The 70716-nt window shown below is 39.4% G+C and overlaps 6 protein-coding genes and 1 pseudogene across 8 annotated transcripts in view; 4 read left to right on the top strand and 3 right to left on the bottom strand.

Annotated features, from left to right (window-relative positions):
• Positions 1-6425, top strand: part of mepcea (methylphosphate capping enzyme a) — a 9710-nt gene extending 3285 nt beyond the window's left edge. For both annotated transcript variants that reach the window (XM_071511978.1, XM_071540414.1), the window contains exons 3-5: positions 2773-2991; positions 3109-3232; positions 3321-6425. In XM_071511978.1, the coding sequence (XP_071368079.1) occupies positions 2773-2991; positions 3109-3232; positions 3321-3355 (378 nt within the window). In that variant the 3' untranslated portion in view covers positions 3356-6425. The remainder of the gene's footprint in view (positions 1-2772; positions 2992-3108; positions 3233-3320) is intronic.
• A 3738-nt stretch (positions 6426-10163) lies between these two features.
• defbl2 (defensin, beta-like 2) lies at positions 10164-10934 on the bottom strand. Its single transcript, XM_071522342.1, has 3 exons — positions 10856-10934; positions 10387-10498; positions 10164-10185 (listed from the first exon to the last, which is right to left on the bottom strand). The coding sequence occupies exons 1-3, from the start codon at positions 10911-10913 to the stop codon at positions 10164-10166; spliced, it is 192 nt and encodes a 63-aa protein (XP_071378443.1). The 5' UTR covers positions 10914-10934.
• Positions 10935-15231: 4297 nt separating this feature from the next.
• On the top strand, positions 15232-20691 carry spag7 (sperm associated antigen 7). Its single transcript, XM_071519299.1, has 7 exons — positions 15232-15316; positions 16545-16612; positions 16946-17034; positions 17274-17358; positions 17500-17589; positions 18291-18447; positions 18973-20691. The coding sequence occupies exons 1-7, from the start codon at positions 15232-15234 to the stop codon at positions 19086-19088; spliced, it is 690 nt and encodes a 229-aa protein (XP_071375400.1). The 3' UTR covers positions 19089-20691.
• A 1280-nt stretch (positions 20692-21971) lies between these two features.
• Positions 21972-29107, top strand: chrdl2 (chordin-like 2). 2 transcript variants are annotated; one of them, XM_071521170.1, is made up of 11 exons: positions 21972-22061; positions 22516-22628; positions 22832-22925; positions 23043-23188; positions 24872-24965; positions 25752-25813; positions 26924-27092; positions 27262-27450; positions 27538-27711; positions 27815-27907; positions 28130-29107. In XM_071521170.1, exons 1-11 carry the CDS (start codon positions 21995-21997, stop codon positions 28249-28251), a joined length of 1323 nt encoding a protein of 440 aa, XP_071377271.1. In that variant the 5' UTR covers positions 21972-21994; the 3' UTR covers positions 28252-29107. The 2 variants fall into 2 exon arrangements, with proteins under 2 accessions (XP_071377271.1, XP_071376486.1); XM_071520385.1 differs by having other exon boundaries at positions 25734-25813.
• A 16709-nt stretch (positions 29108-45816) lies between these two features.
• On the bottom strand, positions 45817-53986 carry xrra1 (X-ray radiation resistance associated 1). The gene is made up of 17 exons (XM_071516993.1): positions 53896-53986; positions 53161-53342; positions 52999-53070; positions 52768-52840; positions 52555-52652; positions 51133-51281; positions 49659-49763; positions 48390-48508; positions 48146-48186; positions 47938-48054; positions 47758-47851; positions 47539-47657; positions 47002-47226; positions 46536-46695; positions 46309-46424; positions 46059-46164; positions 45817-45971 (listed from the first exon to the last, which is right to left on the bottom strand). Exons 1-17 carry the CDS (start codon positions 53984-53986, stop codon positions 45817-45819), a joined length of 2022 nt encoding a protein of 673 aa, XP_071373094.1.
• Positions 53987-54807: 821 nt separating this feature from the next.
• On the top strand, positions 54808-58625 carry neu3.1 (sialidase 3 (membrane sialidase), tandem duplicate 1). The gene is made up of 3 exons (XM_071515805.1): positions 54808-54901; positions 55087-55326; positions 55436-58625. The coding sequence occupies exons 2-3, from the start codon at positions 55102-55104 to the stop codon at positions 56450-56452; spliced, it is 1242 nt and encodes a 413-aa protein (XP_071371906.1). The 5' UTR covers positions 54808-54901; positions 55087-55101; the 3' UTR covers positions 56453-58625.
• A 6756-nt stretch (positions 58626-65381) lies between these two features.
• Positions 65382-70638, bottom strand: LOC139637972 (voltage-gated potassium channel subunit beta-3-like; annotated as a pseudogene).
• Between the last annotated feature and the right edge of the window lie 78 nt (positions 70639-70716).

The following is a 70716-nucleotide window of genomic DNA, read 5'->3' as shown; positions in this document are numbered from 1 at the left end:
AATTTGCATGGCTATTTCCTCTGTCTGGAACCTCCACACTCATAATCTTTTTGCCTCTAAAGTAGGGAAGGGCAGTGTAACATAAATTTCACAGCACAGTCGGTGCTCCTGGGTTATCCAGTGCAGCGTGCACCATGCAGCTTATCTGGACGATAGTGATATGATATTACAATATACCAAAACAGTGAATTACAGCAATGAATCCCATGCAACATTGAGATTACAACTGAGTGTAGATTGATTTATCAGTGTCATACAGATTTAGCTTTGAAATTAATATGTCATAGTCTGGGTATAAGTTAAAATTCTTATCGGTCAACAAAATTGGATGGACTGAACAAACAAATCTTTCATGTCCTCTGGTCAAAGATTGAATGATTTCATGCAGTCACATTTTAAGTGAGAATTATTTCTCAACAGGCCCTGGCAGCTCTCTCCCCTCCCACAGGTTGATAAAATAAATAACATGTTGGCCAGCATTCTTTCTAGTTACCATCCTCTGATGAGGAAACATCCTGGTGATTTACATCGTCTGAGTCACTTCATTGTGCTGAATTTATTTTCACTGGCTCAAACAGTTAAAGGTTGGAGCGAACTGCCACTAATTGCCCCACCATTGCATTCCTGAGTCTGACGTACCTTGGTGTGGGTGTTCCCAAAGAGAGACCAGTTGCACTCAGATGCTGCCAATGATGGTGGGATCTGAAGCATAGCAGCAGTAATGGGGAACAAGGCTTCAGAGCCACATCGTTCCTTCCATCAGGTTGATATGATGCGGTTGGAAGCGTCCCATGTGGCATCGGCCTTCCACATGCCATCCTTGGTTGTGAATTTGGCAAATATTCCTACAACCTTCCCCTCATTAATGTGAAGGTGGCATGTCATGGCTGTTATTATGCTGTAGGCTGATGTTCTCTCTTCACTAGACAGGCGATGTGCCTTCCAGGCTTTGTGTAGGCAGCAGCATGAATTGCTTGGATGTAAATGTCATGCTGTTTGTGAATGAAATCGATAACTGCTTTCTCTGCTTTGAGCATTAGAGATGATGGCAGTGCAGCACTGAGCTTATCCTGTACATCAGTGAAAAGACTCAAGAACTCGGACAAGAGGGCCTCGTCCTCCTCAACCTGTTCAGTACAAGATGCAATTGGAGAGATAAATGTCAGGCTGCCTAGTATTTATTTGATACACCTACTCTGGTATTAAGTGAGAGTTTGGACAGTTGTAGAGAAGCACATTTGATGTAATGTACAGGGTGTCACAGTCAGGGTGAAAAATCCCTTAAATTCCCAAAATAGAAATTTACCAAGAGACGTTTCTGAGAAATAACAGGAATATTACCTCCCTTTACAACCCTAATTTGAAGTGAGGTTAACCAATAACCAAGCTAGCGTTCTCCCTCAGGCACTCCCTTCTTGCAGCTATTCTGATTACTAAGTTCACCAAACCTTCACTTGCTGGAGCACAAGTCATTCTCATCTCTACTTTGTTTGCCATCATGATTTGGGCTGATCAGGATCAATAAGACTCTCCTTCCCTTTCCTCTGTCTTCTACACAACTCTTCTCTTCTGACATTAAGTTCTCATCCATCATTTCTCCTGTGGTGTGTCAGTCTCTGCTCTAATGCTTCTTTATCTAAAACATCTATCTGTCCAATTTTCAATATAAGTAAACTAGAAACATAGGCTAAACAACTTTTCTGCTTGGTCATTACTGCTTTACCATGCAGTTTTATATCATACATGATCAGGATTATGTTATTTCTGTGTATTGTCTGTGAACTGTAACCCTGGTCCTTGCTTTCAATGTTGGTGATGTAGGAATTTAAGATTACTCTGCTGTTGCATTCACACTTATTTTACCATTCATAACAAGTCAAATGATTTCACAGAGCACTGCACCCATAATCGCAATTTTCTGGGTACCTGAATAGCTCCTGTCTTTTCGTTGTTGCATGGCCTTGCCTTTCTCTTCTTGGAAAAATGGTTTGTCAAACTGCAGTTTAATCAAGTGGTTTTTTTAAATTTGGTAGTAATGGTTCAAGAAACCATCCTGTAAGTAGAAGGTCACTTGTTCGATCCTCATAACAACCAGTGTGTTCATCCCTGTCAAAGGGTTGTTGAGCAAGACACCTGATTCAGGAGCAACATGGTCTGACGCTTCTGGTGAAATGTGTAATATGACATGAAGAAACAAATTTACACAACTCCGCAGTCTGATGTGATGAACCCTTAAAAAGTGCATCGAAATTCTTGAGAAAATACATTTCTGTATGGGTCAAGGAAGGTAATGCTGCTGTGTGAATAATCTCTTGAGATGCTTTTTTCACTCAGAACAGTCAATTAATTAAAAATCTGATATGCTTGATATAATAAAATTTGATTAATAATGATGCAAGCACGATAGCTTTACGAGGCTATCCGTATTCTTCAGTTTTTTTAGCTTAACCCTCCTGCCACACACCCACAGTTAATCAAAAGTATGGTTTCTGAATATGACCCTAAATTTGCCTTATCTGCAAGTGATGGATTTGTGGATCTGGAGTCCCAGAAGTTGCAAAGCCAAATTTAAGACATTTTCATGAACGCCATTTAAATGCTCAATCCTGAGTGAGTCAATCCTGAGTGAGTCAATCCTGAATAAGGCCGACCTTGGTTAATCTCAGCTGTGGCCACGCCCCTAAGTCTCTATACTGTTACAGCTAGAGCACTGAGGTGCACAATTGTTTGCCCTGTGGTAGCCATGCCACTCACTGCTCCTCTCTTCTTTAGGCCAATTATGTCCTGGAGAGCGATAGTCTGCTATTGACTCAGCGGCCAGAGTACGACGTCATCCTGTGCCTGAGCGTCACCAAATGGGTTCACCTGAACTGGGGGGATAATGGCCTCAAGCGGCTCTTCCAGAGAGTCTACAGACATCTCCGTCCGGGAGGCCTGTTCATCCTCGAGCCGCAGCCATGGGAGTCCTACGCCAGGAGGAAGAAACTGACTGTAAGAGACTGGGATGGCACGGCTGTTGGGATACCTGGGATAATAAGTGTATAGTGTTTAGCTGTTCAGAGCCTGAGATAAAATAAATGTCTGTTTTCTCTCTCTCTCTCGTCACAGGACAATATTTGCAGGAATTATAACAGCATCCGCCTCAGACCTGACCACTTTTCAACATACCTTACAAGTGAAGTGGGCTTCTCGAGTTATGAGTTCATTGGGACCCCCAACTGTTCATTACGAGGTACTTGACTGTTTGATCAGGGAAAAAAATGTTTTACACGTTCTTCACCATTACAGCTTTCATTCATCTTCTTGTTCTATCTTGACAGGTTTTCAGAGGCCAATCTACTTATTTCACAAATGACCACTCCTGCCTTGAAGATCGTTGAATGTGAGTAGCCTCAACCACGACCACACACAGAAGCAAGCCAGCTGCCCCGGACTGCAAGGAATCATCTGAAGCCTAAACACTTACTCAAGCTTTTCAGATGCTGAAGATGAAATTTTTAAAGGAGAATGGGACCAAAAACGGGATTAATTTCATAAAGATGAGAAGAGGCACCTGTCAAAATCCACTGCAACTAATTAAAAAAAAAACAGAGGATGGAATGAACTCGGTTATAACTCCACAATGTACCACCCAGAGTCAAATATAGGAAGAGTTTGGCCAAACTGCAGTAGAGGTGCTGAACCAGTCATTTCCCTGGACTATCCTAGTGCTAATGACCCACCAATTTGATGCACGGCCATAATGTGTTTGAATATCATTGGCCATATATCTTTACTTTTATAACTATATTACGTGCCACCACATCATCATACATTATATTTTTTTATTTTGTCATTATTTTGCAAAATAGGCCTAATAGCTGAATCTAGAATTACTTAGAGATGACAAAATTTAGAAATCCACTTTTTCATGAGGGCAGTATGAAATGCTCCGAAATTGCACAAACTTAAAGACCCTATGAAGAGAAAAAAATGAGAGAAAAAAGATGATGAGAAATGTGCGCTCCAAACAGCCCATTCTTATTTTAAACACACTGTGAAATGCTGACTGCTCGCCCAGCATCTGCTGAGGTGCTGGGGGCATGTTTCCAAGGTAATGTCTATTTTTTCTTTATCAGAGTCACATTACTCACAACGTGGAAATTATAATGCAGTTTAAGACAAGCGGCCCTGATAAATAGGCAGCAGTTATATAAGGATAGTGGCCAATAGTCGTAACTGATTGTCAGCTCCTCAAACACTAATGATAATTGAAGAAGCAGTGATGAAATATTATAGTCAATCAGTCAACTGCCAGAGCTTTTTTTTTTTAAATAGGCCTACCACCTTGGGGAAAAATACCTAGTGTAGCACCTCAAACTTAATGTCGATCGAAATGTTACACCCCCAAGTCCCGGTTGAAATTTTTTGTTTTTTTGTTTTTCAAGAAAAAAGCATTTAGAAGAATGATTGTGGAGAAAAAATACTTTGGGCTGTTTTGAGCGCAAACTTTCTACTAAATTTCTGGACAGTTTAATTTGTGTATTATTTTAGAGTTTGAAATTAATTCAAAAAGTAGCGAATCACTTCATGGGTGATTCGCTCAACTTAAGAAAATTCAGCACAGTGTGACCAAGAGGACTATTTTGCAACGTACATCTGTAGCGTACAGTAAACTCTTTTTTATGACAGTGAAGCCATAGCTCTACCTTATATGTTGTTTATAATTGCCTCCCAGAGGTGCTGATTGAGGAAATAATTATTGTGTAAAATTAAAGTAGCGAATGCCTATTATTAGCAAGTTGGTACAGCACCTTCTGTGCTGTATAAATCTGACAGGTTCATTGTTTCATGTGGTCTGAAATTGCATCGATTTAGCTTTTCATATCATCAGTACTGGGCACAAACTCTAACTGCATCAGACTCACTTCAAGTGCTCCAGTGCTTTTCTATCTGCTGAATTGGAATAAACTTCTTTACGGCTGAAGAAAAGAACAAGTTTATGGAAATGGGTTATTCCTAAAACAATTGAAATATACCTGTTGTACTTTTTACCAAATTTGAATATTGATATGCCCTTTGTAATGCCAAAAGATTTAATAATCTTTCACACTTGTATTTGAAAACATGCCAACATCAAGTTTGTCTGTGACCCAACAAGGAAAACGGTTACAGTTACAGGTAGTGAGTTTTTGTGATTGTATCCTCGCATTCACCACACATTTCCTTCTGAGTTTGGACAGAAAAACTTCAAAACCTTTTTTGGTGACCGGTTCAACTGCGTTTGTCATACTTGGGTGGGAGAGGGTTTAAGAGATGAGGGGGTGGCGTGTTTCTATTTCAGTAAGTGATTGATGTAAGAAAGTTTTCAAGTTTTGTTTTACTATTGTCAATATTAAGTTCATAACTGCTTTTTGGATTCTTGTCTTGTTTTCAGACATGTTTGCTGCCAATTTGTGAGAGGCAAAGTCACAGGTCAGACTTTTTGTCCTAAAATGGATTGCCAATCCAGCTCTCTGTAACAACAAATCAATATATACATTGCAAATTTCTGATGTGTTTGCTTTGTTTTCTCCTGGCAGGCAGATAGATGTTAGGTTAGCTCTTTTCTTCTCTTTTTTTTTTTTTTTACAAACAGTTTGCCAGGAGGATTGGTGTCAGTGTACTCTCAATTCACTTCATCTGACATGGAACAGACAGTTTAAAATTTGCAATTTTCTTCAAAATAGAAACATCTGAATTTGAATCTCATTTTCCACTAAACTATATATAATGAACCAGGAACACTCATTAACCAGTAAAATCCAGTTTCAGGTTACATTTTGAATTGAAAGTGAATTGGCTCCAGCCTCGTTTGGTTCATTAGGCAGAAAGAACCAAATCATTCTCCTAAGCTAAGACAATCTGATTCTCAGGCTCAGATCAACCCACTGCTGTAATTTCAAGGGCATTTTTCTTTTTGCATTATCAAGTCAACGTTTTGTTCTTCTTGCAGGTCACATAATAAGCATTTTATTTGGGGAAACAAATTTGTTTGAAGCTATTGTGTGCTGTAGTGCTTTGCCACCTCCGTTTAAGATTGCAGCTTACTGTCCCAGCAGTGGTATCGCACAGATTTGAACCCAATGGGCCTGACTCGTGTGTTCAGGCAGGCTGTGTCCAAGATAAAGCAGGTCTTCGCTGGAGATGTGATATTACATGTTGTCATATAATTCACCTCTTCATGTTGAATTTGCACTGATATGACTTGAGGGAATTAATAGTTTAGTAATTTTTTGCAGTTAAAGTCAATGTTTTACATGTACCTTAACCTGCTAGAACCAGTTTTCTGGAAAAACTGTTGGAATAAAATACCCTTTCTGTCAGGGAAGCTTTTAATTTTCATGCCTCTGAACAACAAGATATATCTGAATGTTTCTCCGTGTTTAACATTTTAATTGATTAAAAGTGGTTCCTGTTTCAGTGGTTCATTATTTGCATATATATACTCAGGTTAATTGAACCAAATTGTAAATGCTCAATGGAAATTGGGCTCAAAATAATGGTGTTTTGTGTCTCCATAGATACACACATAGAGGCAGGGATAGGACACACTTGTCCTCAGCTCATAGATTCCCATGCAAATCATTTATTTTTGTATTGATAGTGAAGCAGTTATAAGGTTCTATGTTGTATTAATGTGAGGCTGTCATCATATTAGTCCTGCCAGCTCTTACAGATTTTTCTGCTCCATGTTTCTCATAAAATTTTAAAATACATTTTCTGAAAGGCCTAAAGAGAGGCTGGTAGCATTGCTGCCAAGTTCAGTGCATCTACCACTGTGTATGAAAGCTCTTCTGATAGGTAACGACTAGCAAGCAAAGGTCAAACACCCATAACAGTGTTTTTATTGAGCTGTTCATCACAGAGTTGGTGAGGAGGTTGGTAACCTACTTTCACTCTACATGAAGCGGTGAGTCAAGGCTGAATCCCGTACCTTCAGCTAGAAGCAGTAGGTCAAGGCTGATCGGTGCCACCAGGAGCATGAAGCTGCTGTATACAGACTTTCACTGCAGTTGAGACAGGGAAAAGAAAAAATAGGCACATTTCATGTAGCCTATTTCTCCTAATAAAAGTACAGACCTACTGTCCAATGGTTGGTTGGTTGGTAAATAGAGAGATACATAGATAAGACAAATAAGAAACAAGACAAATTATAATACAGAATGTCCTACCAATATGTAATGTCAATCAAAATAGTGGCATGAATTTCTGTACAAATCCAGGCACACACACACAGTGGAGGGGGTGAGAAGTTATGCAAAGATGGTTAGACACAATTTGACTGGTCACTCAAGTTTCAAGTTGAAACCATCAACTTTCATTTTATCCTTTACCATTAGGCTAAGAGAGATGCAGTGAGCTCCATGCATATCTGATCAATAACACATAGTTAATGTTTTGGCTCTATATTCTTATTGTCTAGGAGTGAAATGGCAGTGACTGTGAGGTTAAAGTACTGATGGTCAGCTTCGATGTAAAACCCTTGTTCATGCTCCTGACCAGAAAGTCCTTAGAAAAGGACAGGGTCTATCTGAAACTTCTGGCATCCAGCTTTATATCTCATTTTGACTATGGTGGAATTTATTGCTTTGGAAACTTTTTTTCATGATGAGGAAGTGGAAGCTGCAGACGTTCATACTGGATCAGATTTAGTCATGTGGGTGTCTTCAATCACGTCAGCAGCAGTGAGACAATTGTTCTTCTGTTGGCTTTTTTGGCCAGGTTGTAAGGTTTAAAGGTGCACACTGCCATCTAGTGAGGGAGGGAGAGAGCATTTTATTTTATTCAGGTGCCTGGATACATGCAGTGTTAAAAATGATACTGTATAGGCTTAGCACTGCTTCTCAACAGCTTTTTCTGTGAAATGGCTGCTTTTAGGCAGACTCATCTCGCTGCCTGTGCAATCAGCGGATAAATGGGAAGTATTTTAGTTACCCTGGCTTCCTTTGGCAGTGTAGGTGTCCCAAACTAGTCTGAGAAATGTTTGGTCTCTGATCTTGGTGTAATAGGGTCGAAGTCAGTTAAAATCAGATGACCAGTTTCAGTAAATGTCAGTCAATGGCTACTTGAAAGTTTTCCTTTGTGATAGGTTTATATGGGTAGCTTTATTGATATGATGTCAGTTATTGATACTTGTGATTTCAGTGTCTTTTGTAGGTAAACTCTGTAGGCAAACCATAATTGGGACCATAATGGAGACAAGTCAGTGACCGTCTTCTGCCATCTTTGATGTTTTTCTACTTATATGTATTTTTCAGTGATCTGTTTTAAGGGTTATTGACATAAACAAATTAACTTTGTGTCTAGAATTCATGAGATTAACAACAACTTTGCTAAAACCGTATTCACGTTCATCTTTTTTTAATTTCAAGGTGACCCTGTGAGGGATTTTCAATACATCATTATTTTAAATGATGATCATGATGATTATTTTAAATTGTTAAAATGAAGTGTCGGCTGTACAGTCTAAAGCAGCTGTGAGGCGCTTTTTATCCGTATCATTCATTCATTATTTAACTCGCCGTTTCTTTTGATCAGTCACACACCAGTCAGCTTTAATTGAGGAACCAGAGGAATCCTAAACAGGCTAAAAAGCATATTATTACTACTGCAATGCTGAAAGTCACAGTATTTTTGCTAGCATTAGAATATGTGATCACAACTCATTTATCTTCAGCTTAAAAAGTGAGAGCATCTTTAAATCATGATTTTTGTACAGTGGCCTGAGTGTTTCCTGTGTTAAAGTTCAGAAATGTACCCCCTGCTATTTTCCTTTCTGTTTTAAGCTGCTGCTATGAGCTCTGTCTGCTTTGCTGTGATATAACTGCGAAGATAGAAAGCCTCATGTAAACAGATTTGTGGGGGTTTACTCCATTGTGGGTCTGTCACGCTGCGCTGTCTGAATAGTACAAAGATTCAACCCAGACGACAATGCAGCACACAATGCAGTGGCCCGTGTTTACAGACAGCATCCATGCCTCTAACACCTACTGCCCCGGGCCAGTCATCAGCCATCTTCAGATCCTGGCTGGCTGCCATTTCATGACAAGCTAACATTACTGCATCATTAAGTAACCAACTGAACGAGAAAAGGTTTGCATGATGTAGTTGGTTAGCAGAATATGGCATTTTACATCTATTTGTGTGGATGTTTTATAATTTATTCTGACTCGTTAAATATTTCTGTTGTTATTGCACTAAACTGGGGTGTATAATTATGTTTCTGACAGCCTACAGTTATAAAGCATAGTGAAAAAGAGCAACCATAAAGCCAAAGTTCACAGATAAAGACGTTTGATCTTTGATAGCAAAACCATCAAAGACTATCAGCAATAAGCCGACGAAGTGACAACAGATTTGCTTTGTAATCGTGATTATGACGCGGTTTGACTGTGCCAAACAGTGTTGTCCAGATATAGAACGAACGGTGAGATAACATAAACACAAACAAGAGACATAACACTTCATTCACAAAAGCTCCATTCCATCACAGCTATTTGGGTCAGTCACTTGACCATCATTGTCTCCTATCAGCGCAGTGCTGAGCAAAAGCATGCCGCACTAAACTCAGACTGCTTTGCATGCTATTATTTCCAGAAGGTCAACCCAAGTGGGTAACAGGCTACAAGCTGAAGTGCCAACAATAGATGTTTTTCAGAAGTAGAACAGAATAGCTACAAACCAAACATCAGTGAATGAACAGACTTATTTTCATGCATTTATTGGCAGCAATTTATTTCAGAGAGCAGAACTAACACCTTGAAAAAGGCTCAATTATGAAAAGTTATTAAATGTGCGCTACAGGATCAGTCACACAGTGTTTTAAGCAACATTAATGGATCTATGAACAACAGTGGCAAATCCATCTAATATTTAATATCTGTAAATGAGCTAGGTCTAACTGCAGAAAGTCACTCATTTTCTGATTCCACAGCAGGTCAGAAATCCAAAAGGCTGTGTAAGTGTTGATTCAGCATACGATTGTCCATATGGTTTATCCAGAAGAATACTCAGTTCGCAAGTCCAAGGGTCCCAGCTTATTATAGTCAAGCAATATCTCATCCATTCAGTTCCAGCACAGAGAGGCATATCAGCCCTCATGCTGTGACATCTTGCAGGCATCATTAGATGATTGGTAATTGCTAAAACCGCACAGCACAGCACCTGAAAATGAGCACAATGCAAATTAGGTTGGTAAGAATATTCTTTACCATAGTTAGAATGTTTATCACTTGAAGAGAACTCATATACTGTTGGCTTACGTCACTGGCTGTATCTTTTCCACTCTCATGCCCTCCTAGCAACACGAGTGCAAATATCACCAGTGTTATAAACAGTTCTAATTTATTATCTTAATAGGCCTACCTGTATCTTCGTGGGCAACCATGGTGACCGACAATATACTCCTGAGCATAGCAGAACCGTCTGCAGAGTCCTCTATACCCACAGGTCCAGTATTGCATCTCTGGATCATTGCCTGTATAGATAATAATACAAGAATTATATTCATATGCAGGATTGTTTACATTGTTACCTACATGTGTTGATCACCTTTCCATTGAGTGTTTTAATGTGTAATCGATAGATTGACTTGAATCTAAAGGCTACTATGCAATCAATCTTGAATATGCCTTTCCCACTTTGTTGCAACAACTTTTGAAGAAGTTAAAATTAAAATTACTTGAGGCATGAGAAACCTGTCAACTGATGATTTTAATAATTTGGTTTTATGCCTCAAAGCCACACAAACAGGCCCATTAGTATAGTGAAGTTCAATCACACGCCATACCATGATACCACACACAGTAAGAAAATGGGTGTATCCATTGCTTACCCTCCCCAACTGAGAGCATCAGGAGAAGCACAAGGACAACCAAGCTCAATCCCTTCATGTTTTGGTACCAATAAGTTCTCAGACAGTGCTGTTGCCAGGGCTGATGCTGCATTTATACAGCATTTCATCCACGGGGGAGGAGTCCGACGTGCTCTGTCCAAATCACAATAACAAAGTGTCTCTGAACGATGGGAGTCTGAAAGTCAGTACCATCAGCTCGCTCTGTTTCGCACAACAGCCGCAGCTTCTTGGGAACCTGAGATTACTTTTTAGACTCTTTAGAAGGAACGATGCTGTAGCTGATTGTGCTGTATGGGCACAACAAGACTTTATTGTTTAACATGTCCTGTGATTTTACTGCAACTAGGATTAGAGCTACCGTAAAGCCACTGTTATAATAACACAGAAATCCAAATATGAAAGGGAGGCTCTTTCAGTGCCTTACAAAAGTCACATGTATTGTACTTACATAACCCCCTATCGCTGGGCAGTGGCAAAGTGAGTCAAAAGAAGAGTAATGTTTGACCATAAAAGGACTGAATGAGTCCCCCAAGTTGACCTTACAATTACAGGTGAACTACTAACTAATCTGTTTGGTTTACAGTGAAGCAGTACAATGATCTGGCTTTCCTGCTGTGTTTTCAGTGCCGCCCTCTCTCTGCGTCCGGCGCTCTGCCCACGTCTGAATATGGCAGTAGTTCATGTGATAGTTGCTGATGCTGTCAAACTACAATCAAACTGCACAACACACACTGCTCCGATGACACAGGGACGATTGTTAACCAAACAATAACATTACCAGTCATGGACACGCACACATCTACGTGTCTAGTGTGCCCCCTAGTGCTAATGGTGAGACAGGTATTTGTTTGCTTGCTTATTTATGGTCTGTCTGTCTGTCTGTCTGTCTGTCTGTCTGTCTCTCTCTCTCTCTCTCTCTCTAATGAAATTGGTTAGATTCATTTGAAAACTAAAATACAAGCAGTTCATACAAGTCAAAACAAGAACACAAGCACAGATGAAACCACTTTACATAACATTTGTGGGTACAAAGTAAAACAAACAAAAAGAGACTTATTTCCACTGATGTCCTCTCCCATACACAGCAAGCAAAACACACTTAACTGTAATAAACACACACTCATTAACATTGTGGTTAATTCAAACAAAGATATACCTAAATCTGAAATGAGCTGTGAGTGGCAAACATAAATCAGAAATCATTATTACGATTTCATACCCAAAAAGAAGACATTGTCCTCCTTATCAGTCCCTCATAATAAGGAACAAACATGAAGCCTTGCCTAAACTTGTTCCTTGATAGGCAAGACTGTTTTCATTTCAGTTTCATTTGTACTTGTGTTTTTTTCCCATACTGTAGTCATCGTTTCATCAGCATGAAACGATGACTACAGTATGGGAAAAACAGGAGCCATGATTAAGCAGACCAGCCGATGTTTTTTCCAGCCCTATCCATTGTTGTCATTCCTTACTCCAATACAACCACAGTTTATTGTCTTTTGCTGAAAAAAGTGGATCATCATCTATACCCTAACATGCCAACTTATGACAAGTTACACATTTTTTGAGGCTTTTGGCACCAATGTTGTACTGGATTGTCAGTTGACTGCATGAAGCCTGTCTAAAATGTGTGTCAGCCTCCTTCAGCCTTCTTCATTAATGGTTTATTTTCAACCTCTGGTCTGCCATTGGCTGAATGTCCTTTGGCTGGTGAATCATTCTTGATTAACACAGGAAACTGCTGAGTATAATAAGCCGAGCAGCGTTTCAGTTCTCGACACACTCAAAGCAGAGCACAAGGTAGTTATGACCATGCTCCATTTAAAAGCACTTACTGTTCCCCTCCAGCGACCTCACCCAAAATTGGACAATTTTCTAGTATTCCTTGCAAGCCAAATCATTGTTTTGGGAGTAGGAGTAAAAACTGACTCAGATAAAACAGCTGCATGTACTTCTCCTGCCTTGCTACGCATTTGAACCTCAATTTTATGGAATTATGACAGGTGGAGATAATCAGACATCATCATATTTTCAGAGGGGTTTATACATTTGAATGAGGCAATGAAGATATATGATATATAAATGATATAGACACTTCATATGCACAGGAAGTGACGAATCAAAACTTGAGAGTGAAATACAAATTGTCTCCTAAATAGCAGCAGTGAGCGACCATGTGATTTGTGGATACTGAAGTTCAAATTTTTCAAACCTCTCGCTGCCATATGGAGCTACCACCAAGGTGAAATCAATAAGAGATCAGTTTCCCCTTGAATTCACACTGCATTATATTTAATGGAAGCGTATTGCAGACTCTTTATATTGAGCATTGATAAGATCAACTCTTGATCATGTATTAAGTGTGTATGGAGCAACAGTCTAAGCTTCTTCAGTCTAAAGACTGAATGGGATTCACAACAAGGCTTTACGATAATAATAGATAAACAGAAGACAACTCTTCATGTAGAGGCCTATATGGCACACTAAGCTTTCATCAGTGTATTGCGTTTGACTGAAACAGTGAAGGGAAGAACAAATGCTCACAATGTTGTTAAATGAATGCTAGGGTTATTCTAAATTTAAGGGGAAAGACTTTAGTTGAACTAAGAATATGCTGTAGATTAATAAAGTTCTCTTTGCTGAATTAATTGCTGTTTTATATTACAAAATGGGCAGAGCAAGTTCAACTTATGAGAAGTGTTTTTTTCAGATTCAGCTTTATCAATTCCAGACTTTATTCACTATAGCCTACAATCTGAATTGTTTAATGTTAGAAACATACATATTGTTTCTAAATTGAAGTTGTGGATATGGGAATGGTTGGAAATGTAGGCAACATTCTGCTGGATCCCTGCTCATGTTGGAGTAAATGGAATTAGTAAATAAATGAAGAGACTTCCACGGGGAGAAGCAAAGTCATTAATTACAACTGTGTGATTAGTGTAGTACACAATAGGTAAAGGCATATACACTCACCGAGCACTTTATTAGGAACACCTGTACACCTGCTTATCCATGCAATTATCCATTCAGACAATCATGTGGCAGCAGTGCAATGCATAAGATCATGCAGATACAGGTCAGCAGCTTCAGTTAACGTTCACATCAAGCATCAGAATGGGGAAAAAAATTTGATCTCAGTGACTTTGACCGTGGCATGGCTGCTGGTGCCAGACAGGCTGCTTTGAGTATTTCTGAAACTGCTGATCTCCTGGGATTTTCACACACAACAGTCTCTAGAAAACAAAAAACATCCAGTGAGCGGCAGTTCAGCGGACAGAAACGCCTTGTTGATGAAGAGGTCAGAGGAGAATGGCCAGACTGGTTGGAGCTGACAGAAAGGCTTCAGTAACTCAGATAACCTCTTTACAACTGTGGAGAGCAGAAAAGCATCTCAGAATGCAACACGTCGAACCTGGAGGCGGATGGCACTTTGGTAGCCGGTTGACACTGAGATGAAAGCTGATACCTACCCAGTATTAGTAAGGTGTTCCTAAGTGCTTGGTGAGTGTATATATAGGCTAGTGCAGTGATTCTCAACCTTTTTCGTATCAAGGACCCCTAATTTAGTACATATTAGGGCCACAGACCCCCATTTGGTGAGATTTTGTCTCGAACTCAAATCTGAGAATATTTTTATTTGTTCGATACAATTTTGTCCAGAATTCCATGAATATCTGTATTGTAGGTAGAGAGATAATAGTGAAACCATGATCAAAATAGTCATTCTTCTACATTCTCTAATTGTGTTAACTTCTTGTAAATTAAATAATGGTGAAGTTTAACAATAGATAAATTTGCTTGGGGACCCCCTGGAGCCCCCTCAAGGACCCCTGGTGGTCCCCGGACCCCACGTTGAGAACCACTGGGCTAGTGTATACAATACAACAGTCTCTGAATACAACAGTCTGTTGGCAGGGAAAAAACACTGGTCTTAATTCTAGACTATTATGCGTTTAATTGGAAAATCAGTTTTGGGTCAATATGTGGTAGTGAGTGGTGAAAATATTGAACATGTATCCTACTTATTCGTTGTAGGGAAACATCTGGGGATTTGAAAGGGTTGTTGATGATAGACTAATGGGAAGTCAACGCCCCTTTTAGGTCTCTTTCTCAAGTAAGAAAGAGGTTTATAGGATAGGATTCAGATTATGTGAATGAAATTCATTTTGGAAATAATACCCCATGCCTGTACTACCCATTCCGTCACAGAAGGTGGCGGTATAAACCTTTCACGTTGGTTTTTAACAACAGCGAAGAAAATGTTTCGGTCACCTACTAATATGCGCTTGCGCACATCGTCCTGCAGGAGCCCGTATACAACAACACACGACGGTCTGCTCTATCATTCCAAGATGGCGGACCTCCTAGGTTCAATCTTAAACTCGATGGAGAAACCTCCAACAGTCGGCGACCAGGAAAGCCGACGAAAGGCTCGAGGTATAAACCTTATACATCGCCTAAACAACGACTCCTTTAGCATGAATTTGATACTAGCGAAATGTGTGTGATACTGGAATTAGAAATATTTGAAAGGGCAGACGAAGAGAACATTTCTCGTGCTCTCATTGGCCAGTTCAGCTCTCATTCAAGCACTGCGCCCAAGCTCGTGCCGCCTTAAAGGAACACGGTGCTTTACTTTACCAGCTCAATTTGTCCTGCAGACTACAGCAGGCCTAGATTATAGAGCCTGGACCAGGGGAATGAAACACAAATAGGAGACTAGTGTTGCAGCAGCACAGACCTGTTAAAATGACTCTGTGACAGTCAGTATCGTTTTATCAGCTGTGGCCTGCTTACTATAGATCTAGAGAGAGAGAGAGAGAGAGAGAGAATAATTCTGAATATTCTGAATGCACATTGTGTCTTTAAGCCCTTAATGTGTTTTCTTGATCAGTGTTACCTTTCCTCTTTGGCTAATACATCTACAACAAAAAATCACATGCATAACTATTCAGGACTCATCATTATCCTGCACAGGATTATCAACTCAGTCCAGGGGCTTTTCAGTGAGTCAGACATGAAATGACTAGGATGTATTTTCTTGTTCGCTAATTTATAGTAAATACATATTAAGATATTTCCAGCTGCTATAAACCTCTGTGGTGCTTACACATATAGTGCAATCCATTATCAGTTATTAAGCTCAATTTGAAAATATCAGATATATGAACACTGTATCAGCTACTTTTCCAGTTATATCTAATTGAAACTGTACCCACTAATATGGCTGCAGTATATGGCTCCATTAGAGCATGGGAATACTTAATGACATTTCCTCTCTGTTCTGAGATCCCAGTTGTTTGGACACTGTAGCTGCTATTCAGTTGCTGCTCCACAAGTCTGCTCTTTTGTGAAGAGGAAGCCACAACATGGCTATTATAAAACATGGCCAAACACGTTCTATGAATTGTTCTGAGTTTGCCTACTAACAAAACATCAGATGATATTGGGCTGTTTGGCACAGGTTACATATAACAGGATTTGAGTCACTTTTTCCTCCAGGCACGAATGAATGGGAAATGTGTGTTTGGGGCATTACAGGGGATCTATCTTTGACTAGCTTGCTTTTTGAGTTTAGTCTTTAAGAATGTAGACTAAATGTTCTATGTTTATAATGTGAATATTACACACTATTTGACATAAAATATGACTTATGTCCTTTCAGAGCAAGCGGCAAGGCTCAAGAAGATGCAGGAAGATGAGAAGAGAAAGAAAGCAGAGTTCAGGAAGAAGGTAAGATATTAATTATCATGCTCTTCGTTTGAAGACTTTTCAAATGCAGTATTTCATCTCAAAACTCACAAAATTATGTACTTTTTTTTTTTTTTTTACAAAAAGCCCTGAAAAATACTACAATGTACAGATTCCACCTTCATTTTTTTTCTTTTTTTTTTGTTATCATAGAGTATAAGATTGTTAATGTCTTTTCAATTTTACCAAGTTTTTTTTTATATTAAATGTCAATTAGTGTCACTTGTTGTATATGGTGAGTTTAGTTTTGGCCTCTCTGGGCCTGCGTTTGTTTACATCACATGCAAATCTACTCAGATTTCATCTCTTGTTTAGATGGAGAAAGAGGTGTCAGATTTCATCCAAGACAGTGCGCAACAGAAACGAAAATACAATCCTATGGGGAAGATTGAAAGGAGTATATTGTAAGTACTGTCAGTGTGTAATATAGTGATGGTGGATGGGTGAAGGTACCAGTGTCACGTCCAACAGGGGTGGTGCAAGAATCACAGTAGTATTCTTGTCACCAATGCAATGCCTAAACAACTATACCAAGAGGAAATTCCTGTTTGGCACTGTATCAGTAAAATATTTGAATTTACTTTTTTTTTTTGTCACATACTAACATGACCTTTCATATTCCCTTGCTTCTTATCTTATAAAGGCATGATGTTGCAGAAGTGGCTGGTCTGACTTCTTTTTCTTTCGGGGAGGACGAGGAGAGCCGTTACGTCATGCTTTTCAAGAAGGTCTGAATACTTTGTTTTAATTCACTGTTACACGCTCGCTGACGCATCAGTAAACATTTAAATGCAGTCTTACTGTTGTATTTTAGTGTTATCCTATATTCAACTGAATGTGAATATTGTTTTCATTGTGTACTGTGGCAGGAGTTCGCTCCATCGGATGAGGAGCTGGAAGCCTATCGCAAAGGAGAGGAGTGGGATCCACAGCTGGCGGAGCAGCGGCGCAGACTGAGAGTAAGACTGGATACTTCACTGTATAAGACAACTAACTACTTAGAAGTATTGCTCAGCCCTCGCACCCCATCATCACATTTTGTTGTACAAGCTGAGGGTTTGAGGTGTGGCTAGGTGACAGTGATAATTAAAGGAAAAAATCCAACCTAAAACACTGTTAAAAACAGCTGTTGGTGATATACCTTTCATTCATGGATTCATTTTGTTCCAGCGCAGCTGCATTAGAGTTTGATAGCAGAAACATGTTCAGTTAAAACACCAACAATTACCATCAGATTTTGATGTCAGTCACTCACAAAATTGGATTCTTTATAGACTCACCATTTTCCACCGACGTTCAGCAATCATACAGGGAGAAATCCATCATATGTGTAGTGTCAGAGATACCAATTTCTCCACTGATGGTAGCTTTTTCTCGACCGGAAAAAGTCCCACTCTGCTATCGCTGTAATTGCTGTCGCTTTGCTCTCTCAACCTACACCTACATCCCACAGCTGAGTGCATCAAGTTCATGCTCGTTCTCTGTGGACTGGCAGAAATGATTCTGCGAAATGTAGAAAATCACTAACTGAACTAGAAGTAGACGAGGCAGGGTGAGGGAAAGTGGGTACACCAAAAAAGTAAATCACAACACTCCATCACAAAATAACTGCTGGAATGATATATAGCAGTGTATTAGTGTCTCTTTCTCTCTCTCTCAGGAACAGGCTGCGTTGGAAGAAGCAGCGGCCAGCCAGTCGGAGAAGTCGGAAGCGTCTCCCAGCTCCAACTACCGAGACAAGTACAGTCACCTGATTGGCACCTCGGCTGCAAAGGACGCCGCACACACACTAGAGGCCAACCGGGCCTACGGCTGTGGTGAGTGTTTTGATCAGTCGCTTATAGAAACACTGAATCGCACCCACTCACAATTAGGGATGGGACGATATATCGAAATATATTCAATATATCGCAATACAAAAATGTGACAATACGTATCGTGGGGCAGAAAAACAAATCGTGATTAGCTCCATTTTATTCTGCTGTGGTAATCACAAATGAGACGGCTTGACCATCACAATTTCACAACTTCACCATCCAAATTATTTTATCTGCACTTTGTAATGACATTTTTACATTGTTGTTTACATTTTGGCAAGCCAGGGTTAGGGTTAGAAGGATTTGTGGCTCAGAAATAAACAGAATTCTGTACAGTCAGACTTTGTTGTCATGAACTTTTATTTATTACATCGTATCGTAGTTGTATATCGAATCGTGAACCCCATGTCATGTATCGAATCGTATCGTGAGATTAGCATATCGTCCCATCCCTACACACAATATTCATTTTTCCTCTTGTCGTCTCTTTATTTGCTCGTTCTTCCCGTCGTTTTCCCCTCCCAGTGCCTGTGGCCAACAAGAGGGACACCCGCTCCATAGAGGAAGCCATGAACGCAATCAGAGCCAAGAAACGGCAGAAGCGAGAGGACGACACGGGGGCGAGCGCCAGCAATTCCTGAGTCCCTCCCATCACTTTCTCTCTATTGTTGTGTGCGTGTGTGTGTGTGTGTGTGTGTGTGTGTGTCTGTCTGTCTATGTAAGCATACAAGAATACCATCAGAAAATCAGTTGCACAGTCTAACGCTACAATGCTACACTGCAATATCCTATACTTAAGACTTTTAAAAGAAGTATAAATTATATGACTGGTGTTGAATCTTGTATGTAAACTCTTCGCTGACCTAGACTGTGCTTTGTTTCGTTTTGTTTTGTTTTTTTTCCAAATTTTGGAATAGGAGAAGGGAACATCTCGTGTAACTATTCTATCAATTGGGTGTTAATTTCTAACTGAGTTGAAGACTTTGGTTCCAAAAGTCCAAAAATCGCTCCTCCTCTTCTCCAGTGTCTCTTCTTCTCCTCCTTTACCTGGAATCCGCTGTTTCTGCGGTCGTTCTACCTGCTGTCCCAATAGTGGAGGAGACAAGTGAGGCTGCTTAAAGCGTCCTGAAATCTCGTTCAGTGGATGATGCTCAAGTGTGTCCCATCCAGGAAGTAGATTACATGGTTGTTTTAAATTTGCCCGGGAAGCTCTATCCAATGCCGTGCTTCTCACGCGTATAATTGGACCATTTATGAGGAGAAAAACACATTTTTAGAACGGTGTTTATTGATAAAAAATGTAAATATTTTGGAGGTTCACTTACTTAAAGTCACCTTGTATCTTCACACAAAGTTTTTAGAGGACATTTTTTTAGGACATTTGAATTTTTTGATGTATCATCTATGAAGCCGAAGTGCATGAGTAACCCTTCTATTGTTGAAAAAGATTGGTATTCCTAATTAGTGTATTGGTCAGGCTTAGGCTGATAAAAAGCTACGCCCTTTGGCTCGTGTGGAGTTTGGAAAGAAATGTTTCAGGTTTGCATCAGGCTGGGCTGAAAACTTCCAGGTCCAAGTTGAGCTTTAGTTTAGGCGAGTGATGGTGACCCAAAATTTAGCCAGTGTAGTTTTTAAAAGGGAAACTTGAGCGCCATCTATTGACTAGATTGTCTGTCTAAATAACCTGTTTGAGAACTTTGAGATAAACTTGCAAGCATGAAGCCATTTCATCCACCGTAAGAGGGATGCCATTTTAGAAAACGCTATTTTGTAAATTTTAAGAATCTGTGATTAAGCCTGTGATTTTTTTTTTTTTTTGTTCTTGCACAACTGCACTGACTATGACTTAATCTGTTACTCTGAGTAAATGCTGTATTACAAAGCCATGCTAATGGCCTATAATAGGTATCATAGTAGGGTGCACAAGTATCAGACTGGTTGATGGACTGTGTCATGTTGTTTTTATTCCATGTCTTCTGTTTGTGCTGTCTAAAAGCAACAGTTTGTTGGCATCTTGATGTCTATTTTTTTGACATGGGTGCACTGTTTTATCCTCCATGCACACGTGTATTAATAAATGGAGAAGTGTATCAAGCCTTGGGCTCTGGGTTGCCTACATTTGTAACCTAATCTGTCCGTTTTAGTTGAAGCAGCAGTCCACAGAGGAAAAGTCAAATGCAGTATTAAAATCGAATTTAATTGCTGTAATGTCCCAAAAGCACTGAACCCCTAATAAAAAGTCACTATAGCAAATATATATATATATATATATATACATCATACCTTTGTTGAATTTTTTCTCTTCTGTGGTATCATATATATATATAATTATATATTCCTGAAACATCCCTATAAATTTCTTATAGAGCAAGGCTTACAATTTTGCTGTGATACTTGTATAGTATCCTACTAAAATTTATTGTAGGGTTACTATAGTTCCTTTATCACCATTGGAAAAGATACCGACATTAGCCTTATGTGTACCGACCCGCTTATTTCATTGGTGCGCCACTGTGTCTCACTTCTATTCATCTCTATCATGGGACCTTTAGGTTACAAAGACTTTCTGCACCAAACCACAATGTCTGACCTGAGTTTTTTATGAAAAACAAACATATTAACTCTGTAATAGTCTGATTTTCAGTAGAATACCATAGGTATCACAGCAAAATATGTAGGAATATTATTGTGATACCATGCATAGGAAATAAACATAAACCATTAGGTGTGATAGGGTCACTATTTAAACATGTTTCGTTAGGGCATGAACAGGATTGTCTTTCTATTAACAGAGCCTATATCAAATAAAATGTCCTCTCTAGACTATAATGTAATTTATCCATGAAATGTCTATTGCAAAAACGACCTGTAGGATCTGACTTAGTCTATTTGCCCACATCATCACCATAAGTCAAAGAAAAGCAAAACAATTGCACACTTCCACCACTTGGATCTGGGAGGGGGCTGAGTATTGTGTAGTCTAAAGAACATTTAATCCATTGGTTCCCAAAATGGGGTCCGGGGACTATCAGGAGGTCCCTGAGGGGGTTCCAGGGGTCCCCGGCAAACTGAGTAGTAGTTTCATTTCACTGTAATTTCACTCAGTAGAGGTTAGTACAATGAAAGAATGTATAAGAGTGACTATTTTGATTTTTTACTGCACTCACTGTCACCTATATATCACCCATAGACAGCTTTGCACTTCTGTAATAAATCATATCTAACAACAAAAGTCCTCTCAGACGGGGACTTGAGACAAAATCATATCAGATTGAGGTCTAATGTGCATATGTTTGCGGGTCCTTGATTTTAAAAACTTTGGTAACTCCCTATTGAGTCTATTTTAGGGTGATGCGTTCACTCTGCTGTCATCCCATATAGTTTTGAGGTGATGTGACCTCATCTTTCCAGTAGGAGGCGCCATGGATGAACCAAGAATAAATGCTTGATTTTTTTTAATCCGTCTTTCACACTGTCCTGTAGTTTCTGTCCTGCAGAAGCGCATATTTATTTCGCGTTGAGGACACAACTCATGCATTTGTAGAAAATGAAGTCCATATTTTTGTTCATTTTCATCATTTGGTTTGCAGATGCAGAGCTAAAAGCCCGTCAAGGTAAGACAGACACTGCTGATGCTTATTCTGCCCTGATCAGACGTGTAGGGCTTAAAAAAATAAGGAAAAGTCTGAAAAGATCATAATCTCATGGGATGTGTTGTTCTACATTCAACCAGAACTGAACTCACAGTTTAATAACCTTGTATCGCTGTAAACAAAACCTGGGTGTTTTCTGGTGCTGCTAAAGTGCGCTGTGACAGAAGTCATCAAAAGTTGTTTCATGACTTTTACTTGTCTTGATGTTTGTTGGCTACAGTGAGCAACTGTGACTTTTGCAGTTTCCCTTGTTTTCTCTGGCTCGCATTTCTGGGAGTTGGTTTGTCGCGAGGACAAATCAGTTTTAATCATTTCCACACTAGTTCATATGGAAGTGCCTTTTGCTTTGCCTTGCGGTTCATCTGCGCCATATGCGTTTCTCAATAGCTCATCCCTCTCATTTTTTGACACCCAGCGGCCGGGGTGTTATGTACTTTCAAAGACAAGACCTACAGCCCGGGAGACAGCTGGCATCCCTATCTGGAGCCCTTCGGCTTTATGTTCTGCATGCGCTGCGTCTGCACCGAGGTACCCGTTACTCATTTTACCAACCAGCACTTCAGAAAGAAATGCATCTAATATTTACTCTACAGGGATATTAACTCATAACATGGCTCGGCAGTGTGTGAAGAAGCACTTGGAGTTGACATTAGACCGCTACAGGCAGTCATAGTGGGTGGGATTTAAAGGTAGCCCATGCTTGTAAACAGTGTATTATTGCTTTCTCTTAGACAGGCCATGTGAAATGTAACACAATCAGGTGTCCGGCCGCACCGTGTGAAAACCCAGTTACTGACCCTCAGCAGTGTTGTCCACGATGCACAGGTAGGCTACACGTCTTCCTTTGTTACTCCTCTCTTTATCAGTTTTGGAGAGAATCTTGACCCTTGGCCTTGTTGTGGCTTTCAAGTCATCTTTCCCTGTGTGGTTTCCCCTCCTCAGATGAGCCCAGGATCCCTGCAGGACTGAGAGCTTCAGTCAAATCCTGCAGGTATAATGGAAGTATTTACCAGCCAGGGGAAACCTTCACTAAGCATGACCTCTTCCCATCCAGACAGACCAATCAGTGTGTTATGTGCACATGCTCTGTAAGTCACCTCTAATTTACTACTCTGTGTTTTTTTTTAATGATACCATATTGTTATTGATCTGGGGAAAGAGTTTCATAGCCAATATGGCAGTTTAAGAGATATCAGTGAAGATGTTTTGAGGCTTTATAACTTGAGATGAATGTCTTCAAAATACCTCGAAAAGACTCAATAATATCAATGCAATTTATTCATATGGCACCTTTCAAAACAGAGTTACAATGTGTTTAATAGACAATAAAAATAATAAATGAAAGCCAATAACATAAATAATAAAACTGCCAGCTGCCAGATTAAAAACATGGCTTTGAAATAAAAAATAATATAACAGGCAAATACATCAAGAAATAAAATAATCAAAATGATAGTGATTTTAGGCCTCGGTCCTCAGGTTCATAAAGAGTTAATAGATCTGAGATGTTGTTAGGAGCAAAATTATCAGAAATATCTTAACATATTCATAACAGGGTCAAAAAGATCTTTGTGCCCCCCTCGCCTGTTTATTTGCAATAGAAATGTTTACTCAATATGTCATGAATTTCTCATAAGTTTTGTTTGCATGAAAAAGGGGACTAAAAGACTTTGCTGTATTTTCTATCCAAAATTAATTTATTACAACAGATGTACAGTTATTAAAATGTTTAGAGACCTAAAAATTGGCATACTTGCATATTTTTATATTCTGAACAAAACTGTTTATTGTATAATTACCCCTAGATATACAGTATTTGGAGCTTCTAGCGCCACCTAAATGCCACATGTACAATAAGCCTATAGATATATATGAGTGTGTGTGTATGTGTGTGTGTGTGTGTGTGTGTGTGTGTGTGATGCTTTCCCTTGAGAACACTTTGCACTCTGCCAGAGTTTCTTGGTGGTGCTACGGGTTGGTTCTTTGGTGACCAACACATTTAATAGTCACAACTCTACAATACTACTGAACTCATCTGAAACATGTAACATCATTAAAAAAAAAATCGTTCAGAAATTATGAGATATCATATACTTGATTACTTGATTGGACAAGCCAACCTTGAGTTACAAGCTCTTATGCAATAGGCCAGTATCTGTCTGTCTTTCTGTCTGTCTGTCTGTTTAATTAGTAAGTTAGGCCCTACTTGCTTAATTAGTAAGTTACTTGCTTGTTTGTTTGTTTATTCATGCATTCATTCATTCAGTCACTGTGGTAGACATTTGGTTGGTTACATAAAGCGTATCCCAGGAGCTTATGAATTCTCAATTTCTCAGTCAACTTATCAGTTTATCATCAACCTACAATTGATGATCCCTGTTCAAAAGACTACTCTTTGAAAGAGATGTTAAAATAGCCTATATGTCCTTAATATCAGAGGAACTAGTGAGATTATGATTTTTTGTGGATTTGTGGTTTTTCAAAATAGTGTCCAGACATGCCTTGAGATGTTTCATGATGTTTTTGCTGATATGTCTCAAACATCTAAGATATCAAAAGACACAGTGATTGTTGGGTATGTTGTCTGGACTTATTCTTTTGACCTGATATAAATGTCTAAACAGGACTAGAGACGTCTGACTGAACACTGAAACCTGAAAGTACTTTAGCTCTGCCTGACTGAGGCCCCTGGAGGCCCCGAGGAACACCGATTGGAAACCAGAGAAACCATTTAAATATGATCTAATTTTCCCTACCTGTCTCTCTTTCAGAATGGAAACATCTTCTGTGCTTTGAAAACATGCCAACCGCTCACCTGTTCCTCGCCCATCTCGGTTCCAGATACCTGCTGTTTGGTGTGCAAAGGTGATCAAACTTCCTTTTCCTACACCTCATAGATTTTTAAGCAAAATCTGAATACCTCATACTCCCAAACCACTCAAAAAGGCCTAATGTTTAACCACAAATGCCGTTCATCACTGTAACTTGCCAAATATGTCAGAAGTGAATTATTTTCTTAATGTAGCCTTCTCTCTGCCCAAGGGTGACAAGCTAATAAGACTGAAGTTGTTTGGCAGAATTTAGGCTGTGAATGTTAGCAGTAACTTGTTCTTACATGAGACAAAGCCTACAATCGATGAAATGTATTGTGTAAAGGACACTCAACTGTTGCATTTGCAAATAGTTCAATGGCATGAAATCATTTAAATGATGCATCCGACAGAACTTATAGTCAACTGATCCATTATTTTTTTTCAACATGAAAATTATGCTTAATCATATACAGAACTTTTACAGAATTTTTCAAGTTAAATTATATGGAATATTTAATGGATCATTATTCTCTTATGCTAGCCTTGTACATTTTTTTTTTTTACTATTAATTTAATAGTCTAGGACCCCTTTATGTCCAATTAAAGCCTAATTAATCCCTTTTGTCCCTTAATGGGCTGGGCTGGCTTTGTTTTCCTCTACATTTTGCTGTAGTCAAACTGTGTACAAGCTGAGAAAATGACTTTAGCCTACAGTATGTTCTACCTGGAATGATAATATTTCAGGAATTTAAAATGTAAATACACTCAAGTTGTCATATATTTCCAATGCAAGGGACATAAGCCTCATACTTGTTTTGAGTCTTTTTCACTTTATCAGATCATGGCACCAGTGGGTCCTCATCAGCTGAGGATGGAAACCAGCAGCTGAACCGAGGCGTTGTATGTCCTTCCAGATTTTTCATATAATTAACAGCCAATGGAAATTGCTTTTATTTGAAACACTTGTTTAGATTTGAAATATTTATTTTCAAGTGTAGTGGGTGTCAGAGTCAGTAGAGCAGCTGTCCTTTAACTGGATGACCTGGGTCCAAGTCCCACATTGGCAAGCATCCACCCCGCTGAAGTGTCCTTGAGCAAAACAATGAACCTTACCAGCTTCAGGGGAGCTGTTCTGTAGCTGACCTCTGACCTTTGACCTCCCTGTATAGAGGGCAGGCAAGGAAAATGTGTATAAAATGATGCACAAGACATCTAGATTTTTTCCATTTGATGCAATGCTGCAGCTATAAAAAAATTTGGCATTGTTGTACAGTATGGAAAAAAAAAATCTCACCTTGAAGCTACTTAAAGGATAAGGCTGGTGTTTTTTAATGCATTGCTTACTGTCAACAAATCCTATGAAAATTACAAAATCAGCAATGATTTTGTTTTGCCAACAAATCTCGTCCATGTAGCCGGTGCCCAATTAAGCCATGTCCCAGCAGCCATAGAACTCCATTGTTTTAAAAAAATGATTAAAAACACGTCACAGAGCCATGCCGTTGCTCTGGGCAGCATATTTCATCATCGCGATGCACCGGGCCAGCCGACTTTTTCCTCAAACAACTTAATAAGCCGGCTGTAAACATGTTTGCAATCTCAGGAAAGTAGTTCCGTAGCACCGAAAATAGTCCCCCGGCGTAATGAAGAATTTGTTCCCATTTGAATTTGATTTGGTAATAACTACAACAGCCTGACTTTTCGTGGTAACAGTCAGCGATTTTTAAAATTGAAACTATGTCTTTGTGAGCTGTATTTCAAGGTTTTTAACTTACAGTTGGAGCCAATTACTTCCAGCTTGACGGCTAAAAATGGTATGTGGGAAGTCAGAAAGTAAAAGGAGTAGAGCAAACGCATTGTTGATTTTGTTATTTTCATAGGATTTGTTGACTGTAAGCAATGCATTAAAAAACACCAGCCTTATCCTTTAAGGGGAAATTTAAGGGGAAAATCAGGGTGCAATGAGTTGAAGATAAAGAAGATAAACTGTTTTATTGTGTCTTACACAAGAGACACTCCGTGGACCAGTGTGCCGGAGAGCAGCTGAGGGCGCGGTCCGACCGTGCCACTACTCCCAGAATCAGGAGTATTCCCCGGGGCCTCAGCCTCAGCAAACTCAACCTCAAAGGGGCCGCAGAGACCACCGTGAAGATCCTGCTGCAGAGGAAACACCAGAAAGGTGAGACTCTCTCAAAATAGCCCTGGGAGGGGAAGGGTTAGCCGTTTGTAAGGTCCACTGCTACCGAAAGATCCTTTTATAGGTCTTTGACTTTGTGGATATATTCCTTACAACTTTATAATTGTTTCCATATGTAGCACAATACTCAGATGTTTCTCATTTCTCTCAGCGTGTTTATACAACGGCAAGACGTACTCTCATGGAGATATGTGGCATCCGGTTTTGGGGAAGGTCCTTGAATGCATCTTGTGCACCTGCAGCGATGGCCTCCAGGACTGCAAACGCATCACATGTCCCAGCCAGTTCCCATGCCAGCATCCCATGAAGCCAGCAGGGAAGTGCTGCAAGACCTGTCCAGGTAGCCAAACAGTTCATAACATAATAAAATAATGCTGGTTGGATATAAACATTGTCCACACAACTCGTTTCTGTTTCTTGCCTCTAGAGATTAAAGCTGAAAGCAACCAGACCCAGTGTTATCTTGGATTTAAAAATAGCCTCTTGGTGTATAAAGTAGAGTCATCGATGAAAGTTGACACACCCGACACTGTCAGGATAATCGCTGTTGAAAGACAAAGCACTGCTGAGGTTGAAGTGCAAGTATGGAAGACCGCAGAAGGTACTGTAACTATTAAGGCATGGGAATCAGACATTTTCAGTTCTCAATATCAGTATCGCTGTCCCGCCACACAAACCCTCATCTGAGTTCTTCATGTCTGCAGGTGTTTTACAGCTGATGGAAATCGGGGACGTTCAAAGAAAAGATATTATGGATCATCCACAAAATTACACATTACTTACAACAGTTGATGAAGGTTTGTTTTGTTTCAGTGTTTTCTTCATTTATAATAAAATGTAATTATAATGCATTTTATTTTCAGATATTACAAATAATCAGTAACTTGTGGTAAACTGCTCCTGAATTATTTTGATATGGTTATTTTGATTTTGGTGTCAGATTCATTTAAGGATAATACGTTTTTTTTTTTTTTGCATCTTGCTCTCTGATGCTAATTAAACCTTTGCTCATTTTACAGAGACTTGGAAAAAATTTAAAGAAGAGGGAGAAAATCCTCAGACCACAGTTTGTGAAGATGGCATACGGGAGATAGTGAATTTCTTAAACCCCAAGCAGATGGAAGGCCTGTGTTCACCCTAATGTTTTTTATTCCTCACTTGACGATCTTTATATCAATATTACAAACACATACATGGTTGACATACATATTCCATTAAGCAGAAAACAGAGCAATATTTATAGGAAGAGCTTTTGTGTCAGTGTTGCATTTTGATGTCCTGAATCATCCTGTCATGTCCTGTCATGTAAGTAGAATTGCTTATTCATAATATTGTTGTTGGTAGCACAACCTACTGGAATGAGCAAGATGTGTTGATGACACAAACTCCCGTTAAACCCATGGAAAGATCACTTTTTTTCATTTATTTTCAGCCTCGCCTTAATTCACCGACCTTAATTTTACTGAATCCATCATCGTGCCTCGTGTTTAAGCAGCACATACTTTTGGTGATAAATAAATACGTTACAATGTCATGCTCATGCTAAATACATAAGACCAAGGCCAAACAGGCTGTGTTAACTGTCTTGGACATCAATGGTTTTGAAAATGTGTTTGAAACATGCAGTGGACTCAGTGACTTTAATTGACCTTATTCACATGGTGGCCATCTTGAATACTCAGGGTGGGAAACTCTGCTGCCCAGCTCTGTTCTCTTGTTGTGTACCAAGATACATCATACAAACATTTATCATTTCACAGATTCCCCACTGAAAAACATATTTGAAACGAAACAAAATGAAAATCAGAGGGATATGTTTACATTTTAACATATTTAGTCCATTATCACTAGCTACCAGAGTCTAGCTGAGGTAGCTAGCTAGTAGCTTACTAACTAGCTAGTAAGCTATCTAACTTCCCTGTCAAATTCAAAAAGTCGTTGTGGTTGTTCTCAAGATTGCTAGCTAATTTGGAAACTGTTAAATGTATCTGTATTTTGTCCTCACTGATGTGTTTAAGTAATGCTACTTTTATATAGCCTAGGCCAGTGGTTCTCAACGTGGGGTCCGGGGACCGCGAGGAGTCCTTGAGGGGGGTTATCTCTCTACCTACAATACATGGAATACTTGACAAAATCATATCTAATAATAAAAATGTTCTCAGATTTGGGTCTGAGAGAAAACATTTCATCAAATAGGGGTCTGTGGCTCTAATGTGGACAAAATTAGTGGTCCTTGATATGAAAAAGGTTGAGAATCACTGGCCTTTGCCAGGGGTTCTCAACCTTTTCTACTTCAAGGCCCACCTATTCATACTTGTAACGGGCCAGGGCCCATTAAAAAAAAAGATCCCAAATTATTTTAGCTAATCTATTCTATTCTAATAATCTAATCTAATAATCTATTCTAAGTGTATTAATGAACTACAACACCACTCCCTGTTATACAGGCGAGAGCCCTCGAATTAAATAAATACAATAAAAACAAACAGGTTCTTTAATATTGTATGGGTGTGCCAGAAGCCAACATAAAACCATAAAAGCAGGGCACTCTCAGTCAAAAGGGATTTATTATACAAAAGAGGAGTCTGGCCTATTAACACAACCAGAACTAATGATTCAATAATTGCCACAGGAAACAAGGAAGTAATTAAAACCAGGACGTGCACTCAAAACAAGTGGATAGAAAACCACTCAAAGAAACATGCATAAATAAGATCACTGTGAATCAATTAATAATTAAAAATAATAAATAAAATAATAGAATGAACAAAATGAAGAATAGTTAGTTGTTGTGTCAATCAATAGAATAAGGATGATTACATTTTATAATCTATGGCAGGAGAGTTAAAAATGAAGAGCAGGTTTTGCAGCAGTCTTCATGTTTGGTGTGGCAATACCAGTAGTTATTCTCCATATCTGTGATAAACATAAACACATACCAAGAATTTAATATTCCCATTGAAAGATTTTCATAATAGAACTGTATAATCCTATTTATTTAACCAAGTTCAAACTTACTTTCATGCATGTTGGCAGCAGTCAATGACACGCTTGAGCTTGCCTCTCAGACACCAGAAGATCCACTCTGGGTGGGATGGGGGAGAGGCTGACTCTGAGGGTGGCCTCCAGGGTTGCTCTTAGTCTGTTCTGGGCCTTGGGCTTGGTTGTTAACCTGACGCGCCAGATGGTTTGTTACACAGAACCATCTGGGAAGTCGGCATTGGGAAACTGTTTGGAAAAGGGCAGACACTTTCAAAAAATACTTGGCAGGTGATTGGATGAACCATCTGTCTATCACCGTCTATCACGGGCTAACTTCAACCAATCAGATCAACGAACCATATAAACAAACTCTTGCCGAAGCCAGTCGGGAGAAGAGCGAAAACAGCTTTTCCATCCAGAAAAGCCTTCAGTGCCGGTCTTTGCTCTTCTTTCAATGAAGAAATACTCTCCAGTTCAGAAATAGCTGATGTTATAGCAGCATGTACGCTAGCCTCTTTAGGAGCCGCCATTGTTGTGAACGAACAGTCGTTTCTCGCTGTCGCCACACCTAAACCATGCCCGTAGCTACCCTCGTTGGACACTGATTGATCCGTACCACTGTGGTTCGGACACAAATGCATAACTTGAAGCCTGGCAAGATGGATTCTCGCGTGATCATGATCTCGCGAATCCAGCTGCCTCACAAGGTAACTTGGTTGTGGCCACAATTGAGAATCCTGATTCACACAGGTATGTAGTTGTGAATGGGAGAAGGAACTTCACAGCTCTCAATGCTAGGCAAGGGTACTCATTTGAAATAGCGATCCAGAAAGAGCCCAGGTCTACTTTGTCCCACTGCAACTTCAAGCTGCTGTCTGCTGAAATTTCCAGGAGCTGGGATTCCAAATCTGTGGCAGGGCAATGTCATTTGCAGTGGGGTCCACAGAAAATGGGTCCAAAATCCACAGATTTCCTTCTCTGGGATCCTCGGGGAAGTATTCAGCAAATTTCTCTGTCAGCTGTGAGAGGTACTGGGACACTACATCAGTAATGTTCACCTATGGGGAGTTCTCCAATGTTTGACTCAAGAGTGGAAACATGTCCATCCTCTCCTCCTGGGCCCTCTTGGTCCACAGTGCCAGTTTTCATTTGAAAGCCTCGAATTTGTCAGCAACCAAAAATATGCTGCTATTCCTCCCTTGAAGTGTGAGGTTCAACTGGTTCAGCAGTGAAAAGATGTCAGAGAGGTAAGCAAGCTTAGCCTGGAACTTCAAATCCACATAGTGGGACCAATCCTCTTGAGAGCCATCTCACCTCACTGTGGTACAGCAGCTGGACATGATCTGCCTCCATGCGCTCACACAACTGAGATAAACATCTCGAGACCACATCCATCACTTCATGGAACTCCAGTGACATCCTTTTCGACGCAAGGCTTTCACAGTGGAGAAAACAGTGTGTCCATTTAGCCTCGGGTGCCCGACTGAGTATCTGCTGGATGATGCCGCTATGTCTCCCGGTCATCGGCGCTGCACCGTCACTGCAGACGGCAACGCAGTTCTTCTCATCAGTACTCATCCAGGCAACGAAAACATTCCTGAGCCGTAGTTCGCGTTGGTAGCTCTCCACAGAAAAGCATGTCTTCATACAGACTACTGTCCCAACGTTAATGAACAAAAACCAGCAGTAATGTGGCATTGCTGACGTCTGTGGACTCATCCAGTTGTAAAGAAAAAATGTGCTACCTTTTATTCCTTCCAGAACCTGGGTCTGTATGTCCGAGGCCATTTCTGAAATTCGCCGACTCACAGTGTCGTTTGACAGTGGGATTGTCAACAGCCTCCCCAATCATCTCGCGGCACATATCCACAGTGGCTGGCAGCACCAATTCCTCCGCTATCATGAAGGCTTTCTTGGTCTGTGCCACATGTCTCGCTACCAAGTAGCTGGCTTTCAATGTACATTTAGATTGTGTAGTCAAAGAAACGATAGACCTTTTCTGTAATTGTAGTCCATTTTCTTTTCTTTTGAAGTACTCAACCGGCTTTCCAACAAGAGTTGGGTGTCTTGTCTCAAGATGCCGCCTCAGTTTGGAAGGCTTTAGCGCCTCATTTGAGAGCGTCAAGCCACACTCCACACATTGGGCTTTGGGCTCTGCGTCTTCACCTCCATTGACAAAACCATATTTAATGTAATCCGGATTGTATCTATGCACAAATTTAATATTTTTCGGTGAAATAGTAACACTACCGTTGTCGTTTTTTCACTTCAGGAACTTTCCATTATTCGCCACACCACAGCCTACCGGTTAGCTTGCCTTATCTGTCAACAAACTGAGCGTCTCAAATTGATGACGTTTCTCAAACACCAGCCTAGGCCGGTGTTTGAGGCCGGCTATATGGCCGGCTATATGCTAGTCTTCTGGGTCGACTTTCCCACCAAGTGTTCAAAATGGCCACTGTGTGAATAAGGTCAATTGTGTAGCTATGTGCAATAAGCTCTGGCTAACCTGCAGCTAGGACTTGTTTAGATCATCACCATCCAAAATCTGTTGATTGACTGAGGAAATATTAGGTCAGTATTTCCAAAATTACCTATGTAAAAAAATTCTAACCCTTACACAATGTATTATGAGTCCAGCACCAAATTAAAACAAGTACATTTATTTGATGAGAGGCGCATTTACTTGGCATTTACTTACCCTTGGCTTAAACTAATTGATAATAGTTTGTATTTTAAAAAATTATGTATCACTTGTAGTGCTGTACAAAATGCAGACGGTCTTTACTATAAGAAAACATACGGTATCTATGCAGGGCGATGGGCCTGGTAAACACTACTGGTTAGAGTATAATGGATTTTTCAAGGATATTATATAGTCATCATCATATTTATTGTAAATACAAACTGAGGTTTTGTCACATAATTTAAAGCATTGTATTGGTTCTTGTATGATTTCTATGTATATACCTTTAAGTGTGTGAAATCTGGCTTTGCATGAAGTAGCAGGAAGCGTTGCATCTGGATGTTAGCTGATGCAGCAGCCACAGCAGAGGAGGTTTCTCTAAGACAACAGGTGAAGCAGAGCTTCACTGAAAAAAATAATAATAATAAAATAATAATAATAATAATAATTATTATTATTATTATTATTATAAAATATCATTTTCATTGTCAAAGGATCATCAAACAGTATGATCCTCCGTGAAGCCCACAATGGTTCAAAACCTGCCTGACAATATATGGTGCAAAACAGCTCCCCCTGTGGTTATTAAAAGGAACTTCAGTGAAGCAACTATTTTCTCTGCTTCACCAGCTAATTTAAAAATATTAAAAAAATAATAATAATAAATGTATAAAAAATAATATAAATGGGAAAAATAATAAATGTATAAGAATAGAGTTAAATAAAACGAGAAGCTTACATTTATTTATATGACTTCGATGTCCTCTTTATGTTAAGCATGCACTGCAGTCGCCAGCATACAAATTCATTTTTTTTATGCCAGTTAGTTTTTGTTATAGATAGGCTAGAGATGTTTTTGGTTTATACAAATATTAAAGATTATTACTGGTGTCTTTTCGTCTGTATATTGTACCTGCAATTATGAGAAAACCTATATTTGTGGCCTCCACCCAGTAAGACAGGAAGTCAACTTATTCAACATGTTCCATTAAGTCAGTTAGGTTAAACAATCTGAGTGAAGTAGCCTAATTGTGTTTTATTTACCTACTTTGAAACCTCTTCCACTCCAGATCCCAATACTGGGTCTGGAGACTCTAAATTACTACCGACAAAAAGTAAAAACAAAAAAAATGCTGTGGACGCTCTGCGAGTACTCCATTTTGTCCAACAATGTCAGATAGGGAATAATTGCAATATTTGTGTGAAGAATTCCCTGTAAGTCTCCTTGTTCCGCGGCCGTCACGCTCTCTCCTCCCTATCTGTCTGTCCTTCCCAATCGCGCAATCGTTATAAGCAGCTTGGATACGCGGTGCACGCAACGCACACCCAGGAGGGCACTGTGAGAGGAGGAAGAGGTTGTCGCATCTGACAGCCTCGACTGAGTCTGAGTCTTCAATTGATTGTCTTTTTGCGTTCTGCCAATGTAAGTTGCGTCATTACAGTCATTTGCAATAGGAAATACGGTCAGATCAATGTCTGCTAAATCCTATATGGCCGACGCATAGTATCCTGGCGCTCGGTCAAATTCAGACGCCACATCACCATTCATTCAGTTTGTTTGTGATATGGGACATTCACTATCGAAATAATACGTCCTCAATCACCAAGCATGCCAATCATATCCCAACCTCATCCCAAACTGGACTCTGGCTTGTGTTTGATCTGAACCAAGTGAGTGGGCATCAAATTAACCAGCAAAATTAAAGTTGTAAAATAAAAGCCCTCAAACTGCAAGGGACGGTAGCATTAGAACGCAGCTGGAAAAATAATCCGCTCACTCCACTACTACATGGGATCATTGCTATCATGGTGTTATCCACTGTCTAATTTCACATTCTAGCCAGGTACACAGCAAAGAAAAAGGATAAAAAAAAAAAAAAAAAAAGCTTTCAAAGGAAAACTTTAAAAACATGAGAACTGGTCCCACGTCATTGTAATGGGCATGGTCAGCATTCACAGACGTGATAGACTTGCATCTTGACTTGCAACTATGAGGACTTACAGTAAGACTTGACTTGTGACTTGCCCTGAAAGACTTCTGACTTCACTTGATTGACTTTGTGTATAATAGTGGTTTGACAATGGTTTGGATTTTCATACCTTCTTGTATAAGATATCAATTTAAATAAATTTTTTTTTTTTTTTTTTTTTGGGTGGGGGGAGGCTTGCTTCACCCGAAATTATGGTCAGCAGCCGCCACTGGGCCACAGTAAATGTTAAAAGGCCTAACTGTGTGTTGGTGGGTGAACAGACAGGCTTATCTACTTTTTGTTTCTGATGTTAAAATATAGACCTACTGTAGCTGTTTGGGCAAGGTCACAGCATTTGGTTTATTTTTATGGCCTATTGTTATTCCACTCACCAGAAACTTTTCAAACTGGTCAAATGTGATGTAACTGAAATATGCATAAATGCACTCTGTACCTCTGCTCACAATTTTACACATAAAGTCTTATCAGTGTTTTACATAGGCAGTCCTTTTCGCTCATTGTTTTAGCTGGTATTGCTTTTTTATTATTTAAACTGAGGTCAGGGGTTTAAATTGGATGCATATATGCAGTGTAATCATCTGCTACAATCATTAGTAAGATCACAGGGAAATGTGTTTGAGTCGGGCTCAAACTGCGGATCAGTCTGCAGCTTGGAGCTCTTAGCTGCTTTTGAACGGGTTGTTATAAAAAGTTTTGCTGATTCATGTGAGGCAGTGGATTTCTCCAGCGGTCCTAATGCTGGATGCCTGAAGGCTTCCATTAAAAAGAACTCCGGATGGGAGGATAAACTGTGTTCCCACTGGAGATGAAATGTTATTATCAGAGGCAAACAAATCAAAAGCAGAAGGTTGTACCGGACCCCCCTCCCCACACCACATACACACCACACACCACCACCACCGTCCCAAAAAATCGCAACAGTACAAATACAATTAACGGTGGCCTTTTTAACATAATTATATGATTGTCAAATTAATTGTCATTCCTCAATGAGGAGGTAGACTGGTAGCCTCCATCTTACGCTAGTGCAATTGTGCTAGTTTTTCTCAAAATTAAAGAGGCAATAAGTACGATTTTTACTGCCCCATGGCACCAAAATGACCATAATATATCTGCAGGCATTTGATAGGGCCGTTGGTCAATACCAATGACTCAGTGATTACTTCACCAGGTGCTGAGGTTTCTGGCTTTCAAAACTCACTTTCCATCCCGTTCCCTGTCTTGGAACAAAAGCTCCCCGCCTGTTGCCACTGGTTTCTCCACACATTTTCAACTGTCCAGAGATGGAGGTGCTACAAGCAAAGCATGGGCGGAAATTACAGGAGGGACAGGGGGGTCCAGACCCCCCCCTTCCTGGGAAAAACAGAAAAACAGAGAGTTGTCCCCCTCAATATATCATTGTAAACATAACTATATAATTTTAAATAATATAATAATATGCATCGAAAGCACTTGTGCTAATTATAGACGCAAAACAATGCGTTTTTAAGTTTCAAAAGATTGCGTCCCCCCTCATATGCCTCACAGTGGTTTGGTCCACTGCCCGAACCCCCACACACATTAGCCCTCAGTACGAGTGTCTGTGGAGCAATCTCTGGAAGTGTGTCAGTGGTGACTGACCTCCAGTAAGTAGCTACTTTGCAAAGGTTAACTTAAAACAAAGGATGTGTCAGACATTTTTCTTTACTTCTACCACTCAATAGAATAAAACACATTTACAATTGTAACCAGACTACATTTTGTTCGCTCCATTACCTCGCGGTTGAATCTTGTGCGTCAGTGCGGCCGCCATATTGGTACGGGCAGCCGTGTCTCCTAATGCATGTATGTCTATGGAGGCAGGAGGTCTATCCACAATTAAAATCATCATAACTCGCTGAATTTTGACCGATTTTCAAGCGGTTTGGTTTGTTAGAAATGCCAGACGTGTATTTATGATACAGGATACTTGGTTAAATTAAAATGCGGGTTTTCATACCAAAATACTTTATCTTTTGTAGATGGTAACAGTAATATTTCTATAATATATTATTTAAGATTAACTTACCCTACGTAATTAAGTTCTAAGTATATTATTTTTTTCTTACTGCATGTAAAATGGCTGCCACTATGTTTAATTTGTTTATAATTTTGGAAATAAATGAAGACATAAGGGTTTCCTGTATATACATTTAATACAACAGTACTTTTGGCGGCACCTTTGGTGTCCCCTTCAGGAATTGCTCTTGAGAATTTTTTCTGTTTATTGTCCCCCCCAACAGTGAAATGAAGCCAAAAAGCAAATAATATATGGCTTTGATAATAGCCCCCCTCTGTCATGCAAGATTGTTTGTCACCAGGATGTAGGGTTTCATGGGAAATTGAGATAACAGGTGGAAAATGCTGAAAAAGAATACTAACACTATTTCTATACCATAATTTGCCAATGAAAATATATTAATTGCATATATAAACTGAAAATTCAAACAACTGAAAAGAGACTTAATAGAGTTATTCTGGCATGGCAATATGGTTTCTCTCTGGATGCCTATGTTGGTTAACAGAGGCTCCAATATGTTCATAACATTTTATCAATGTGACACCTAAATCACCACCTTTTAGACACCTTTAATCATCAGAAAATGAAAAATATGTCTCCAGTTCCATGTTTTGACTTTCTGTAGTGGGGATGCCACTATACTGTCAACACTTGTTGTAGGATTGTGCCGTTAGATCTAAATCTAGGTCAAGAAACTGAAGCACTCCTGCATTTCGAAAACACAGAACACAGGAAGAAAAGCAGGTATTATTGAATAATTACACATGTATGACCAAAAACAAATCCAAACTTAAAAATAAGACTATACCAAAGATAGTGCCTGCAGCCTGTTTGTGAAAATAATGAGCTCCCAGAAACCCATCTGTCAAAGCCACTACAGTCTTTTTGCCCAGCAGCACTGTGAAGAGTCTGTCTGCAGCCTGTTTGATCAACAGGTGTCAAATAATCGCTGTAGTTCCCATGACACAGTCAGTGTGCAGCTACAGACTTGGTAGACTGGGCAGGCAGTGGAGAATTATGTTGCCTCCCTTTTCTGTGAACTCCCGATGTGCACTCTCTCTCTCTCTCTCTCTCTCTCTCTCTCTCTCTCTCTCTCTCTCTCCCCCTCCCCTGTCTACAATGACTCATTGTCTTTCTATCACACATTGCGCCAGGCAGCTCTGTCCATCTCTCACTAAAGGCATGAAACAATATTTTGAAACAGACGCGCCTCACTTGTGTGCCTTCATTACTCTAACAATAAGGCTGTCATATTTTTGTGTAGGCTGTTGGATCTGACAGTTTCCAGCAATCTTTCCCTAAGTTGTTCCAAGAGGTTTTGCCCCAGTCTGCCTTCTGCTTTTTTGGTGCAAACTTCAATCATTAATTAACATTTTCATGCTTTCATTTTCCCATGCAGATCACTAATGGATGACTATTAGTTTGGGGGAAAACCAAGCAGTGCACTTAATAATAGCTTACTTGACAATTTATTCAGTGCAATTGTGCACAGTGGCTCAATCACCAGAAAATTACAGTCAGTGCTTAAACATCCAGCATCTGCTTCTGTATGTTTAGATATCTTGGCCTCAAGATATGTCCCACTTTTGATCAGAATTATTTATTATCTGTCCATATTTTGTGGCTGTTTGAAATTCTCTTAGTGGCCAATTCAGCTATGCATGCTTAGTCTTGGCTCTGGCAATTGTAACAGCTGGGGGCAGTCAGTAGGTATAAATCATGTAGTGGGTCAGCTCTCTTTGTATGTGTACTCCACCCTGCTGCCCATGTAGCCCAAATTCTACCAGAAGTGAAGAAAATGTGAGAACTCGGGGTCAGGACTCGGTCCAGGATTGGAGGCATTTCTGCACTGCTTGTTATGATGACATTAACAAATCTCTGTCTCCGAGCAAAGCCGTGGCTTTTGTTTTTTTATGAAACCTCCTTTGTGAGAACACTGTGCAGCATGCATGCTTGTTGCAGAATAGATCAGAGCTTTGAAATGGTCAGTGCTTAAGTTTTAATCCGTGTGTTACTGCATGTTTCCATTTCTGTAGTTCAGCAATAAGCCCTGCAGTGTTGTAAATTAGAGTCGATGGGGTGAGCTTCTTCTAAAAGATATGAAATAAAATATCCCCTCGTCTGCTGCAGCAAGCAGTTCCTCCCAGATACAGTGTTTGTGAGGAACTGAAGCATTGTAAATCAATCAGGCAGTCTTTTGATTCAAAGGGAGCCAAATTGTGTTAAGTTAATTAAGTCTGATAGATGTGTTTGCTTTCATAGCTGATTAAGGTGCTCAAGAGAACCCCTGAGTTTATACTTCATCAAAATACTTCCGAAATCTATTAAGGGCACTGTTTTTTACACCCTTACCCTCTCATTAATTAAGTTGGCCCTGATCATTTTAGCTGATGATTGGAGTCTTGCCAAGAAAATACAGACAATACTGGGATACATGTCATAAACACTTTGGTCTTCAGAGCCTTTTTCCTGAGCCGCTCGGCTCGAAGGTCAAAACTTTAAATACATGCTTGTAATGGATGTAAACTATAAAAGACAGACCACATCTGACAGTGAGATCTTTTGTTTTGGGGAATAAAAGAAAACAGACAACAACTTTACAGTTATGATCTCTAATTAATGATGGCCTCTATTCAGATGACAGCCAGAGTGTCCAAACCCTCCCCGAGATTACATGATAAGTGTGTTACAGTTCAATTGTCCATCAAAAGAAATAATGAATGGGTCCAGTCTGCGGTGAACTCATTTGGCACGTCGAGTAATGAGGAGTGTTGATGAAGTATTCAGGCCTTTTCTCTCCGAGCCAAGCTTGGTGTCTGAGTCTCCGCAGGGTTATTCTCAGAGTTTAACTGTTGGCCCTCAGTTTGAGAGTCAAACAAATCTTACACAAACATTTCTCAGGCTTGATTGCCATGATGACTGTTCCAGATGTGAGACTGTAACGCTTTCAAACACACTGGGAAAACAAAAAAACAAAAAAAAAACCATACAAATATATCAATAAAGATCTGTCTTGGCCTAAGATATAGACCCGCTGAAATTGTGCAAAGGTCTGACGCCTTTCCCCCCATCATGTCTTTGTTATCTTTTCTTTTGGACGGAGCGTTCCTCTCTCCTGCCAGATTCTGTTATATCACCGAGAGCAAGGATAAAAATGTGTTTTCAGTTAATAACTCACCTCATCGGTTTTCATGGCAAGAACAAAAGGAGTTACAAAATGAAATCACAACTGAGTGTTTTTATATGTTTGTTTATTCTGTGTTGATGTTAACGTGAGGAGGAGTTCGCTAAAACTACAATAAAAAAAAGATTTATTTATGGGGAATAAATTATAGACATATGTGGATTGTGAAATAGTTGTCTGTAGTCTTAAAGTGATACATCTCATTAGTAGAAGATTTTGATTTTTTTTAGCATGCATTCCCCCATGAGTTCATAAAGAGTAAACCAGCAATATGTCACTCGCTTTAATTTAGGAGAGTCTGAAAGTCACACTGTTATATTTCCTAAAACAGCCACAAAAAAGTCAGTAAAAAAAAAGGGAACTAATTTGGAGGGGAATCAGAGTAACCATTAAAAAAAACTCAATAAGTTTAACTCCTTCTTAACTTTAAAGAAGGAACAAAACTGTTGATAATGATGCTGTTTCTCACTGATGATGGTGTATTTGCTTTAATACTGTGACAGTGTTGATTTACTGAATATGAATCAAAGTTGATTTACTTATACAGATTAGCCTACTGTTTGAAATTAGCCATATTTTGTAAAAAAAAACAAACAAAAAAAACAAACACCTGGGCCTCTGTCCTCAAAAGCCATTAAGAGAATCAGTTCCAGAAAATTCTTCCTGTAGGTTTCCATGCTGTGATCTGTCAAGGACCGCTATGAGGAACGCTTAGTTTAAAAGTAGGAGAAGTTGCATGTGGGTGTATTTCTGGCTGTCTTCTGAGATCCAGTTTGTATAGTTATAAATCAACGTGACATGTTATGACAGTGTAAATCATGCTGTTTGGAGAAATAAAGTGAATTATTTACCCTTTTGAAACACTCCATGTGTAATTCATAAAATAATTATCCAAGGCAAAGGTTACTTGGTGTCAGTCTTATCAGGCTCAAACTAAGATGACACTAACCTGTGACGCTTTTTCAGTGTAAAAAATAGAACAAAACTCATTAGTTTAGCACTCACCCTTTATTTTATAGTAATATTAATCTTTATTTGTTTAATAAGAATTTAAACTAACAGCTATGTGGCAGCTGGGAACAGCCTAGGTAGTTAATTATGAGGGAAAAAGGGGAAAAAGAGCAGAAAAAAGTAAAAAGGAAGTCAGAAATAGGAAAAAGAGGAAGAGGAAAATGAGGAGGAGGAAGAAGAAGTCCATGAAAATGGAGTATTTAATAAGAATTTACAGGAGTTGGTTACAGGACCATAAGCAGAGAAGTAGGTTACCACTGAAGTTGTTTAGCATTATGAACAAAAGTAATTAATTAATTAGCTTAAATCGTAATTCTTAAGATAAAGATAATATTGTTTATCTGGATAAAATGTGAATGTTTTTATAAATGATTTTCACTAAGTATGGCTACACTGTAAGCAAGATAGTCAAATATCCCATTCAATCCCCACTGACTGCAGTTATTGACACAAGAAATTAAAATCAAAATTGCCAAAAATTGAATTGAAATAACTTGTTGAAACTGAGGATGCTCCGTCAAGTTGTAAGTCTGCTGTGTGGCAGCGTTTTGGGTTTCCAATTAAGGGGTAAAATGGCAACAAGACAACTGACAAGACAAAGATGTTTGCAGTATTATAAGAGATCTTGTCTTGCAGGAAACTCTAGATGCAACATGCAAAAACACCACAGTGAAACACTGCATTGACCAGTGAAGTTAAATGTTTGAGTCTTAAATCGTGTTTCAGTGTCTTAAAAATTTAACTGTTCTTCTGGAACTAACGTCTGAAACATTTCACAAACTCACCATTTAACAGGTCGGGTGAAACCAAATCCATGCCAGGACTTTTCATAACTCCATTATTTCACTGATTGTCCTCCCTTGGAAAACAATCAGTTATCAGCAGTGCAACAACAAATCCTCAGAAGTGCTTTAGTTTTTTAGTTACACTTGCCAAGAGTTTGAGTAGAGTAGAGTAATAAAATGGTTGTGGGAAAATATTCTTGAGCATTTTACCCCAGAACTGAAGAGCTTTAACCAACAACACAAATGTTATAACATTCAATCCATCAGATTCAACATTATCATTTTTTGGCAGCTGAGAAATCCCCTGTTGGTCTTTTTTTGAAAATGGCTTTACACACATATCTTTGGAGCCTTGTGAATATTTGGACTGACTACATCTGCTCCTGATCAAAGCTGAGGATAATCAGTCCAAGTGTCGGAAGTAAACCAAAAATCAATGATTGTTGGATATGTGCATGAGTTTCATGCCGATATGATCAGTGAGATATGGTCCTTTCTCAACTCTGACCTTTAATAATAGTGATCCATCAGACCAACTGGGGCCCAAGAGAATCCCTGCTCCACTGTGTGGGACTAAGCTCCAATGGGCTGGAAAATGGTATTTCTTTAGCAGAGAGTGGCCAATCTGTGCCATTTGGCACAGCCTCCTCATTACCATCAAATATGCCGACAAAGATCAAGAGAGCCAAACCAGGATCTGCGTCTCAGCCTGAAGGCCAGGTGTTAGCCTGGTTAGCATAGAGCGGGTTGTTGTTGGAAATTTCAAAATACTTGTGTTATTTTCAGTATTTGAAAGTGTTTACTGGATCTAAAACAACACATTTTTGACACTTTTATTTTTCTATGTTGAATGATCATCATGAAATACAAAATACTTTTTTGATACTTTTTTTTTGATACAATATTTGAAATTCCGTATCATTCTAAAACAACACATTTTCTGCGTTAAATAAGTCCACGTCATTATGTGACAGGATAAACTATATTCTTAATAAGGAAACAGCAAGTCAAGAGCAATCCAGTCAGCTTCTTTTTAATTCTTTATTGGGATAATGGGAGTGTGGTGGAGGAGACAGTGAGGGAGACCCAGGGGAGAAAGCTCCAGTGGAATTCAATCCTAAGCCAGTGGCAGCACACATGTGGTTCCAGAGGTGGGGATTTAACTACTCAAATACCTCTAGGCAGAACTAGTTTCTGTGAATTATTTGCACATGCTATCGGTAGTTCAAAATAGAATCGGACCGATGGTAAATTGATTTTCTGCCACAGAAACGGGCCATGCTCAACAGCACATAGATGTATTAGGAGCCAGCCTGCAAAAACCCCCTGTCCCCATCAGGCATTGAACAGCAAGCTTACAGTCTATACTTGCCACTCATTTGATTTGCATCTAACACCTTTTTACCTTTTACATGCAGAGCGCCTTTCAATGAGTGAGCAGGTGGAGGTTCAGAAAATGCTGGATTACATGCATTATTGAAGAACAATCAATGTCAATTTTTATTTATATTATGGCCTGTTGGGTAAGTTAAGACCTGTTGAGGCATTTGATATGAGGTCCAAAATTAGTCTCCATATCAGATTATTAAACTGCATGTGAACACAGTTATTGATTTCAGTTGTCTTTGCTTTATTCAATGATTTAACCAGTTAATTGATATTGGACAATCTAAGACAATCGAATAAAGGACACTTTATAGACATTACCAATCAGTTTAGATCAGAAATTGAGTAATGGCTTTTCAACAATTTTGAAAGAAAGGAAACATTTTCAAAATGTGTAACTATACCTAAATAATAAATAATAATATTAATAATATATGTTAAGAAAATGTTGAAAAAAACATGCTAAGTGAGACAATTTAGCCCAAGTAAGTGAATGTTTTGACTGCTTTTACAAATGAGATTTTTCTGTTAGTGGTAATTAAAGTTAATGTGATTTGCTTAAGGACTACAAAATCCAGGCTAAATTTGCACTAGATCTTAAATATTAATTTACAATTGAATGAATGAATGGATAAATAAAACAATCTCTATACTGTCCTGTACATGCAGAGTTACATCCAGTAAGATTTTCACTCACCATCAAATGAAACATCAGTTTTTCTATGACCTACTTTACACTAGTCTTAGTTAAAAATGTGAATTTACTCCAAAAACAGGGTTTTTAAAAAAAAAAATGGGAATATACTTAGACAGAAATAATAATCATAAAATTAATTAATGCATTAAATATTGAACCAATAGCTGATTCAATATTTTATGCATTCAGAAATAGAAAAATATCTTCACAAGGCCTCCTGAATGCGATAATGTGGAATCCCTTGATATATCTTCAAAATACATATTGATTTATTCCACCTGGGCTGAAAGTGCATTCCACATCTGCAAGCGGCTCCGAAGGAAAATAATTGAAATCATACGGAGGCGAAGACCGTGAAATCAAGGAGAGGGAATGAACAAGGCATTGAAACAGGAACAAAACAATGGAAATAATTAAACAGTTTATTGTTGTGAGATTACAGACTAGAAAGCTTTGTTACACCTGAGAGAGCGTTGGAAGTGTGACAACATGTTCTTTTCATGAACACTATATAACCTGTCACCACATCCTTAAAAGTGATCATGGATGTGATTATGATGAAGAGCGAGTGATGTGCAATTCTGATGGTTGTGATGGACAAAAAACTCAGGTTTGTATCTATGAGTTTGTATGAAACTCAGATGTACATCAGCTTGTAGTGTAATAAACCATTACTGTTCATTCCCAATTGTAAAATTTGAATCATTTGATTAACTTGCAAGTTTCACTGGGTGCTCTACTCAACTTGATTTTTAATCTGAATTCAATTACATTTTTTAAAGTTGGGCAATTATCCATCTATTCAATTGTGTTACTGTTTCTGAAGATCAGATTTTGAACGCCGCTTGCTCTTATATTGAGGAAAGAAAATGATGATCTGGTATGATATAAGCCAATCTCGCAAGCTATGAGATGGGAGTGGCATTTATCAAAATTAGCACTTAGCATCCTGGTAAACAAACACTGTCTGTTTTTAAAACATGTAACATTGCAGCAACCCATGCAAAGGGCCACAGGTTTAGGCTTACTCTACTATTCACAGTGCTTGAAAAATACTCAAAATGGCAAATGGGGTGACAAAAGAGTCAGTCCTGTCTGGTTAAAAAAAAAGAAGAAGAATGTGATACTTTATTGATCCACAAAATTCTCTTTCCACTTTCCCCTCTCCACAGGCGGGAAATGGATCAGATCTCACAGGTACAAAACAGCACATCAGGAGCTGGTAGGGATTCAGTGTCTTGCTCAGAAACATTTCAGCAGGGCGGATATTGCAGAAAGTCAAAATTGACCGACCTAGATTTACGTTTACTATTTATTTCTTAAATAAATTCATTCTTACAGGCAGTCTCAGGTGTCGTCTATGAAGTGAGATTCTCACAGGAGTTCTTCACTGACTGTCCATATTGCTAAAGGCATGAACTGATTAGATTAGATAAAATGTATTAATTATTTTTAAATTATGATTCATATTGGGATTGGTAATAGTCTTTATGTTAACTGACTTTTTTAAGACATGTTTTTTGTGCTTAAATACAGGTAGCCCTGGGTCGTTGATAGACATTACTTAACTGAATTCTAAATAATAAAATGTCAATAAAACCGACCAATGTGTAACTTAGGTTCAATTTTCTGTAACTGTAACTCACCAGTTTTAATAATTATATAATACGTATCCAATAATCAGTCCAGATTACATTTACAAAGTAATCAATACTGTGCACACACACACACACACACACACAAGCCTCAGTGCACCCCACAATGAGCAAGATTCATTCACAAGTACATACTTTGATTTTTGACATCTGATTGGTTTTCAATGATCATTTCAGTCTAGTGAAGAAGAGTTTCTACAATGCAAGAAGGAAAGCACAGTTTAGCTAAATCTGAGCATAGACTTTAATATATGAATGAGAAGCTGCTCAGGTGGAGATTGAGCTCTGTTTCTATTTTTGGTTGGTGTTCAAATCAGACTCAATGCGGGCTGCTTGTTCTACTGTCTTCATGTGGACCATCTTGTACTTTTTCTTCATATCCTTCAGCAGCGACAGAGCTTCTTCATATTCTTGCTTGTCAACACCTGTGTTGTGTAGCACACTGCCTGTAAACAAAATGAAGTAAAAATTAAAATAAGTAAGGTAAAGTATGGTAAAGTCAGTTCACATTGTATCAAAAATTATGTGCATACTTAAGGCGATTCCTCTTAATGTTTTGCTCTCCTTGATTTCCTTCAGCATTTCCTCGACCTTTTCATCTCGCTGCTTTATTGATTTCAGGGATGGAAGATTCTTTATCTGTGTACAAAAATGTGATCATTTATTATCTCAAAGATGGCAATATGTTAAGCATTTTGAGTGTCTCACAGCTGTTTATAGATGAATTATAACTTGACAGCAATATGGACTGTGAATCCGAATGACAATAACAAAACAACAAACCCTCTTCTCTTTTTCTCTGTATGGCGTCTGGAGGCTGTCAAGTTTTGGTTTTGAGTCTCTATAAACAATAAGATTCTTCAGTGTGTGTTCCAACATTCGAACAGTTGTTTGAATTCCTGTCGGAGGAAAAAAAAAGCATACATATTCCTCTTCCATATAACATATTTGTAGGTCTTGGAGAAAATCTGTAGAAATATCTCGCTGTAGGCCTTCACTGTGTTCCTCACCCACGGGCTCCGACACATCGGGATTTGGTTTTGCATCCATCAACATTTTGTAGCATTTGAATTTTTCAGGAATAGTATCATCCTCGCTCCTCTCCATGTTCTCGGCCTTTTCTTCCTCATCAGATGGCAGATTGAACTCATAATCAGGAACGTCTGTTGCCTAGCAATAACACCCGTGACCATGAATAACATTCACTAGAGGGAGAACTATAATTCAAAACTATTTAAACTGGTTTCTTTTATTATCAATGAAAACAAATAGAAATATTCTTCTCCATCTTCTAGTACAAACATGTTCAATTCCTAAAATTAAGTCTTCACAGCTTTCTACTTGGTTCTAGTCCTATTCTGTGCTGTGAATATCTTTGCTCACATACTTGTATACTACATCCTTTTATACTTTTAACACAACTTGGAGTTATTCTGATAATCTTAATGACTTCAATCCCAGATGTCCTGTACATACCTGAGTTACAAAGAAAGACTCTGCGTCTTGATTGGTTTCATCGGTTCTCATGACCGTCTCCTCGCTCTCCTCAACCTCAGTTTGTGAAGAACAGGCCGACGTAAGATTCTCACAGAGATATTCATGTTTCTTCTCCGCTAGAGAACCATGGTCTCCGAAGAGAGATCCAAGAGGTGCTTCCATTAATGCTGGCTTCTTTGGCACTTTTGGGAGTCTTTCATCCACCTACAACAACATCAAAAACAACAACAACAAACTGGTGAATCAGTTCCCTCGTCAAGCCGTAATGGACTTTATGAGTAGATATTTATACTGATTGAATAATGTGTTGTTGGGTGAAAACCTTATAACTCCAATTTTGGTGATCTTCATGTTTTAACTTAAATTGGAGGATTACAGACTGGCTTACAAAACTGAAAAGCTGTCATTTTGGAGATACAAGGTTTTTACATGATAACAGCAATATTATATTTTTAAGTAAAATAAGGAGGTTAATAAGCAGAAAATATCACTCAACAATGTAGAAAACATCCAAACCTTCCATTTTGGATCCATGTTCACTGTCACTGGGGGCTTTACAACTTCTGGTGTCTTCTTACGCTTTATTGTTATACCCAGTCTTTCTTGAAGGTAAGAGGTCAGTAAAGGAGGGTCTCCTGCATTGAGACAACAACATGTATTCCAGCATAAAAAGCATTTTGAAGTACTGTATAAAATCTTTCCGTTGCCTTTCATAAGAAAAGAGAGGAGGCTTACCACTTCTCCGTGTGGTCAGAGGGTTGGAGTGAATCACAAGTTCACTGAGCATGGGGAAAAGAGCCGCAGCCAGCAGAGCCTCTTCCTCTGCAATCTGGTGACAAGACAGAGATGAGACACATCAGATCATTCTTCAAAAAGGATAGCGTTAAATCTATTTATACACAAAATAAAACACACCTTATTGTCAGCTAAGTTGAGGAACTGAAGCTCTGGTAGTGGCAAACTGGATCCTTCATAATATTCCTCCCAGTTTTCCATGTCAAAGATGTGACTGAGTGATTGTGGTGACCCAAGCTAAAGCAGTTTAAGAGTTTTAACATAATATGCAAACACAACGGTGAAACACATTAACCGCTAATATTGGTGAAACGTAATGTACATTTACCTCTGAGGTTCTCTTGAAATTCTCATCAGTAGGATTTGACTCTGGATTTAAGAGATGAAAATGAGTAAATCAAATTAATTTTGCTGAAATGCTGAGGAATTTAAAACAGGCATGTGCATCAACAAGTTAGCAAGTAGTTAATTCTATCAAGTAGACATCAAGTTATTAAGAATACTATCCAAATACATCTATTCAGTAGCTTCTTTTTTGCCAGTTCCAGTAGAAAGGCAGGCTGGGTATTTACCAAGTCCCTGGTCTTCATTGTGCTGTTTGTTAGAAGTCTGCAGGAGGTTCAAACAGCCTCTCAGCTGCAAATATGGTATTTCAGAGATGCGGTTCCCCTGCAGGTTTAAATATTGCAGCCTATATTTGACAATGAAAAACACAGTTAATTAGCATTTTCAGCTGTATACCAGTGGCTCTAAATACAGTTGTACCTTCAGCTTTTCCTTTCATGTAAATAAAAGTTTGACAAAATGCTATAATATTTTAATTTACTACTTACTACTTTTACTTAATTTATGCAAGAAACGTAATTGTTTGGTGATTAAGGAGACACATTTTTTATTCAGTCAGATCCATCTCAAGGTCACTAATAGACATTTATTCAGCAGTAGTCCACTGGTAAAGTATCTGACTGAATTTGGCATGGCCATGTAGACTGTCTACATGTGAATTATGAGCGTAAATTCAACCCCAGTCGAGCGGTCCATACAGTCTGAGACTGATGGCCGTTCTCCAGATCTATGCTATCTTCTCATGCAGCTGTGCTCCTTGTTTTATATCTGCATGCTAATTGGCCACATCAGACACGCTCTGTTGAACTGTCCAATGTCGTTAAAGTCATAATTTGTAAATTATGAATCATTAATATATACTGTAAGGTTTCTAGGCAATCCAAAGTTGAAATAGTAAAGATGCTACACAGTAAATTCTCAGTATCTTCACCATTTCAACATTGAACCAACTGCCTGAGTTGAAAAGGAGTAAAATAGTTGGAAGCTGCTCACTGGACAGGGCTCAGAAAGAAAATCATGATGAAAGAAAAACCAAGGCACTCTTCCTCTTTCAAAACATTTAAAATGTCTTTATTACGATGACATACCAACAAGTATTATTGTACTTTCTTTGATGCTTGTGTCAGTTGAGTTCAAGCTGTTTTTTGGTCTTCTTTTCCCAATGATCTGGTTCTTCTTTGTGAACTCTGCTCACACTTGTTGGCAATCATGATTGATTGATCACTCCACTATGCCGTAGCCAGAACTGCCTCAGTTACACTCTGATGAGGCGCTCAGCCGAAATGTGTCAGGGCCTGATGTGTTTTTAGCTTTCCTTGTTGGTGTGCCACCCTAAAGGCTTTTTTTTTTATATACAGAAAGAGTGCCTTGGTTTTTCTTTCTTCGTGACTTTACTGAAGTGTGCCTTGGAACCACAAAGGCTGAGAATCACTACTATAAGTAATACATTCTTTAAAATCCTACACTTTATATCAAACTGCTAAACAGGTCATGACCTTCTCAGGTTGGCCAGACTGCTGAAGACCCCAGATGACAGCTTGTTGTCATCAAGCATTAGGACTTCAAGAGCCCTAAACTGAGTATCTTCTTCTGTAGTTGGCCTGTGGAAAAACAATACAGTTCACCAACACCATAAAACCAGTACAAATGCAGTCTACAAGTGATACACACTAAATGCATTTCACAAAAGAACTAAACTGGATAAAGTAAACATTCATGACTGATGAGCACATTCAGCCCTAGAGCAGGTGTAAATGTTCATCAGCATTTGCTGTACCAGATTTAGGAATATTATTTTTTAGCATTTGTGGCTCCCCCTCTTGGTAAATTTGAAAACAGTTTAAAATGCTACTGAATACTACTAAAATACAAAATTGGGTTGGACAAGCTGTGATGGAATTATAACTAATTTTTATGATAGACTGCTCACAACCTCACCAGGTTTAGTCATTTCAAGTGTCAGGCTTTTTTGGGAATATATTACAGTAAGTTTAATTATAATTGATACATGAGGGTATGGCCTACCTTACCTGAATTACAAGATTGGTTTGAATAATCAATATGAAACTGGACATATATGTCAGGAGCATTGTTATGAGCATGCAAATTTAATGTTAATCATGAAGATTTCTAAAAAATTTCTCATCGTAGTTTTGTGACATAAAATTCTATTTATCACATACAGTACCTATGTAAGGACAAATACCTAATGTCTTTTTTTAAATAAGAGGTTAAAAAATGCAGGTCCTGGATAGCTGTCATAGCTGGAGGAGAACACATGAAATTGGAGCAACTGCAGAGGTTGGTATTGTTTTGACACTTCTTTACGAACGGGACGATATCAGTACCTTGTCGATACACTAGATATTGTGCTAGGACATTCAAATAAGATTGTCGCATGAAGAAAGATCCTGAACTGAGCTGAATCGTTTGTCGCTCCAATTTACTTCGTCAAAACAGAAGCTGTGGAGACGATGTTTAAGCGAAAACGGAAGTAAGCACGAATTCACACTCAAGCTTCATTTTCGCCCTCTTTTTTGATTAACTCACAGGATCAGTATCGTGAAACACAGAGTCCGTGCAGGACTGGGAGTGCTTGGGATGGGAAACTAGAACCAATCAATTAGTCCTGCATAAGCTGCAGGTCATTTGGAAAGTAATGAACTCAAAAATTATGCGTCTTTGCTGGTCCATTTTTGTCCAGCACAAATGAGCAGACACTTTTAAAAGATAAGAATATCAGAGCCTTTTTTTAACATCAATCTACATAAAGCATCTGACACTTCTCTGGGGGCAAGAACTGGACAGAGAATAGGATCAGACTATTGGCAGAAAAGGGCAGTTATTGGATTATTAAACTGATCAGATGAGTTGACCAGGAAAGTTGATCAGGCGCTGATCAAACTCAGAAGCACAAACTGTGTTCCTGGTCTTACTACACTGCTGCCTGGTGGAAAACAAGGTACTAACAGCTGTGTGAGGTCGAGGTCTGAGGAGCCCAGGTTAGGAGGAAGATGATGAAGACGATTCCCAGACAGATGAAGGACTTTCAGACGTGAAAGTCGACCAATGGAAACAATATCATCAGCAGACAGTTTGTTGTAGGACAAATCCAAAACCTGAGGAATGAAATACATCTCTGATACACATTATAATTATAACAAAAAGAAGAAGAGAGGAAGAAGAAACATAGTCACATTTGGCCATGGCCCAAACACACACAGATGCCTAAGATATCACAATTTGCAAAATTGCCAATTTGCCCTCACAACAACATTATACAGCATGACCAAATGTGATCTTCACAAATATGTATGTGAAGTTTGATCGCTCTTTGATCGCCAAATATTTACATGTAGCAATATTCTCTGGAATAGCCATGATGTAGGCAGTTGAAATATGCTGTGTGTTAAATTTGGTGGAGATTGAGTCAACTTTGTAGGAGTAATAAAAAAGTGTTATTCCAACGTTGGCCTGATGGTGGCGCTATGGAGCACAAACATATGATAATGATATGATAAGATCTCACACACTCTGGGGCCCGTCCCAAACATTTATGTGAAGTTTGGTTGCTCTAAAAAATGTATTTCTCACTTTCTGTTTGCACATCTTTTCCGTCAACTTTGCCTGTGTGTCACAATCAAACTGTGAGTTTTTGGAAAAAAATGTTTTTGGAATTTCAAACGCATAACTGCATAATAGCTGTAATCTAGGAAGTCCAATATGGTGTGTGTGCAAAATTTCATGAAGATTCTATCAAGTTGGTGGGAGAAATAGCAAAACATAAGGTCAATTATGCAGTTCAAAATGTCTGACAAACTATCATGGCAGAAATGAAAGCCAGCATATGCAATGGATTCAGTTTGAGCCAAGGAATCTGAGGGGAAATAAATTGCTAATGCCATAGAATTCAGGAGTTATTGGCTAAAACATAAAGTTGACTGTTGTAGCTCCAATTTATAGAGAAGGAGGTCTGCAATGTAGCTAGAGACCAGATCTATCTGTGCTGTAAATGTGATTAATATGTAAAAATCAATTCTATATCTAACTAGTAACCACTGGAGAGACAATTAAATTGGGAACATAGTATCTTCATTTGACTCCAGTTAAAATCCTAGCTGCTACACTCTGAATGAGCTGGAGAGGTGAGAGAGACTTTGGACTGAGGCAGGAACAGAGGGAGCTGCAGCAGTCTGAAGAAGATAAGATAAAATCACAGATGAAAATAGAAACATTTCTACACAAGTTAATGTAAGGATTAAAAAGTCAAGATCAAGTCAGATCAAGACGTCCATATATTATTGCTGCGACATGTTAGTAATCCAGTGATACAGTATTACCACAGAAATGAGACTGTAAATATGACTAAGTAACTACAGAGAGTCATCTTACCTCAAGGTGAGGGAAGTTCGCAGCATCGAAAGTCATGTTGCGAAGCCCGTTCAAAGACAGATCAAGCTCTCTTAAAGAGCAAAAACTGCTGAAACACCCTATAGAAAGAAAACAGACATTGTTTGAAATTCTTACCAGGAAAAGGCTTGACTACTCCAGAAGTCACATTATCTCATTTAGGGTAAATCTGCATAACATATAACAATACATCACCTAAGGACAGGGAGTTAACAGATGCATTGATGTAAACTACACTGTCAAACTCTCTTAGGTCTTCTGGCTTGACCTGTACACAGTTAGGAAGAAAATGTTTATTACATGTTTTCTGTATTATTCCAATGTGCACACACACACACACACACACACACACACACACAGAAACACACACACTCTACTTAAATGATTTTAACACTGAATAAAATCTGAAAAGTGAGTGATTCTTACAGCGTTCAGTCTCTGCTCACTGATGTCAACAGAACACAACTCAGACGGCTTATCGACACAATGTAGCTGGATCTAAAAGGTAAAATGGAAAAAGGTAAATTGTCAGGTGTGTCCATCGGAGAATTACTTTTCACATATGTAGATTTCAAATGAGTGGCTTACCAGGAAGGGCCCATCTAATGTATTTCCAGCAAGTGTGTCTGATTTTCCCCCCTCTGCTGCCGTTTTGCTCTCAGATTCATTTGATTTATAATGAAGATGATGATTCTCTTTCTTTCTTGTGTGCACATTCCTGTATTTCTGTTCCACTGTCTTTCTGTGAGCTACAAGCCAATGACCAGCTCCTAGAAATAAAATACAATAAAATGAAATACAATAATGTTTGCAGATGTCTTCAATTTACAGATTTACAAACATACAGTTCAGTGCAAGAGCATAAACAGGGTCGGCAAATGTGCATCACTGGATATCCACACTATCTGCATATGTGTAAATGCATATCATTAGCTATTCACATTATCAGTTTAACAGATGTAAAGTAACACATGTACAGAAATGTGCCCAGAAATATGTGCTGGCTCAGATATTTACAGGTCACAGAAATATACAGGTCATTTGCATATAGACACAATGGCTTTTTGGTTTTTGTTTTCATTTCCAGTGGTATGATAGGCCTACTAATATTGCTATAATATTCGCATAATTTACTGAGATATTGGTGTAGTATCGTTCTTATTACAGGATTAATATAATTTTGCTCTTGCTCTTGTAATTTTGCTCTGGATACTAACGTTAGTCATCTAGTATCCAAGGATTGACTGGATACTAGTCATCTAGTATCCAAATAACTGAAAATAGGCCTAACTGACGTAGATAATTTACCTTAACTTAACCTACCGTCTTTTCTGTGGCAGAGCAATGTCCTGGCGGGGAAACATTTGGAAGCATAGCTCTCTCCAACATCAAATTTATAGAGTGCTGTGGTCATCCCGCTTGCATGAGTAATGGCAGTCCAGCTGTCACATCAGTTAATGTTAAATGCAGCCATTCAGTGCAATTTCCTGTAACTTCCAATAACTTTCCAATAACAGTTTTTTCCACAAATTGGCAACACTAGCTACGCGCTACGATATTTGATCTTGAGCAACAGAGTTCATTATTGCTCAGTATCCTAGCAACGTGTAAGGCGAGAGCTGTTCATCCCGTCCAGCCGGTGGCGACGTTGAGTCGTTTGGGTCTTTGTTTTTTCAACCGACTACGGAAGAGACAGAAACCGGCGAGCGAGTCAAAGGAATTAGGATGACAAGATGGTAAAACGTTTCCGATAGAAGGGAAGACCTCATTTGCATACTACAGGCAGCGACTGAAGATACAACAATAACAAAAATCGATCGACGTTTTTTTATTTGATACAACAGTGATTCATGTTTGACATAAAGTACACGGCGACTCACCAAGACAAATGTAGGGGTTGACCTGCGTTCGTTTTAGCTAGCTACACAGCTAAATCAGAAGTGGCCACACTGCGCATGTGCGAAATTGGAGCAACTGCAGAGGTTGGTATTGTTTTGACACTTCTTTACGAACGGGACGATATCAGTACCTTGTCGATACACTAGATATTGTGCTAGGACATTCAAATAAGATTGTCGCATGAAGAAAGATCCTGAACCGAGCTGAATCGTTTGTCGCTCCAATTTACTTCGTCAAAACAGAAGCTGTGGAAACGATGTTTAAGCGAAGACGGAAGTAAGCACGAATTCACACTCAAGCTTCATTTTCGCCCTCTTTTTTGATTAACTCACAGGATCAGTATCGTGAACATCACGGGTGCCTGGATTAGTGTGAAATTGGGTGGTGAGATGCCGTTCACAGAAAGATCCAGATTGACAAATGTGTGAAGGTAAGGATGACGCTATGCACGCACAGTTAGATGTCATATATATCAATGCAGTCAGGTTTGACTGAGGCGCTGTTTCGCTCTGAACTTCCCCTCTGATTCTGCTTCAAAGAGACAGGGGCTGTTGCAACCTGTAGTGAAAGAATATTAAAGCTTTGCATGCATGTGGCACATTTTGCTGTTTGCAGGAACTCTGATCCGCCATGGGAAACACACCGTCAAAAAGTGGGAGTGGAGAGGAACCTGTCAAAACAACTTTGTTTAAAAAGGAGCCAACTGGGATAACATACAGAATCCCTGCTCTCATTTACCTGAAGCACAGTCACACATTCCTCGCCTTTGCAGAGAAAAGGTCCTCTCCTTCTGACAGTGATGCCAAAATCCTTGTTATGAGAAGAGGAACGTTTCAAGATGATGGATCTATTCAGGTGATTATTTACACCCATTACACAGCAGACCAGCCTTTGCTTTAATGCATATATTTGTCAATGTCTGTGCTCATGTGTTGCTTCTTGTCATCCTGTTGTGTTTCTCCAGTGGTCGTCCTGTCAGGAGCTGTCCACAGCGTCTCTACTGGACCACCGCACCATGAACCCTTGCCCTGTGTATGAGAAAAACAGCAAAACTCTCTTCCTCTTTTTCATCTGCGTCTTGAGCAACACCCCGGAGCACCGGCAGGTCATCACAGGCCGGAACAAGGCCCGCCTGTGCTACGTTACCAGCAGCGATGACGGTCACAACTGGAGTCAAGTGAAGGACCTGACAGAGAGTGTGATCGGCAAAACTATCCGGAGGTGGGCCACGTTCGCCGTCGGGCCGGGCCACGGCGTCCAGCTCGAGAGCGGCAGACTGATCATCCCCGCCTACGCCTACTACATCCCTTTCAAATGCTTTTCCTTCCCCATCCCATTCACAGTGCACCCACGGGCGCTCTCCGTATACAGCGACGACTTCGGCCAGACGTGGCAGATCGGCGTGATGCTCCAGAGAAAGTCGTGCGAATGTGAAATGGCGGAGATCATAGACCACGAGGGCAGGAGTCACCTTTACTGCAACGCTCGTAACACCGGGCGGTGCAGATGGGAGGCTCTGAGTGAAAACAGTGGCGTTTATTTTGACAAACCCCGCATGGCTCCAGAGCTTATTGAACCACGTTACGGCTGTCAAGGGAGTGTCATCGGCTTCCCGGCTCCTGAATTTGTACCAAATGACGAAGCTGAAAGCAAAGCCGGCGGCGGCGGCGGCACATCGCTTCTGTCCCCGGACACGCAAACCTGGCTGCTCTTCACACACCCGACCAATAGGTGTAGTAGAAAGGACTTGGGCGTGTATTTGAACCGCTCCCCGCTGCACTCGTCAGGGTGGGACCCCCCCAGGATTATCCACAGCGGGCCCAGCGGCTACTCGGATCTCGCTTACAATCAGGACAAGGAGCAGTTTTCGTGCCTGATGGAGTGCGGGAAGGAGAGTGAACTTGAACAGATCGCATTTGTGTCCTTTACCCTCAGCGACGTCATGCAGACAGCCGATAAGAAAGAGAAGAAAGTGCGTTGAATTGTTGGTGTACTGCAAAAAACGTCAAAAAGTTATTTGGTCTATCATTTGAGTCCTAAAATCGTAATTTTCTTAAAATGAGTCCACTTGTTTCCAGTGCAGTTTCACTTGTTTCAGGAATTTTCTAGAAATGAGTGTCAGTTTCTTGAAACAAGTCAGAATAAGGCAGATCACTGCACTACTATCAAGAAAATGACACTCGATTCCACAAAATTCTTGAAGCAAGTCGATTTGCATTTGAAATTAATGTAGTTATCAAACCCTACTGGCAGATTTCTTCACTTATTTTAAGGAAATTTCTGATTTTAGGACTCAATAATAGACTAAATGACTTGTTAAGATGGAGATTTTTTTTGCAGTGTGGTTTTATTTCTGTACTAACGAAGCTATTCCACTCACGCTCTCTAACATTCTCCTGCGACCTAACTGGGAAGAACTCAAAGCAAAAAGCCCTTAAATATGCTTTGCAGTATAATTACACTATAAAATATCTGTCTGTGTATACTGTTGTTCTAGGTTCTGGAGATGATAATGCATGAGTCGTGTATTTTGTTCTCTACTAGTTTATATAAAAGTAGATTTTTATGCACATTGCCCTGTGAGGGAGTAATTCAGATTAAGAGTAGTGACATGCAACTAACTGTTTAAGCAAAGAACATATTTTTAATTGGTTGGGTGGCTGATTTTAGGCATGTTGTAATTTTTTTAAATGGGCTATGAGTGTAGCATGTTTGACAAACATTTCATTCCCATTTTTGCATTGCCAGTTTTTATTTATCAACTTTTCTGTATCCTCTGGCCAGTGGAGAGAATTTGCCTACCTCTCTTATTTTCATATCAAGATCATTCCACGCCCTGCAGAGTAGAGTGCAGAGTTTCCTCTATATGTTCAGTTTTTCCTTTATGTTTAGTATGCTCTGATTCACAAATGCCTTGTATCCACTGGTTAGACTTAAGCCATGCCATAGCCCATCCAGCCAAAAGCCTTTCATAATGTGGCCAAACTCTGACACGAAAAATGAAAATTTCCTATTTATTGAGGGGAAAAAGATTGCAGCATCCAGTTTTAATTGTCTGGGGTGTTAAATTAATCGCTGTTTCACAAAATATGCTTTTGAGACAAGAACAGTGAAATTGCCAATTGTCTGCCATTTACTTCACTGTTCTCTCACTTGAGCACTTTAACTAAATGCTGATTTGATGAGTGAGATGTGCTCTTAATTTTTTCAAACCCTGCTGTTCTTTGGCTAGCTGGCAGATCAGTGGAGACTCAAACCAAACCGCACCGAACCACAGTCTGGCCCGGCAGGGCTGAACGCAGTTAATGGAGAAAAGATCAATGCCATCTATGGAAGCCCTAATACTTACTGTACGTAACTTCTGTCATGAGCACTTGGCTACTTTGCACTGTTGATAAAATATTGACTAACACTGTGATTTTTATGACTTATAGATTTTTTTTTAAAAGCAATATTTCACTTGGTTACAACTTTTCTTTTTCCATTTTCCAGCACAGTTTTCATGAACAGGCATCTTTATTTGCTGCCCCTGGAATATAAATGTGCCAGTCGGCTTTTCTTCCTGACTTTATATATTGTTAATTTCCAACAGGCAAAATCACCTGTTGAAAAGGATGACAAAAACACTGAAAAACAATCATCTTGGCTAATCTGTTTTAGTTGGGTTTAGTTTATATATTTTCATTACGATATATGATTGCCTGACTAATGGAATCAAAATGAAAGCAGGTAACTACTAAAAGTGAGCAGGACAGCCAGTATTGGTGACTGGCTAATCATCAACTCACAGGGGGTATGCAGTATGCACACAAAAAAGTTAATGTTAAACTGAGGTGAAATATTGTTGCAGCTGTGTTTATCCCTGTTATCCTTTGTTGAATCTCTTGCAGTGCTTCTGTGGCAGCACAAAAAAGTGACCATAATGCATATAATGGGTGGGGGAATGATATATATTGTTATATTCTTGTTATCTTGTAAATGCAAAAGTTTCAGTCATGTGTATTATGCTCTTATCATCCTGGCATAACCTGTCTTGAGCTACCTCCACATTCCTCTTTGCTTTCAGTCCTGAAGTTGTGACTGAAATCCCTCATGGCACTCCATTCAATGCTAGTTTGATCGTGTTTCTGTTGCCTGTTGTGGGAAATGACAAGACTTGCATGAAATATATGTTTTAGTTGAAAATAAAAGTAACCTGTGATTGCTTGACTCATCGCGTCGCTTGTTTTATTGTTGAGTTTGTCTAATGTTGCAAGCATTTACCTATATGTCCTATCGTTGCAACTTTCTAACAGTAATTTTAACTGTTTTTAAAAACTGCCTGTCAGCATATTCAAGAACATTACTAAAACAAAAATGGTGAACAGGAGTAAGGCTCAAAAGAACAAATAAGAAAGTGTGCTGGTTTTCAAAGCAACACTGAAAAACACTTCAGCAGCAGCAGCAGCAGAGTGCTGAGGAGTCCATTAGTGGCTCAGAGGGAGCAGCAGCATGAGGTTTAGAGCTGGAGCATTTTAAAAAGGTGTGGAGGAGTGTTGTTGTGGCTGTTGAATGTGATGCAGGATTTGATGTGCAGTCAGCAGAGCCATTGCAGGGCTTTGGATGATGTGCTTCCAGTGCTGCAGTCCAGCTGGGATGTAAAAAGGCAAAGCAAAGGATGGAGTCTGGAAATATTTGAGAAGTTAAAGAAGGCACCACTGGGTTTACCAGATGACACGGTGTCCTCATCAAGGGGGTGAATCATTTTTTTCTGTAATTAACTAATCTCAGCACTACAACAAAACAGTTAATATTACTGCTAACATACATTTAGTAAGGCCACTACAGTATTGTTACGTCCTCGACAAAGGATTAAAAATTTACTTTAGGTATGTCAACACCCTATAATAGAGACTGTAAGGTCAATAAGTGGCCAATAGACTTAATTTAACAAAAAGCTGGCAGCATTTCTACACTCTCCAGACCTGCAGACCTTCAAGCCAGAGTCTGCACTACATGTGTGACTCTTATCTGAAATGTCTGTGGGCAGACATGCTACCAAATGTCTTCTTGACTTGAATATAAAAAACTGAAAAGCTTGTGCCTTTTTGGCATTTGTACAGAGTGACAAAAATGAAAGGTCACTGCCAAAATAAATGGCTCATGCGAAAAATTCTTAATTACTCTTCCTCTTGTGTGTTTTCCATCCTGCAGCCTTGTGAGGCACATCACCCTCTTCCTCTTCTCCCCTCTCTTCCTCCTCCTCATCCCCCTGTCTGTTCTCCTCAGCCGCTGGCGCTCTGTAACACAATGCAATGCGTTGTGCTGCACCCAGCACAAAATAGCAATTTGATACCTTCTTCTGGAGTGAAAAGCATGGCTTCATCCGGCTTCATTCTGAAAATGTGCCCCATAGCATTTCTCATTTATTTGTGCATAGTTGTAGGCCAAGGTGCCTATCATGTATTACAACTAACAACTAACAGCAACTGCACCCTAACTGCAAAAACCCTTCAATCTCTCTCTCTCTTAGCCCTTTTATTTCTCTTCCAAGCTTGATCTTACGCATCACTCTATGGTCACAGAAATATTGTCAGGGTGCTGTTGCTCTGACCTTTGCCCTCCTTACTATTGATTGATTGAATTTAATTTTATTCTACTTGCCCTTATTGCCGCACTCATTGCAAGTCACTGCAAGGCTAAATACCTAAAATGTAAATATCCATGTCTCTGTGTGTGTTCTCCAGGTTTTACTGACTATATCTAAATAAATTCCACAGTATATCATGCTGACACAGACTGCAGCGCTACACTGAGTGTATTCATTTGATAGGGGATTTCAGTGCACGTCAGCAGCAACAGAGTGTGTGCGCTGGTTAAATGCCTCTTGTGGGTTAAAGCACCTCAGGAGATCAGTGTTAGCGATGCATTAGAGACTCTATCTCCGTGTTTTAATCTGAAATAGGGCACCTATACACAAGACAAAAAGGGCAAAAAGGACAAGTAATAGCCAAGAGTTAATATCGCTGAGCAAACAAATGACACCACTGACTGAGTGAAACATCTTATTGCCTGTGCCTGGGACTGTAGGACTGGGCGTGTGAACCTGAATAGAAGCACTGAATTGGTACAAAAGAATGTAGTTTATTAGATGTAGGGGCTCATAAATCTCAAATGTGCTTCTCTACCATCCAGCTACTTCCTTTGCACTCTGTTTCTCATTATCCCTTTCCAATCTGCTACTTCTCAGCATGGATGAATCATGTGTTGAAATCTGGTGTTTTTGCTACAATGTGTGCGATGAGACACTTGACACCGCATATGACCCAGATGTGTGCGGAGGAGGCATGTTTTCTTTTTCGGTGCGTGCTGCGATCATTATCAGAAGGTGGCGTAACGGGCACATATGTTCCATCTGTCACTCCGATGGCGCCGGGGAAGCCTGTAGCAGAGAGGAGACCAGTGTTGGTGTTGTGGATGTTTTCCTGTTTGTGGTAAGAAGACTATGGGAGTCCCAGGTGGTTCAACACTTTTAGCACCGCAGACAGTGCTGGAGAGAGAGAGCTGTGACATCCTCGCTGTATAGCACCATCCACTCAAGCGGCCCCGGGGCCCACAGGTGAAGGGCTGCCAGAAATTTGTGTGGATGCCTGAATGTCGTGACTCATGCTAGTTTTGTTGTTCAAGTTCATTTTGGACTTCTTCAAGCATAATATTGCATTGCTTGTTAACGCATACCTTCTTTTGACCTCAAAAGAGTCATTTTGCAAATAAATAAATACTGTCTAGATTTGTCTGTTACTCCTTTTTAAGCAGCCATATTGTTGTCATGATAAAAAGGTAAGACGTGTGCTTTTTCTTGGCATTGTACGTCTGTGCAGTCAAACGTAGAATTAATCAACTAATTATTTTCTGCTTTAGTAAATCACAGAGTCATTTCATTGCTTTCCTCCTCCACAACACTGACAAACCTCAAAATACATACTGAATTATGATTTGGCACCCAATTTCTTCTGTATTTCCATGTGCAATATGTTCATATGCCTGCTTAATAAATCAGAAGTGTCATTTTTTTAAGCCTTAATTGTCCAATGCCAACTCAGATATTTAGTAGGTCTGGGTCATTATTACACTACACATATACAAAATAACTATACCTGCAAAACAAGGCTGTTTTTCACTAATATGATGACACACAACACTATCGATATACAGGGAAACTAAAAATTGGGTTATGTCAACTAAATCAAATATTCTGATTGAAAAAAAGATTTTTAAGCCAATATGAGACACTCAGGCATAGAGGGAACAGCTTAGTCTGCATAAACATATTTAAGCAAATATAGTTGAGAGTGTGAGATTTCCATTTCAGCTTTGCTTCTTTCTCTCTGAGATTAGATGATGAGAATGTCTTCAGCACAACAAAGCTAATATGTCAAGCTCTGGATACATCATTCCATCCAAATCTGGTAGGAAGATTAAAAACATCTTCTCCAAACCAAAGCATTTATCCCGTTCAGTTCTGTAACATGCTGTGGATGCACAGACAAAAATATGATAATATTGCCGCGCTCAGTAGCTGCTGCTATTGCTTTCTACACTGGCACAGCAATCAGTGCCTACAAAGATAATCTTCCTAGATAATAGGACCAGCAGGGCCTTTTCAGTGCCCGTCATATTCCAACCAGCTAACCGTGGTAGGGGGCAGATGTGTGGTGAAGTGGTTTTGTTATTCCAGCAGTGATGCAAATCACTATGCTGACCCTCACTGAGTTCAGAGACAGTGTGACCAAACCTTGTAGGGTTAAAGTTATGATTAATAACCTAGAAGGATCCACGCTTGACAAGCTTTTGGGTGTATCATGCATTGGGCTGCATGATATGCCCAAAAGCTTGTCAAGCGTGGATCCTTCTAGGTAATTAATCATAACTTAGAAGAATCCACGCTTTTGGGTGTATTATTGGCAGTCCAACAATGAGTAAGACCAGCAGTTCATGGACCTGGTGCAGTTTGTTTTGCTTTCTATCTGTTCAGCATGTATTGAGTAGATTGTCAAATGAGCAAGTCTGCAAATAAGCCTATTTGTGCCTCTGAGAGATTGCTTGGACTTATGTGGACATAAAATGTATTAGTTAATAATTGATTCAACTGTGTGTGTGTGTGTGTGTGTGTGTGTGTGCATCCAGAGTTAAGTATATCGTGCAATGAACTGTAGATAAGAAAGCTAAAAACCATCATAAGCAAAAAAAAAAAAACAGCATATGAGAATGGAGGTTTACTTGAGGGGTAAAAACACGGCTGTCATGGTTTGAGATTATAATTCTGGATCTCCATTTTGTGCGTTGCATGCACACAGCATTGTGGGTAATAGCTCATATCCCAGTTAGGGTCTTATTCAGGATAAGCTGTTTATATGCAGCTCAATAAAGACTATCACTGTATGCATGAATAAACACTATATTCCAAATATTACCATGGGAAGTTACCTTTTGCTGACCTTAAGAGCCAACTGTCAACATGTCAGTATAACAGCTATTCCTAGCATATTCCAGCTAAAATGTATGTATGTATTAAATCTTATCTGGCTTTAGACAGGAGAACATATTTTCATTCTTCCAAATCAAGAAATAGCCTGAATCCCAATTTAAATGGTTGCATGACAGCTCTCTATGTAACACCAACAAAAACATGTTATGTGCTTTTCCCCTTAGGTGAGATAGGTTGTGCGAACAGAGATGATACATTCAGTATAAGGTGTCTCTTCTCTCTTTTGGTTTCTCTTTGTTGCAAGACAGTAAAATATAAGTTATGCAGGCAAAGTTACATTTTCAAGGTTTGATTGAAGTATCTATGTACATTGGAAGCTATGCTCAGTAGAACTGTACATCATCACAGAGTCACAGAGGGGAGCAATGTTTCAGCTCCTCCGGGAATTCTCTTTCATGATTCATAAAGTCAACCTTTTTCATAATCTCAGTGCCAAACAGATAAGCCTATTTACAATGTATATGTGTTTAAGAACAAAAACAACTTAATTTATCAAAATGCACCCTAGAAACCATTGTTGTCTTCATGGGAAATCACAAAAGGAACAAATCTTGTCTGTTCCTCCATATTACAAAGAATTGAAATAAATAACCAAACTACATAAGGAAAAAGACAGGAAATGCACAGTATAGAATGAGTGGTGCATGAACGAAGGAAACAAGGAAACAAATCATAATATGGAGAGAGAAACCTGGCAGAAATGAGCTGAGAAGCTATATTTTTAGGCTTCCCAAATGAAATACAACACAATCTGCTAAAAAAAAAAATACATTTGCTAAATCTGCTCCCAAGTGAACTGTGGCAAAAGTCATATCACATTTGATAAACTCAAACTTATCATTTATATCTTATCATTTGAAAACTACTAGTTCACCACAGTGTGTCCAACTCTTTGTGTCAGTCGCTAAGTGACCTTTCCATAAAGGCCAACAGTCTCAAATCTGTGATTTAAGAACAACGATGCTCTTCAAAAGAATGGCATCATTTCATGTGATGTCAACATCTTTTGACACAGTATAGGACAATACAAAGATTAAACGTCACATGGACACACAACCCTGTCTGCAGACTGCAGAGAGTCTTTAAAGCATGAGTGCCCACCAGCACTGATCCCAGATTCAACTGCCAAACCATTCAGAGTAAAAAAATGGCTTACAAGGGCACTGCAAATCTACATAAGCCATAAAAGCCATGCCACATTTACACCCTGTAAGGGCTATTCTCTCTTAAAGGGACATGCGCACAGTTTACACACAGAGGAGGCAAAAAGACACTGCTGATAAAGCAGCAGGGTGGGGAAGGTTACTTTCAAAATGTAATCCACTACTGATTACCGAATTGGAATAAGTGACTTAATCCACTGGAATACTCAAAATTAGAGACCTAATCTGATTGTTTTTAGTTACTTTTGGAATATTTTGCATCTGAAATCCATAGAATATGCAGTTAAATGAACAATTCATTCAAATTTAAAGACTGTAATTTGAACAGTGTTTTTGTCACCACTTACAGCCAGCATCAACCATTATTTTGATATGTGTAAAATAATGTTAGTGTCTGTAATCTCACAATCAAAGTGCATTTTCTCTTCAAATATGTTTCTAAATAATCCAACAAACAATCACCTATTTTTTTTTTTAAACTTATCTGTGATCTGATCTTTTTTACAGTAACAGTACCAAAGCAGCTATTTTTTTTTCTTCAAATAATCAGATAATCACGCTATATGTAATCCATTGTTCCCCAACCCTGTAAAGCAGTGAGCGTGGCAGGCCAGTCACATGCACACTATGGGAAATGTCAGGCTAGACATTGATGTACTAACCTTTGGCTCTCTGGCTGCTGGGTACTAAACATCATACAGAACAACAGGCAGCTGCGAGGGGAGGACACTCGGATGTCCGAAGAGAGCACCGTTCACACAGTTAGTTAAGTTGCATTACAGCATGGAGGAGGTCTTGCTCCTCTTTAGAACATTTCCCTCACCTAGTTAAGCAAGGGTCCAATTTATTTGACTCCTGCATTCCACTAAAACATCTTTCACCCTCTCTTTACCTCCATCTCGGTCTCTGTGGATGGGACCTGACACTCCGTGCTTCAGCCTCCCCCTCTGTAGAAATGTTTAGTCTGTGAAGAATCGGCAATGAGCAATATATGACCTAATCTTTTTTTTTTTCTTGTTTTTGCACATTGAGAGATTTTCTTTTTTTGTCATACATGATACAATGTAATGCGCAAAATGGATATGCGCACATAGTGGAAGCATAATGTTGCTGAGGACATGCAAGTTGTTGAGTATACAGCAGAGCAAAAAGCAATGTTTCCCAATGTCATTGTCTCCTTCGTCTTCTTGAAACGTCATCTGTCACTCGGATTTGCATCTTCAAGCACGCGACTCTTTCTTGGAGTGTGGCTTATTTCCCAGCAGGGCATCAATCTCAGTAATGGTTTGAGGGGTCATTTGGGACAGAATCTGCAAGGAAAAAAAGGACAGACATCAGTTTAAAACTTGACTTGAGTTGTTGTTCCTTTGCCAGCTTTCCAACTTTGTGTTTCACTTAAAGTAGCATGTCTGTTGGTGTAATGAATCATGGCTAAGTGTGTAACACAGATGGACTCAAGAAGAAAACAGAAAAATGTTACCCGGAGGGCACCCAGGTTCTCCACTAGTTGGTCAGTGTTAGAAACACCAGCAGTACTGAGCTGACTCCCTCACTGCGCAGACACCAGGCTGGAAAGAGAGAGAGAGAGAGAGAGAGAGAGAGAGAGAGAGAGAGAGAGAGAGAGAGAGAGAGAGAGAGAGAGAGAGAGAGAGAGAGAGAGAGAGAAGAGAAGTCATCAGTGCAGAAAAACCCATATCTCCATATAACTGATATTGACAAAACTGATTTTCTCATCGATGCCCATATATTGTGACATAATTAAAAGGTTAGCTTGGTCATGAAGTCATGAAATATTTTCAACCTATCAGTGGCAACGTTTAGCTGCAAATGTCAGCGATAACCAAAAAATATGGCAAAATTAGAACTGATGATATGCTGCAGGCTGTTATACAATTCAAGAACTGCATGCTGTGACAGTGTAATGGATAAATGAAGAAGATGCTCGAAAGTTTCTCATTCATTTTTGTATTCACTAACTCACACACATTTAGCAATCAAACAACAACCTTTTCCTTCCAGACCTCAGAGCCTTGTCAAGTATGTTTGAGTAGGAATTCTGATCTAAGATCAGTTTACCACATGATGTTATATGGTCTTGTCCTGACAGTAATCCCTCATTCTTTGTATACAGGCCCAGACTTATGAACTAACAAATTTGGAAATAATAAAAGCATTGCAATTACAAATTAGATTGTGCCACTGAATCACTCTCTGATTAGAGTAAACCGGTTGTGCACAAGCAGGTAGCCACATAGGAACTGCGTTTGTTAAGCACAGGATACTAAATCATGCTCACCTGTGTTGCATGTATTTCTCTGTACATTACTAATCAATCAAAGCATTTTTCACCTATATGTGGTGTGGAATGGCAGAACTAGACATTTTGAATCCATAGTTTTGTAACCCTCTCATCTATATTGTAGGCATATTTAAGACTTGGATATGCTTTTGTCTGTTAATGTAATAGGAATTTAAAACCTTCATTCATACAACAAGGGTGTGTGGGTCATACCTATGGCTAGCTGCGCGGCAGTGCAGCCCAATCTGTCTGCCAGTAGATGGAGCTCCTTGATTTTAGCGAGCTGCCTGCGGCCCTCCTCGCTGCTCACCCGCTCCTTCAGCCACTGGTATCCCTTCACCAGGAGGAAAATGGAGACGAGCCATTGACAATGCGTCATAGTCCTCCGCCGACTTGTTCCTAACTAACTGGCTGACGAGGCAGAGAATTACACTGAGACTGACAAGCAGAGAAACTACTGAAGAGGACTGGTCAACAACCTTCATGGCTGCCCTGGAACAGTCAGGCACACCGTCACTGTACTTCCCTGTGATTAGTCCACAAGCAAGTGGAGACCAGGTCATCGCTCCAACACCTAAGAGAGGGCATCGGGGTAAGGAGGATGAAAAAACAATTCATTTGAAGGCCAGAAACAGCACTGTGCAGAACAACAGAAAGGTATGTCAGAGCATGGGTGTACCTAATAAACTGGCTACTGACTGTATCTAACTGCTGTTGTCTTCCTGGCAGGCCCTCTTTGTATAGAGATATTTACTATCTTAATGGAACTAACTGGATTAAATGAAGTTCAATGAAAAAGTCGATAAATAGAGCTGTGAGACTGCGGACATCTGACCTATCTTGTGGTAGAGCTCAGGAAGCTGCACCTCGACCTTATCCCTCTGGAAGTAGTGATACTCTGCCTGCTACACACAGGTGGGGATCAGGTTGAACTGGCGTGCACTGAGTATGCCTCCTGGTGACAAAAGACATGGACAAAATACCACGGTTACTGGTCAGCCTTTGTGCCCTAAACTGACAGTATCATCAAATTTGTTAAAAAGGTGCTGTAAATGGGGGATCGGCACTCACCATGATTTCCATGGCGCTCCAGCGTGAGGTTCCCCAGTACATGGCCATGCCCTGGTTTATTACAAATGTCATGGCCGTACAATCCTCTGCAAATTACATCACATAAAATCACATTATTTAGATGAAATTCTATTCATGCTTTTAAGGCGATTGTTTGCAGTTGTTTCAGACACACGTAAACCCTATTCACATACGTATTCACACATACAAAGTACAGTATGTGGCTACTGCAGTGCGTGAGGAGATATCAACTGATCATGGAGTGAACAAGAATAATAATTTCAGATAGTTGTGACTAACCTTCAATAGGACTGTTGACGTCATTTCTGTTGGCAAAAACGATGTCCACATAATCTAGCTGGAGTCTTGACAAGGATCCTCTCAAACCTATCATCATCAATTAGCAATCATCATCATCATCATCATCATCATCACCGTCATTGTCATCATCATCATCATCATCATCATCATCATCATCATCATCATTTCCTATCTGGAGTCTTGACAAGGATCCTTCAAACCTATCATCATCAATTATCAAGCATAATCATCATCATCATCATCATCATCATCAGCATCATCCAACTTGTTGACTTTCTTTTTCCCCTTCATCATATTATCTCCATCATTTAAATAGAGGTACATGATATACTAGAGTAGCCCTGTAAAAATAACACATTAAAAATACAGTTTGTTGGTTGAATTTTAAGTCAGCGTAATTGGAATGAATGGGAAAAAGAGAACTGAGCAGCATGTTGACCTTCACAGTAAATTATAGATAACACATAATGTGTCACTGGAAGCTTGAAATAAACTATTTTGGAAGGAGATACTGTTTCTGTAAATTTTGTACCACATTTTCTACTTCTGAAATGTATTGAATAAACAAAAAAAAAGAAGATTTATATTCATCACTAAATATTCGGAAGACAAAAAAATGTTGACTACTAATGGTATTTATTATGTTTAAGTATCTGAAGTGTCTTGCCTCAATCAAAAGTCGTGATGATCAGATTGGTACTGTGTAATGTATGTGTGTGTTTGCTGGCTCATCCAAATAGTGGACAGGACAATGCAGGTTAAGGCCTTTGGATTGTGCATTTTGAAGCACATACCCTCTAAGGGAAACAGGTGCATAAGCCTGATCACTATATTGTTATTCCCAATATAAGCAGCATGGCCTGAAACAGTTCAGACAGTGCTTCCGACATCACAGTGTGTTAACGTCGGCTGTCTGCCCTCCTCTCCAGCCGTGGCCATGTCAGCACGTAGCTTCAGAGGGTAGAGTGAAGAACAAAGTGAAATATGACGCCTAAGTGCGACTGCATGTCCCGACAATCTTGAGAGCCGTACTCAGCTCACTCATTACGCAATGACCTCACATCAAAAGCCTCCTGACAGTGACGGTCAAACATCCCCATTCAACTCCTTGACAAATGGTCACCCCAAGGCGATCATGCTTATATAAAAAAATAACCAGATAACCGTATAAAAGCCCAATTACCTCTGAGATTCCCTTGGGAAACTTTTGGGATCTGATTCAGTGGCTGAAAACGTTGTACCCTTTGTCCCGAGAAATGCTACTTTCTTTCCCAGAGTTTTCCTCATCTGACCTCTTCTAGTTTTGTCCTCCTGTTCCTCGGCACTAGACAGACTCCAATTAACTCCAGCGCCAACGCCACCTTCTACCTTCTACCTTCACCTCCTCCTACCTCATCAATTTCCATTCATTATTTTCGTTCTATAACTCATTCTCACCTTCGATAAAATCTCATTCACCTGAGTCATTATGCTGTGAATAGGCCATTAATATAAAATCGCAAACATTGTAGCTCGCAGTGCAGAGGCATGAGCTTGATGGGTCTTTGGAGGCTTTTCTCTGCTGTTATAAAATCCAATCGAATCTATTTATTTCCTGTAGCTGCTCTAACCGACTTTCAGATGAACATATTCAGTTATTTGAAACCAGTTTATTTATAGTATTTAGAATTCAAGTAAACAACCGCAATTTACTTTCACATGTCTCATGAAGTTGGAAGTGGCTTTGGTTGAGCCAGAAACTCTAGTGCTCACATTTAGCACCTATATTTTAGCACCATATTTTGCCACTGGTTCTTCAAAGTAATCAAGGCCAGATGCTTTCCAAATCCTCTCAATTAGTGCAATGTTAGTGCAAGATTTAAGGGTCATCAAATCCTCCACCAAAAGTCCTTCAGCATCTGTTCAGGAATCACTGAACTGATGCGCTCTATGAAATGTTTTTAATGTAGTAAAATAGTGCAATACTATAGTAAATCAGGCTTTTGAATTTTAATTCCTTATGCCTTGAAATATATTTCCCACTGTTTAATTTGATTTAATTTCAAATTCAGTTTCCTATAGACTATATCATACTATAAAGTAAGGAATCTCTGTCTGTATGTGTGTCCTTCGCATATCTCGAGAACCGTTCGTCCGATCTACTTCACACTTGGCGGGTGTATTGCTGGGGACCCAAGGACGTGCAGTGTCGGATTGGACACGCGACACGTTCAATTATTTTATTTATCCTTTATTTAACCAGGTGAGTCCCACTGAGATCGAAATCTCTCAATATTATTAAACTTTGAATAAACAAGCGAACAGCGCTCTGTGCAGCAGCGGGGCTCAAAGCAAGCGACTGGAAGCGGAGTGTCGAGTGTGAACTTGTTTGGATGAGCGGTTCTCGAGAAAGCTGCAAGCAGCAATACCGGAGGCCAAGCAATCGGCCCGTTCCGAACAGGCATGTTTTGAACGGGTACTGCACTAGTCAATTTAAATTCAAATTGAAGTTCAGGGAATGAATTGGAATTTGGAATTAGAATTTAGCAACGATTCACAATTCAATTCTAATTTGACCTAATCTTTGATAAGTGCTGATGGTCAACTTTCTCATTTTTTGACTTTGTTTTTGACCTTATAATCATATTTGAGTTATAGGGTTACATTGTGCAAGAACAAAGGCCATGTTCTTATGGCTAAATAGCAAACTATTGATTTAAAATAGTAATAAAACTCCCATAAAACAGGTTCCCTCTTCCTTACCTTCAATAATGTGTTTTCTGGAGAGTCCTCTCTCTGTCTCTGCTCTGTGGAGTGATAATATTACAGTTTATTGACAGTCCCAATGAAACGATGGAAACAATGGTTTTGAATGAAAACATAAG

Source organism: Centroberyx affinis, unplaced genomic scaffold (genome assembly GCF_046629955.1).
Source record: "Centroberyx affinis isolate AG114_WGS23_722 - 3 ecotype Tasmania unplaced genomic scaffold, CSIRO-AGI_Caff_v1 ptg000001l_1, whole genome shotgun sequence".
Classification (NCBI taxonomy): Eukaryota; Metazoa; Chordata; class Actinopteri; order Beryciformes; family Berycidae; genus Centroberyx; species Centroberyx affinis.
Note: the sequence above shows the minus strand (reverse complement) of the source record. Positions and strands in the feature narration are given on the sequence as shown.

Bases quoted from the DNA above. Each gene is read 5' to 3' on its own strand.
- defbl2 (XM_071522342.1), bottom strand. From the start codon at position 10,913: ATGAAGGGATTGAGCTTGGTTGTCCTTGTGCTTCTCCTGATGCTCTCA. The intron at 10,499-10,855 runs GTAAGCAATGGA...TTATCTATACAG, and splicing joins GATGCTCTCAGTTGGGGAGG to GCAATGATCCAGAGATGCAA. The intron at 10,186-10,386 runs GTAGGCCTATTA...GCTCATTTTCAG, and splicing joins GGTTGCCCACGAAGATACAG to GTGCTGTGCTGTGCGGTTTT.
- spag7 (XM_071519299.1), top strand. From the start codon at position 15,232: ATGGCGGACCTCCTAGGTTCAATCTTAAACTCGATGGAGAAACCTCCA. The intron at 16,613-16,945 runs GTAAGATATTAA...TCTCTTGTTTAG, and splicing joins AAGCAGAGTTCAGGAAGAAG to ATGGAGAAAGAGGTGTCAGA. The intron at 17,035-17,273 runs GTAAGTACTGTC...TATCTTATAAAG, and splicing joins AAGATTGAAAGGAGTATATT to GCATGATGTTGCAGAAGTGG.
- chrdl2 (XM_071520385.1), top strand. From the start codon at position 21,995: ATGAAGTCCATATTTTTGTTCATTTTCATCATTTGGTTTGCAGATGCA. The intron at 22,062-22,515 runs GTAAGACAGACA...TTTGACACCCAG, and splicing joins AGAGCTAAAAGCCCGTCAAG to CGGCCGGGGTGTTATGTACT. The intron at 25,814-26,923 runs GTATGTCCTTCC...GTCTTACACAAG, and splicing joins AGCAGCTGAACCGAGGCGTT to AGACACTCCGTGGACCAGTG.
- xrra1 (XM_071516993.1), bottom strand. From the start codon at position 53,986: ATGACCACAGCACTCTATAAATTTGATGTTGGAGAGAGCTATGCTTCC. The intron at 51,282-52,554 runs GTAAGATGACTC...TTCATTCCTCAG, and splicing joins CGAACTTCCCTCACCTTGAG to GTTTTGGATTTGTCCTACAA. The intron at 48,509-49,658 runs GTCATGACCTGT...TGTCAAATATAG, and splicing joins AGTCTGGCCAACCTGAGAAG to GCTGCAATATTTAAACCTGC.
- neu3.1 (XM_071515805.1), top strand. From the start codon at position 55,102: ATGGGAAACACACCGTCAAAAAGTGGGAGTGGAGAGGAACCTGTCAAA. The intron at 55,327-55,435 runs GTGATTATTTAC...GTGTTTCTCCAG, and splicing joins AAGATGATGGATCTATTCAG to TGGTCGTCCTGTCAGGAGCT.